General features: G+C 38.9%; 3 protein-coding genes across 7 annotated transcripts; 1 reads left to right on the forward strand and 2 right to left on the reverse strand.

Annotated features, from left to right (window-relative positions):
* Nucleotides 1-21,765: 21,765 nt before the first annotated feature.
* On the forward strand, nucleotides 21,766-26,407 carry trib3 (tribbles pseudokinase 3). The gene is made up of 4 exons (XM_046875080.1): nucleotides 21,766-22,596; nucleotides 23,422-23,709; nucleotides 23,955-24,247; nucleotides 24,549-26,407. The coding sequence occupies exons 2-4, from the start codon at nucleotides 23,422-23,424 to the stop codon at nucleotides 25,012-25,014; spliced, it is 1,047 nt and encodes a 348-aa protein (XP_046731036.1). The 5' UTR covers nucleotides 21,766-22,596; the 3' UTR covers nucleotides 25,015-26,407.
* Nucleotides 26,408-28,116: 1,709 nt separating this feature from the next.
* On the reverse strand, nucleotides 28,117-33,372 carry maf1a (MAF1 homolog, negative regulator of RNA polymerase III a). Of its 2 annotated transcripts, none has more exons than XM_046875082.1 (8): nucleotides 33,295-33,372; nucleotides 32,388-32,487; nucleotides 31,835-31,963; nucleotides 29,920-30,088; nucleotides 29,681-29,802; nucleotides 29,410-29,529; nucleotides 29,137-29,244; nucleotides 28,117-28,692 (listed from the first exon to the last, which is right to left on the reverse strand). In XM_046875082.1, the coding sequence occupies exons 2-8, from the start codon at nucleotides 32,468-32,470 to the stop codon at nucleotides 28,668-28,670; spliced, it is 756 nt and encodes a 251-aa protein (XP_046731038.1). In that variant the 5' UTR covers nucleotides 32,471-32,487; nucleotides 33,295-33,372; the 3' UTR covers nucleotides 28,117-28,667. The 2 variants fall into 2 exon arrangements, with proteins under 2 accessions (XP_046731038.1, XP_046731039.1); XM_046875083.1 differs by lacking the exon at nucleotides 33,295-33,372 and adding an exon at nucleotides 32,601-33,007.
* An 11,700-nt stretch (nucleotides 33,373-45,072) lies between these two features.
* Nucleotides 45,073-56,255, reverse strand: zc3h11a (zinc finger CCCH-type containing 11A). 4 transcript variants are annotated; one of them, XM_046875219.1, is made up of 17 exons: nucleotides 56,129-56,255; nucleotides 54,725-54,787; nucleotides 54,314-54,431; nucleotides 54,044-54,163; nucleotides 52,561-52,684; nucleotides 52,239-52,433; nucleotides 52,089-52,160; nucleotides 51,906-51,986; nucleotides 51,691-51,807; nucleotides 49,592-49,657; nucleotides 49,378-49,482; nucleotides 48,774-49,295; nucleotides 48,574-48,635; nucleotides 48,027-48,486; nucleotides 47,640-47,806; nucleotides 47,442-47,545; nucleotides 45,073-46,701 (listed from the first exon to the last, which is right to left on the reverse strand). In XM_046875219.1, exons 3-17 carry the CDS (start codon nucleotides 54,365-54,367, stop codon nucleotides 46,485-46,487), a joined length of 2,466 nt encoding a protein of 821 aa, XP_046731175.1. In that variant the 5' UTR covers nucleotides 54,368-54,431; nucleotides 54,725-54,787; nucleotides 56,129-56,255; the 3' UTR covers nucleotides 45,073-46,484. The 4 variants fall into 4 exon arrangements, with proteins under 4 accessions (XP_046731175.1, XP_046731173.1, XP_046731176.1 ...); XM_046875217.1 differs by having other exon boundaries at nucleotides 54,725-55,244; nucleotides 56,129-56,205; XM_046875220.1 differs by having other exon boundaries at nucleotides 52,089-52,157; nucleotides 54,725-56,229.
* Nucleotides 56,256-72,089: the final 15,834 nt, after the last annotated feature.

A 72,089-nucleotide genomic window follows, 5' to 3' on the forward strand; every position in this document is an offset into this window, starting at 1 on the left:
TAATAAAAGTTGTAGACATGCCTCAGGGCATTATCTAGTGTCACCAGGCATCACACAGACTGTTTTGTCTTAGCACTGGGCCAGATACAAGCTGATAAGGCCCTGGTCGATCTCTAATGTGCATGCTGACAGAAGAAATTGGACAAGGCTGGAGAGTTACCATGACGACTAGACACACAAGCACTTCAAAGAACCCCTACGCCACTTTCGTTGGGTAAAACCTTGCTTGCTATCTGTGTGTAGGTAGTGTGAGAACGATGCAATCAATTATTTAAAAGATCTTATGTGCATCTGAGTTTATTGCAAAGATGTTCCAATTTAATCAGTGTTATTTTATTTGTGACAACACCAAGAATATGTATATAATCTAGTCCTTAGCAGGTCCTAAAATTAGGTAAATATAACCTTTTTAAATAAAGGCTGAGGCTGTATTTACCTAATTCTAATCTGACCAGGTGATGATTATGTCCTGATACATAAAACCATAAAACTCAAAAAGGATGTTCTGTCTTTTTCAAAAGGTCAATACAACTTTTGATGAACAGCCAAATATAACATATTTCATGTGTCATACTTTTTTTTTACAAACATCAAGCTGACATGGAGAAACCATCTGTAAATGTACACATTCTGATTCAGTAGCTTGTAGCAATAACCTGTAATAATCATGTTTGGTATGAATTTAACAGTCGCTCACATCATCGTGAAGTAATTTTGGCTCACTCTTCTTCACAATGCTGCTTCAGTTTATTATGGTCAATGTAGCAAAGAACATTACAGTTTATCTTGTAGATAATAGTCCTTCTTTATTTCTTTTATTATTATTACTGAGATTTGTCTATTTTTCCACAGATTTGTGTCATCTGCATTACTGTTGTGTATGAGTGTGTGTGATTTGAATCAGAGCTTTTAGCTGATATGAAATTGAAAGAAGATCTATCTACAATCTGTCACTAAACCTGACTGATAGCTGCACTATTTATGCATTCTGTCAGTTTGCCTATTTGTCACTCAAGCTTAGTCTAAAAGAAAACTGGGCCAATTTATTCCACACAAACACACATGTTAACAACACAAATGCTCGAATGCATACACCAGGCAATACATACAAAACACATGCACACACTTACAAATACAAAAACTGTGTTTTTGAGTTTCCTAAGATCTGAGAAATATGCCCCACTTCTCTGTGTCTAAAACCATAAGTAACAATGTACAGCAAATCATGAGATTTGTAACTGATGCTACTATGACATGATATTAATATACACCTGACCTAAATCTGTTTTTTTGCATCCCAGTGTTCTTTCTTCTCTCCGATAGGGGTTATAATTGTGCTTGGTTCTTCTAAAGCAACTCCCCAAGAGGTTGGCTGCTTTTGTTATATTATATTATATTATATTATATTATATTATATTATATTATATTATATTATATTATATTATATTATATTATATTATATTATATTATATTATATTATATTATATTATATTACTCTAGCACATTTTTAAAGCTCAAATGGATTTTTTGCTTTAAGTTTTTATGAATGTGAGCTAGAGTGCCATTTTTCTCCTGCTTTAAGTGAAAAATATAATACATTATTAAAAAGTATTATTTCATGTCTGAATCACTAATGAAATTGAAGACAAGTCTGAAATCTAACATTTTTAGAGGACAAGGATGTGAAAAGGGACTGGGCCAGCAAAATGAGAGATTATACACAACACATAATATGCTATCAGAATCAATCCTGCCATGAACTCCACAAGATATTGAAAACATTCCTTTTAAGACTGTGGTCCATGTTTACACAATTGCTTCACACAATTCTTGCTGAATGTTAAGGTGCACTTCCATACAATGAGTTTCATTTTCTACTACACTCTAAAGGTGCTTTATTAGATACAGATTTAATTAAATTAAAAATATATATATTTTAACATTTTTGTATAGCACCTTTAAAAAAGTTAACATTGTCACAAACCAGTATTACAGAAATAAATTGATTAAAATTATGAATTTCCATAAATGAGTCCCTATATGTTTATCCCTAATGAAAAAGCCAGTGGTAACAAAGGCAAGGAAAATCCTCCTGAGATGGCAGAGGAGTAGTATGATGATATCTGTTGACTGCGAAGGCACGTAAAGAACATTTCTGCCCCCCCTGCTTCTTAATGGAGGACGTCATTTACCTCTGTCTTCATAAAGGATGCTGCTCACCCCTCTGGTTCTACCATAGACTTTACACCTCTCTTCCTTCATGGTGGATGTCACTCCACCTTCTGGCTTTGTGCCACCCCTTGACTTTTTTGAGGCGTGTGTGTCGGTGTAGATGTTTAACAATACAATCAACCCCTCTATATCACATGATCCCATTGACCATACACCTATGGTCGTGGTATTTAAGTCCTGTTTTTTGTAGGATTTTTTTATCTATCATTTGCCCTGTGAGCTACTGTCTGTGTGTTACTCACCCTCATAGTTTCATAGTTTACGTTTCATATCTATAGCTTATGTTTCTCTTTCGTGTTACTGTAAAGTTTTTGTTTGCTTGTGTTTAATTTGTAAATAAACCAATCTATGTAGATAGTCAGACAGACAGACTTTCTAATGGATTGTTTAATTGGTTGATTTATTATTTATATGTTTTGGAAATACAGTTTTCGTAGACATACAGTTAAGAAACAGTTAAACATACATATTCTGTGAGCCTTTGAAAAACGTCTGGAGAAGTAAATGCAATACAACATCTCCACCACAAGGTGGGAGGATAGACAATAAACTCTGAGAATCTGGCACAGACAGAAACACAGCCAAACAGATAGATTGGCTAAAATGTTTGTGGATACGTTAGCTATATGTGTTAAACAGTTACAGTTAATAGTGTGAGACACAATGACATGCTAATAAGGCAAACTCTGAAACACAGACCTCACCATTGTCTTTGGAACATTCATATCATTAACATCATGAATGTTAGGATCATGGCTATGCATAATGTAATGCCTTTTTTTTATACATGACTATTAAACTTGCTGCTCCAGCTGCACTACTCATATTATTGATTTATTAACCCATGTTGCCTTGTTTTCTGTCTAAACTCTTTAAAATGCTTACGTTTGCCTGATCAATATGGACCTCAAATAATTTTTTTCTCGGTCACTATTGTGAACATACAAGCTGACACTTTGACATAGCATACACACTACTGCGCTAATTCGGAGTTGTAATAGAATTGTTTCATTTTACACAACATATTGATTTTTCTATTTATTTAGAAGGCCAAATCCTTTTCTAAAATTTGGCTTATATTTGATTTAATAGTCTCTGGCTTTTATAGTATTTCCATTACTGGATGTCAAGTTAATATCTTAAATCACTGTCAGATCGCATTCAAACCCCCAGCAGTCATTGCAGCCTCCAAACATAGCCATTGCAGACCTCACAATCACTCACAAGCTTGTCATATGCTCAAGTACACACAACACTCAAGCATATTATTTAAGATATTTTTACAACGGAACTCTACATATATACAATATACAAACACTTCTTGACACCTGAATACTTCAAGCATTTTGAATGCCTGAATTGGCCTTTGGTGTTGACTTGTTTAGCTTTACATTTCTGCTTTTATTATGTATAGTGCACTCTGTCAGCTGATCACCTGCCTTGTGGCTGTTTCTCAATCTGTTTAACAATTAGAAACTTTATGCCTTGAAGCCTAATTGTGCAATTCATTCTGTCTGTGCCATCATTACATGGCAAAATACTTTGATTCCAACATGGACACAGAAGGAAAACCATGTTGGCATCATGCCCTCACTGGTCACAAATCATGGGAGAACAGTGACATCACCTTGCTGGCTGGCAGACTGCTCCCCCTGACTAATCCACAATGACCCTGGTCACACATATCCTTTAACTTTCTCACCACCTTAACAGAATCCTGAGCTAATGCAGTAATCAAAATTGCTATGCCTGGTTACACTCTCTAACCTCCCCACAGCATTCTCAGCTGCAGAATTACTGTTTACTCATTCCTTTAAATGTTTTGGCTTCTCCAAGGAGCTTGTCATTTACCTTTTTTTTGAACCCCTGGTTCACTTCCTCGATTACGGCAAGTTTCACAAAGAAATTAGGGTAATTGTAATACTTGCCCCTATTATCCCCAAGCCAATGGTCAGGAACAAAGAGCCAACTAGGGAATCTGCCAGTTTTTAGAACCTTTTGCTTGGCTAAACCCAATGACTGGGCCCAGTTCCTCCCCTGGGAAGAGTATTCCCAAAACTCTCTTTGCCATTCCACTACTCAGTTTACCGCTTTCTAATTTGTGCTAGGCGATCAACCCCCCTTGTTACTTTGGAAGAGTAATCCCACTGACTCACATGACTGACTCTCAGGTAACAATCGAGTATTGGAACACATGCATCAGATCTGTCAAATTATAATGCATCTAAGAATCCACCTGATTAAGTAAATACAAATTCTTACAACGTCTGTTGCCTATGGCCTCACCTGCTTGTCTGAGCTTCTAGAGCCCTACACACCATTTGCACTCTAAGGTCCACCAATACCAATACCAGATTGTTTATAGTGCCCAAGACTAGAATGACATCAATTAAAGGCAGATGTGCCATGACCCTAAAATTATGGAATGCCCCCCCACATGACCTTTTTAATTGTACTTTTTGTCGCATTTTCTAAGCTTTCTTAAAACATTCAACACCTTCTTTCTGATCAGGATTTTAAAACTTTTTCTAAAAATATTTCAAAAGAGTGTTACAAACACTATAATGAAAGTTATTATTATCATCATAATTAACAACTATGTTCATAACTCAGAACAGTCATTACATACAGCACAAATCATGTGAATAGAGTAGTACTGTGGTTTTTAAAAGTAACAATAACATCCTGTCCAGCAATGACTGATAAACATAAAGACGCAGAGTAAAAATCTAGACAAATAACCTTGGTTGTTTGTTGGTTGGATAACCCAGAATTAGACTTAGTTCAGTAGAAATAGTTGATATTACAACTGAGAATGTGCATGTTCTATAGGGCCATGGGTGTTTGTGTCATTTTATATGCAGGCAGCCCTGTCTCTAATGGTCAGAGGCATCAGAATACTGCTATATTTGGATGACTGCCTCCTGTGTGCCCAAGAAGGAGGTGCAGGCCATTCGGAACATGTTCACTTGTCTCTCAGTTACAGTGATATGTCTCAAAATAAACACAAAAAAACCTACCTGGCATATGAACTAGTCTACATTATTTATTGGGGTGAATCTAGATTCACTGAGAATTTAATTCACTATTTATATTCACCATTCAAATTTAGAAAAGGCCACAATGTCTGGTACCAGCTCCAGCTAAGAATGGACTCTCACCTAGAGTCACAAGCTGTGGATAGTTTTCAGAAGACTAAGATTGCAAGTACAGACAGCAAGAACATAGCCAGTTGAATTATTTTGGGCACCTCACTGTGATTCCTCTTGTTAACCCTGGTACAGCTGTACTGGAACCTTCTGACTGGCAGACCCAGGTCATGTGCCGGTGCATACAGGTGTCTGGACTGAACTTATCAGCCTGTTGCCATTGTGAAGTGTGTGTGTGTGTGTGTGTGTGTGTGTGTGTGTGTGTGTGTAGGAATGCCCTCATAATCAATAAATGTATTCCCATTATTAAATGGAACTGCTCCTCTCAGGACAAAGCATGCTAATAATCTGTAGACAGCTCACCATAATAAGAAATATACCCTGTGCAGAGCATTGTGTGGGTGCTTTTTAAAGTCCATTTATCTACAGTTGTCATCACTTTATGAAGTTTCACTATGAGGTTGTGAGATTGTTGTTTCATATTCATCTTTCCTTCAGCACATAATATGTGGGTTTTGTTGTGCTAAATATATGGAAAGTCCACATGAAAGTTTAGGTCTATTTTTAAAGTATATATTCATTAACATATTTTACATACTTAATACAAGGCTCAAATACAAATAAGGCTTGGTTATGTCTAGTAACTGGGCTTGCCTATTTTAGTATTGACATGTCTGATCAGAATGATTTCCTTGTCCCTGTTTCTAAACTGCCTACCTACATTTAAGTATAGTATAGAGAGCATGTTGTTATTTATTTGTTTATTTTGGTATTTATACAGCCTTATAACACAACATACAAAGGCCTATTATGTCATGTGTAGCAGCAAAAAGGGAATTGGAAAGAACGAGTGGAGGAGGGGGAGATGGCTGAGGAATAGAGGGAGGGTGTCTGCATACTGTGGGCTGAGGGTACACATCCTGTGTCACTCTGTTCTGCTCACATTTCACATGGCTGAGAGAATGTTGAGCAATCAGTCTGCCCTGCAGAGGTATATACACACACACACACACACACACACACACACACACACACACACACACACACATATAAAACTATAGTGTTAGCACTACATTAGGATTTGCTGTGCTGTCAGTATAATGCACTGCGTTTATAACATCTCAACTGTCCTCCCAATTAATGTGTTGTTGCAAATCATATCATCATTTAGAATCAAATTCTGAGATTTAAGAAGTAAATCTCAGAATTGCAAGCACGCACACGCACATACTCATAGAAAGGACCCCTGCACTGACCCACTGTACACACCCCATCCACTATCCACAGCCTACTCACCCTCTATGGGGCAAGTCTTCTTTCATCCTGAAACTGGTGATCATATCCTTGATCTAATCTTGCCCCAACAAACCAGCAGGTATTTGGAATTCCATTAAGGTGAAGCTATGAGGACATTTCACATTGAATAAGGCATTGTGTGTTACTGGAACACAGATTTCTAAAAGGTTTGCTGGCATGGACCTTCACTTACTTCACAGCTAGCAGAAACATAAAACAAACTACAGTATATTGTTTCTGGTGTTGTGAGAGTGTGACGGTTAAAATGTTGGATCATGGTCAAAAGGGCACAAGTTCAAATCCAAGCAAACTGATTGAGCAAGGCTCGTAACACTCAACTGCACAGCTGTATAAATTAAATAAATGCCTGTCTGGATAAGGACATCTACCAATTGTCATTAATAAAAAAGGTTGATGATGCATTGTCGTAGTCCTTATCAATCCATTCAGGTATTTTATTACAGACAGTGTTGCTCACAGTAAAGAAACATTGCAGATTATGCTGCACCAAAGCAAAGTGCCTAATCTCAACAGATATGGCCAAAACAGCAAAGAGAAGAATAATATGGAAGTGAGAACTTCTTCCATGTCAAATTGATGAGGTGGGAGCGATGAGGAAGGTACGTTTTTTTGTTGTTGTCATGGGATGGCCACACAATTTGATAATGCTTTATCAATAGCCTTTGTATAAAATGGCCTTGTCAGCCACTCAGCAGGATCTGCATGTTATTACAGAGGGTGCGTGACAAAGAGTGCATGATGTTCACTACACTGTAGCCCTCATATCTCTCCCTTTTACAACATGAGATGTAATGACTGGCTACCTGCCACCTCTTGCTTTTAATCTCTTTCTTTTTGAGGACAGAAAATTAAACCTTGTTTTTTCCTTCTGATCTAAAAGGATCCAAATGATTTTACTTCACAGGGAACAGTCTGTGACAGAGGAACTGATGGGCATAATTATGGATTATACAAGTGCTCGAGAGTAGGGTAAATAACAGCAAAATTAGGAAACACAGATCTCTGTCAGAGTTCATTTCAACACATCTATATAGATTCACTTTTAATTACACAGATAAATAAAAATAAGATATGATTGCTTTTATGTATGTGATTTTATGATTTATGCATGTTTTACATCTTTTAATATTTTAAGTTGTATGCTATTTTATTTAAAGACTTATTCAATGATTCGTTTTACAAATATAACAATATGGAACTATTTGCTACTTATAAAAGAAAATTTTTTTGCTTTTGTTTCAAACAGTAAGCTGCTTCAGGCAGATAACAGAAAAGGCATTACTGTATACATGAAAGTCATCATTAAAGTTTAGTGTGTCTACAATACAGTTTATCATAGTAATAGTAAACTCTTCATTTACGTTCATGGTCTTGTGGAAAGACAAAACTAACTGACATGTATGGGAATATGGCAAATGTTAGGTCACCAAATTTTCTTGTTGCAATCTTTTTTTAAATTTATTGAGAGACTGACATACCCTGACAACATCATAATATGATGAAATTGAGACAGTTTTTAAATAAGAAAACTTGAATAAGCATAGAGATCTTAGAATGTGCACGTATATCTCGGTACATTTATTTCCCAGAGGTTTACTGAGACAGAGTGCTGGGAAAATAGTGTATTAGGCAAGACTCTCTGTGACTTAGGAAGCCCAACACATCCACATCCGAGGGGTCATGGTTCAAATTACTCCATACTAAGCCACACCCCCAACCCTCCCTGACACTCCCACTAAGTCCAAAAAAACAACCTTTTTCATTCTCCATGTGAAACACATGGTGTTTTATTTATAGCATGGCCAGAAATACAGTAAATACTCCTCGCACAAAGACAGAGAAAAAATCCATGTTTTGTTGCTTTTATGAAAAAGTATTGTTTGAAACTGAAATCTTATAATAAGTCTTTTCTCTGTGCAGTGTTTCACTTAGCCAAGCAGAATTCATTAGTCATGAAAGAAGAAGCAGAGTGATTAAAAAAACTATTAAGAAACTAGATCTCCCAAAATGCACAGCCTGGGAAATCCATTGCAGTCGGTGAACTACCCAGTTACATCACTTCTCCTTTTATGGAGAATAAGTACTTAAAATGTACTCTTCCTTTTAAATCTATTTAAGCCAGTTGTTAGATCAAGGCTTGAATTAGGTGCTTTCAGACTGTGAAAATAAGTGTCAATAAGAGGATGTTGCAACACCTTCATCAAAAAAGTTTTCCTTGTAAACATGTTTATTTGCAAAAAGAAATTGAACAGAAACCGATAGTTAACCTAGCTTTGTGTAAAGAGAATGTTCTTATTTTAGGACGAAACCCAGTCCCATTCAGACTAATTAACCACAGAGATGTATAGCTAACGTTAAAAAGAAAGAAAAATAAATCTTTCAATATCCTCAAGGCACACTTTCTACAAAATGTGTTGCACTTGTAGGTTGCTTTGCTTTTCCTCTTCTGTCCAGTTTATCCCAAACCAGCTCAACAATGTTTAAGTCTAGAAACTGTCCCAGACAATCATGCATTCTTCTCGATGTTTGGCAGTTTGCATGAAGGAACAATCTTTTCACCCTACTTGATGTCATACAAAAGCCATGCTTCCATAAAGCCTTCTCCCAATCTTCAGTAATCCACTAGCAGTGCTTCATGGACAAAGCACACCACTTTCTTATCTTGTCATCTTAGCAATGGCTTTTGCATTGCCACTGGACTGTAGACGCAAGCTTTAGTCTCTCAGAAACTTGTCTTCTGATTCTGTTATGGCTTTGAGTCTGTAAGATCTCTTCCTGTCAGAGATTTCTTCAGATTCAAGTGTCATTTAATGGTGTAGGAAACTGTACTCACTGACACCTTGGCTTTGTAAAGGAAAGACCTACATTTCTAAACATTATAATAGTCTGTCTGCCTCCATTGAATAATTTGGCTTTGGGTTTGTAAATAATCAACAAAAGTTGGTATACCTGTAAAAATGTTTGCATCAAATTTCAATGCATAATTACTTCTATTTGAGCAGAACAGCTGTACGTTGTTAAGCTATTAATTGTTCCCTGAAAATGCCTTTGTATATTACATTTAGTATGAATAATAATATGTATTTTTTTTTCTGCCTCTGGCAGTGTACCACTTAAATTTGTTGCATTTTTGGTGTTTCACTGGACATCGGTTTTAATAAAAGCTGGAAAAATGGGTCTGTTCTGAAACCAGTCTTAAAAAGTGTTATACAAAGCTTCATGTCAAAGAAAAAATATGTTAATAAGAACTGGTGAATGTAATGTTGTCTAAGGCCAAATATTACCAAAAATCCCAAAAGAAACCTAAAGCTATAATTACCCCTGCCTGATTCTGACATTGCAATTCATGGTATGACTAATGTTTTCATATAAACTAGCCTTGCAACCCACATCACACTCCTATGCAATACCCTTTTTTTCCAGTGAGTGCAAGCACTAAAGTGTAATATGCCTGATTTAGCCATGTCATTTTCAAAAGGGGAATTCCAGTGACTTTCTATCTCTCAGTAATGATTTGTTAATAACACTACACAAGAAAAAGAGAAACTCCGACTTGCTTTTTAACACTTCCTTTTCCCTAAAACACAGCAAAGCTGAAAAGAGTAATTAGTGAGACAGAAATGCATCCTCTTTTGCTTCAAGTAAACTTGTTTTGTCTTGCCACTGCCAGCCCACATTAAAGAGTTGATTCAAGTAAACTACAGATTTGCCAAGAGCTTTACATATTCTTTGCTTTTTCTTTTTAGGTCATATAATAACCATGCACAAGCTTGATGTCAGTTTTGTAATCAAGTCATGAACACCGGATGTTGCTATGATAAGCTAAATTCTCTGGAGCACAATTAACAGACTGCTAAAAACTCGCTGGAGATTAAATTTCTACTTTCAGTCACAGGCAACACTGTCATGTGATTACATGCTGAGCTGACCTTAGACCAGCATTTTGTGGTCACACTATGTTAATACCTGAGTCACATCCTGCAATTCTCATGCAATCTCAGACTCAGAGCCCTCACAGCTGCTGTTGTACATGCATGCACAATCACGACCGACCTTCAGTTCCTTTATTCAGTACAGACAATAAGGGGTTTAAGCATGTAGGAATGTGCGTCAAGCTAAACACCTCACAATTGTTCATCACTGCACTCTGATTGCACGCCTTTACAGCATAGTAAACATTGGAGCTCTGCTCTATTGCACTGACAGACAGTGCTATTGCCTGGAGTTGCATATACTATCTCATATAGTACATCACTAGCTGGGTGTTGTGTCATGAGATGTGTTTTCTGTACATACTATCTTTTTCAAAAGCACAGACAACAAACAGTACAACTTCTCAAAATAACATTCTTCACTGCTGGTGGGTTGCAAATTTCTTAAAAAAAAACCAAAAAGACCAAAATCTTCTTTTATTTCTTTAAATGGTAGTTGTCCTTTTCTTTCACTACAGTCTCTCTGTTTGGCCCTTCTAAACTTTTAACCTGCTACAGATATACCACATCTACACCTCTTTCCTTTCTTGCAGGAATGGACCAGTGCAGAAGCTCTAGAAAAGAAAGGAATTAATGGAAAGGAGCTCCAGATAGGCAGTTGTGCAATGTCTACTGCCCTCCCCTGCTCACTTCTCCCCTCCCCTCTCCTGCTCTGTACCTCCCCAGTGGCTTGAGGCCATGTATGTACACAGCATTACCTCACCTCCACTAGATGAGAGACTAGCATTCCAGGAAAAGCTAGGCTTTCACATACGTTTGTCGATAGAGACAAAAAAAATCTTGAAAGAGGGAAGGAGAGACAGAATCTAAGAGCAAGAGAGAAAGCAAGAGCACACCTGTGAAAGCTACAAAGAAGGGCAGTGTTATGCAACAGCTTAGGGATTGCTTAAGAGCTCCTCACTCATAGCCAACAGGAACTATGTCGACACACTGACAGGGAAAAACAAAGGAACCATGACAACTATCTGTACACAAAGAAGTGATCACGTATTCAAATGATAGCACACACTCTCCACTCCTTCTGATGATCAATGGGAAAGGAAGCCAGCACGCAATTACACCTCTATCACGCAGAGTTTCGTGTCATTATGAGCCTATGCAATATTAAGGTAAATAGTGTAGTGTTTGGCAGGTCAGTGAATGCCTGGTAAATGCTCCATTGGTCATGAGCACAGACAGAGACAGATTGTAATTAAACCCTGTATAAGCATGTAAAACCTTGACATTCACCTCTGCATATGTGTACAGATGATTCACTGTGAAACTCTTTGCTCTGAATGAGGAAATTAAAACAAAGTAGGCATCCTGGAAATAGAATTCCACTCAAAAACACACTTGCTTAAGGTCACTGATTTCAACATACACACTTCTGCGAAATGGCTGAATTATTATCAACGGGCAAACCTTTTTGACAGCCAGCTATTATTAGGTTACAGACTCTGCTTCTTGGAGCACACAGAGCACATTGCAGTGCTATGTAGATATTAGGTTTATGTCTGCCGTTTTGCATTTACCTATTTTAACGAAGAAGCCAAAATTCATGGCTTGAAAAAAGCTTTGATCTAAGAGCATTAATTTAGTTGTCATAAGCATGCCGTGTAAATGAGCTCGGATGGAAAAAGCTAATTTATACAATGGGTGAGCAACAGAGAAACAAGTGTGGGTGAAACCAAAAAATCTGAAAGAATGACAAAAAGAGCGGAAGAAGAAGAAGGGAGAGAAGGCAATATGTCAGAAAGACAGGGGAAAAGAGACAACCATGCAATAATAAATACTGCCATCAAGCATTACATGGAGTTTCATCAGAAGTGCATGCATTGTAGCCAGCTGCCACTACTCTAAGCTAACAAAGCAGTCTTCCAGGCACTGTTGACCTACACTAACATTTGAAGAGCAGGTAATAAAGCTCTTAAGCAATATGATCAAAATATAAGAGAACAAAAACTATTTTGTATTTTGCAGTATTTTGTAGTTAAACTGCCATATTATTTAATTAATTGTTGTTTTATTTATATAGTGCTTTCAACAATGGTCATTGTAAAAAAAAATGCTTTGTAAAAAATGTTTTCATAAAACTTGTGTAAGTTTGTTTGCAGTCCTGATTAGATCTTAAATGTGAAGACGTTTACTGATTAAGTGCGAATATAGATACATTTTAATTAAATACCTCTAACTTTTGACATGATTCAAAGACAATTAAGCATTTTCCAAGCCAACCATGTATTACTCATTGGATGTTTTGCATGGGTATTAGATAAGCTGCAGGATATCAGAAACATCAGTTAGCTATCTGCCTCCCACCCAGCTCTGTGGACATGCTGTATCCTTCCCATACTTCCTCTGAGTCGACCCCTGGAATTATGCTGAAAAGTCATGAAAGCTTACAGGAAGGGATAGCAAAGATTAGAAAATAAACAACACAGCAGACAGAAGACAGACAGTAAGACATCCTGAGATTAGGAAAGACACACATTTAGATATGGAAACACCAGGGTGTTTTCTTAGTCATGAAAATTACTCTAGAGTAAAGAGACATTTAATCATAAAATAAAGCTAAGCTATGTCTTTTCTGGCTCAACTATTCTGTTAATAATACTTTTACTTTCGTTTCAGTGAATAGAATCAAGTTTACCTTGGTTTGCTCTAAAGCCATATACCAGTTGTGTGGTAGGAAGGAACTCGTGGTCGGAGTGGCTTCCCCTTTCCTGTTCCTTGCTGTTCGTGGAAGTGTTAGTTTAATAGGATATCCTTAAACTTGAAGATAGGCATTTGAGAAAAAAAATGTAAGTAGGGTTGCATCCTGACTAATAGAAATTCTCACAAACCTCTGTCCTTCAGAAACTTTCCTTAACACAATTAGTGTAATTAGTATAAAAAAAAAAAAAAAAAAAAATATATATATATATATATATATATATATATATATATATATATATATATATATATATATATATATATATATATATAAAATTATTATTTATAAATTTGTATTAATATATAATAAGATGGAAACTGGAGCTTTGGTTGTATATTCCTTCTTTTGATACCTTAGAAATCTCCTTGCTTGTTTAGTGCTTAGTGATGTCATTACAGGATGCCGAAAAACTAGTTAATGCTGTTATATCTAGATTAGACTACTGTTAAGCTTTACTGTCTGATTGGTTGAGTAAGTGCATAAATAAGCTTCATTTAGTACAGAATGCAGCAGCAAGAGTCCTTACCAGATCTAGAAAAAAGTACCACATCACCCCTGTTTTAATCAGTCTACACTGGCTCCACATTAAATCTTGCAGTGATTACAAAATACTACTACTGACATATAAAGCGCTTAATGGTCTCGTGCCGCAGTATCTGAGTGAACGTCTGTCCCCAATTGCTCAGTGTCGAACATTATTTACAACAATAAGGATACTTAATAACCCATATCCTTCTCTCCCTGTCACCCCTTTTCTTAATTTTTCTCTCTCTCTCAATCGAGTTGGCCATACTCCTGAGGTACCAGTGACCACTGTTCCTGCCCCTCTCCTCGGAACTGCCTACTTTGTCCCAGCCTGCCCCTGGTTGGTGTTCTCTTCAATTGGAGGCCATGCTGTGCAGCTGGGGATGTTTCACGTCTACGGTCTGGTGATTCATGATATTACGGAGTAACACATGAGCTTAGAGGATGGCTTTGGACTGCACTTGTCAACAGTCTGCTACACTGCCTAAGGACTATATTTTGCATTTGATCACCATCACTGCACACTTAAATATCGTTTAGCTGTAACAGATGGACATTTAGTGCCACCCAGGTGAGGATGGGTTCCTTTTTGAGTCTGGTTCCTCTAAAGGTTTCTTCTTTATACCATCTCAGGGAGTTTTCCTTGCTACAGCTGCCACCGGCTTGCTCATAAGGGACAAACTTACAACTATAAAGAACAATCTTATTCACTCTTTATTACCAAATTATCTGTGTAAAGCTGCTTATAGACTATGTCCATTGTTAAAAGTGCTAAACAAATAAAAATGAATAAAATTGAATTAAAATACACACCGAGATGGCAAAAGTACACACATCCTTCACTCAAGAAGAATAACTCTTGTTTTGAAAGAATCTGGTAAAAGTACTGACTACAGTATGTGCTCTGACATGTACTTGAGGAAAAAGTAGCCATTAGTACTATCTATTTTACTGGAAACTTGACCTCACATCATATTAATATATTAATACATAATAATTTACATTTTGTTACCTAATGAATGTATCCAGGCTGAACAATCACCGTGTAGAACACAAGCAGAGAAAAAATAATGGTGATCAGGTGATATGGAATGTCTCTCTTCTCAGTCATGTTTACATCACTGAATCCCTTTGTCTCATCCACATTATCCCCATACTTCTTGTTACCCTCAGCCCTGCTCGTTGTTAGCTTCGTAAACTAGTCAAAGTCTGCGTGATAGCCAGGAAATGATACACCAGTGGTAGATTAAAAAAGCTGCGCAATGAAAAGAAATAGATTGATGGGCTAAAAAAAAAAAAATATATATATATATATATATATATATATATATATATATATATATATATATATATATATTGATCGTGTCACCAAATAGAATAAAACTAAATTAAAGGGCAAAGTTTGAATATGTAGGAAGTAGAAAGTACAGATATTTGAGTAAAACAATGTATGAGTGAAAGTAAAAGGTTGTCCAAAATATAAATAGTGAAGTAAAGTACTGATACCAGAAAAATCTACTTAAGTACAGTTACAAAGTATTTGTACTTCATTACTTCCCATCTTTTAATACACTCAGGATAGGGAATTTTTTATTCTTTCAATAAAATTCCATAAATTGCCTGCAATAGGAACTGCCCAGATTTTATACATTCTCATTTTTTTCCAACAATGTGAGTCATTTCATATCTGTATTTGGAAAGACAACTGTGATCTATCTACATTTTGGGGAAACACCAAAATCTCCCCAATTCAAAAGGACTTAACCTCCTGCGCATTGTCAAACAATGTATTGATAAATACTAACTTTTACCTTTAATGCCTTTCTTCCTACTTTGCCTCAAGTGAAAGCTTTTAAACAACAGTCTTGTGTCATCACAAGCTGTAAATACAGAATGCGTACTTTTCTATGTCAAAACTAATGCAGTTTAACATGAATGTAATGCACCTTGTGGTTAATCTCATATCTTAGGATCTTGTAACAGGGCTTAAGGCAGAAAGATAATAAATATATAATCAGAAAGATAATAAACTCCTTAAAATCTTATGAAACTAATTGTTTATTTTATATAGTATATTCCTTTATTTAAAAAATATTATTCTTGTAATGGTTTTACTTTAAAAGATTATGTAAAAAAGAATATCTTCACCTAAAAGAAACAGCAGCAAAAAAGAAGAAGAAAGTATTTAAGAAGTAGAACTGGAGGAAACAAACAGTTAGGAGAATGTAAGCATTGACCAAGGGTGTCCAGTTCTGTCTGTGCCAAAAGGGTTAAACCAGATTGCACTTATTATTGAAATGTTTAGCGAAAGATCTATGTGATATTATGAGAGTAAGACTACATATTACTCATATGTATAAAATAAGGTCCTTGTTCTGTCACTTGTAGTAGACACATTTAATGTGAATTATCACTCTGATTCTTTATAACTTTCCCTACTTTCTCTCTGCTAGCTTTCACTTCGTCACACAACCTCTCACCCATGGTTGACTCACTTGGCCTCATTTTTCATCAGACTTGTTATGCGAGGCGTGTGATTCAGAAAAGGCAGCTGACTAAAAGAAAAGTCACTTATATGTCTAGGAGTGGACTGGAAATGGAATTTTTATATTGTCTCACTTAATATAGAGACATGTCATAGAACTTTATAAAAACACAGCTAGCACTTGAGTAGTGCTAATGTGTTCAAATGGCGTACTTAATTATTGGACTAAAGCAACAGGCAGTGCTTTACACTACAAATCCTAAAGTGAATTTCAACATTTTCAACAAAAATTATCATTTCATTTTAGACATTGAATATCAAGATTTAAATTGGGCTCTAAATAAGTACCAATTACTATCTGCCTGCAACATGATTAAGGGCCATGCCTTGCTCTGCACAGGAAACTTTTCAGTAATGTTTGCATTTGATCTTGTGAAATGAGAGGGTGGGGTTATTATTCACTTCTGAAATGGTCACTCCTGACTCCAGCATGTGATAAGCAATTCTACCACAATTTAATTAACTGTATTAGCTGAATGTTCGAAGTCATAAGGCCTCATAATGGATTATAAATAAAACACAGAAAAAGATTTTATAGTGTCAGAAAGAAGCAGGTATGTTTCAAGCAAACATTTAAAGTAGGCCAATACAATAAACTATATTAGCATAGACACAGATACTGCTTAATACCTTTGATCAAAAAACTTAATGTTCTTTTACCCTTTTGATGCCATGCACAAGTTTTTTCCAAGCCTACTTGCGGTGTGTGCTCAACATGTAACACAGTAAATAGGTCAAATATATTAATACCAATATTAATATTACTCAGCAGTTAGCAGTCAGGTTATGACTTTACTGTGCATCTTTGTTTTTTCTGTCTTCTTTAGTTCCACATGTTCACAACTGAATAAAAAGCCAGATAATGGAGGAGTGAAGTTTTAGTAGTCTCACTTCACAGTCACCTTCCAATGGGCCTTGTTTTGAGAAGTGTTAAAAACTGCTGATTTGGAGGCTGTGTCGTCTGACAGAGGATTAAGTAACACTCCAGGCAAAATTTCCACTGAAACTGAGACTTTCAGTGCAAAATGAATAAGGAAGTTAATCAATTTGGTAATTTCGAGTCAGGTTTATTGCATGTGAGAGCGCATGACTGAAATACATCTACCATAGGTTCTATTAGCCAACTTTTTTTACAGTATTAACTAATATCTAATTTCCATTACACATCTGAAAATACACATGTGGATCTTCTTGTGTATTGTGTTCACACTATTCATTTTTACAGAACCTACAAACACTCTCTTGCATACTTTCTTTAATATTAGAAGTATTGGTTATCTATAGTAGCCAACTGATCAGAAAACACTCTTAGCTTCAAGCATGATCAGCAGGTCCAATCAAAATAGTTGCCTAAGCATGACAATGACTAATGATACTGGACAATACACTCTATCTAGGACCACTGCCTTCAAAATATCACACTTGTTTTCACAGTCCAACTTGAGGTGATTTTAATGGTCTAAAACACCCCAGATATATTCAGTGAGTAAAGACATTTTAGATTACTAAAACTTTATTTACTGAGTGGTCTATAGTATTAGCAAATCTTAATAAGGTTGAATAGTATTTTCTTATTAAAAAGAAAGTCTTTAGCTAGCCTAGAAAGAATAAACTGGACTTATCATAATTAGACAACCCTGAAACAGCAACACAACAGCTGCCAATTTTTTATGCTAAAAATCTATTGATATTGCCTTTTACTGTAGAAAACATAAACATTACAGCTCAATGATTGACTAACTGAATCACTAACATTGGTTTACCTGATCAGATTCAGAACTATCTGTGGTCTGACCACTTTATGTAAATAAATGTGCCTTTAAAAGTTATATTATAGCAGATAAATAGAATAATGGAGTGAAAGAGAGCTGAGAAACGGGATACCCTGTACAAACAGAAGTGTTCAATTAATTTGGATCCTGATGATTAAAAGGGCCAAATGCTCCAAAGTAAAACATGTGATAACCAGACAGCTCAATGAATACAACAGACAACAGTACAGATACACAGTCAATATTTTAAAGCCTATTAGCAACTAAAAACACAAAATAACAAGCATCTAGTACTGTTTTTAAAGAAACTCAAACTTCAAACAAGGCGGCCCCCTATCAAACATAAAGGTGATAATGTGCCATTGGGAGTGAGAGGGGCAAGTCGTTAGACACTAGTTGTATTGTTCAGAAACCAAAACCAAAGCTTTTGGTTAAATGTCTGTGCTGATTTAACCTAGTGTGAAAGATGCGACACTTCACGTCAAAGCTTTTTTGTCTATACATTAATACAATTCAGTAAGGAATACACAAGTCTTTGTAAAGAAACTGTTGCTGTAGTTTTTGTCAAGCCTATTCACACACAAACTACAATACCTTCCACTCAAGGATTGTCATCTAAAAAAGATTAGAGTTGTGTCTTTGAGGGGTTGTGGTACATTTAGACCAAGACCAATCACTGAATGTTGAATTAATTTGATAATTATATCAAAATTTAACAAAACAGTGTGATGGGTATTTTTAAAAGCTTAAAGATCTTACACAATTTCATCATTCTTTAATGATATCAAACAAATGTAAAGACAGCACGTACAGTAATTTGAATACTAACATCAAGATCCATTTTCTGCCCCTTAATGTTTGTTTGAAATTATCTGTGAAAAGCCATGCAAAGTCAATTAAGAGTCGTTTTTAAAGGTCAGGAACAGTCGAATTCAAAAAGTGCAGCCAAAAGCTATTTGTTTATGCATGAAGGTGGTCAGTGGTGTGGAATATAGTGATTCAAAATCTTAAAAAAAATATACAGTACACACTCCAGATGAAGTCTACTACTACCAAGATCTGTCTCAAGCATTAGAAGACTTTATCATCTTTATCAAAGTTTTAGCAAAAATAGGAGGTAATCTATATCAAATTAATTCACATAAGACCATTTATTTCCTCTTTTTAATATAGATACAACAGGTGTTGCATTATAATAAATTTTATTAAACTCCTCTCAACCTACAATCTAGTTCCATCACAACAAAAAACATTGCTAATCACAGTGAAATTGTCTGTGAGTTTCAGTTTACACCTGCAAATTGATGCAATATTTAATTTCAGGCAAGCAACAGTTTACAGGCCCTGATGAGTCACTACCAATTTGCACATGTTTGAAATTCAGTTAAAAAGAGTATACAAACTTTGAAAAAAGTAAATAGTAGAAACAACCTTCCCCTGATAGGTGTGGGTGGTACATTTTTATTGTTCCATTATATTTTTGGTGATATAACTGTGCAACAGATTTACTTTAACCTGTCATTTTGAAAATTAGCAGAGATCTTAAAGCCGACTCAAATTCTTGACTATTTAGGTAATTAAATTAAATTAGGCACATCCTCGGTTGTAAACTAATCTAATTAACTTGTGTGTAACAGCTCTGAACAAGGAAACATTATAGTTGCCACTGGATTATACACAGATACATTGGTGTATATACCAAGGAAAAATTATAGTTGCCATTGGTTCATACACCAATTACTATGTTTTAAGTAAAAATATATGTAATGCTATTATTTTAATCTTAAAATGTTATAGGACACTATGGGAGTCTTGAAAAAAATGCATGGCGTGGATGAGATGTTTCCATTTTGAGTAGCAGGTGGCTAATCACCCACTCAGAATCCTGCTGATTGTGGAACATCCCAGGAAGCCTCTGTTGCCCACACACACAAACACACACATAATCTGACTCAGCCTGAAACTCAGAGGGTTGAGCAGCATCCTGCCTCACACATGTCTTCCGGGGTGCGTGTCTGTGTGTGGGGGGGGGTGTATATTCTCAGTACATACACAGAGAGCTGACATCAGGTTTTTTTTCTATTATTAATAACTGAACAGGCACAGTGGGTAGATTCTCACCTCTCCACTCAAAGGTCCTTATTCATGATTATAATGAAGGAACAACTGTAAGCGCTAAACATGCTAAATTCATTTTATACATGTGACATTTCTTTGTATTTCTTTTTGTTAAAAGTTAAAAGTGAATGTACAAATATACAATATACAAACTGAATGTACAATATACAAACTTAAAAGGAATATACAAACGATTGCACATTGTATTTCTGAACTGTATACACTTTTGTATAACGATTCACCGGGCTGTGTTTTAAATGGCTCTGTTTTAAATGGCTCTGCTCTAAAGAACGGCTATAGCCAGCAAACATGTTACATGCACAAATACACAAATACCCTAATGTAATGAACTAGCATTATTAAAATAATGGTTTTGAAATGCACAATTTGCCCATGCAGGGGTTTTTTTTTTGTTTGTTTTTTACAACAGCAGTTTTACTCTTGCTTCAAAATAGCATATTTTCCACTTTGCCTTCTTTGTAGAATAAACCTAACTTTAATGAGGATCAGTTACTGCAGACTCTATGTCATGCAGGCTCCCTGAATGTCCCTGTGGTAAACACTGCAAACATGGTGCAACACCTGCATTAGTATTGACTCAGAAAAAAGGAGGGGGGTGTGCTTTAATAGTGTAGCACTAGTACTATTATATAATGTACTCTACATGCTGCCAATTTTTGTTTTATTTGTATAGCACTTTTATCAATGGACATTTTCCCAAAGTAGCTTTACAGATATAAGAAGGTTAGGAAGTGGGAAAGTATAGGTGTATTGCCTGTAAGTTTAACCCTTATAAGTTTATCCTTAATGTCCCCAATGGGTAAGCCAGTGGTGACAGTGGCATGGAAAATCTCCCTGACATGGTATTAGGAAGAAACCTTGAGAGGAACCAGACTCAAAAAAGAACCCATCATCATCTGGATGGCACCGAATGTCCATTCAACATAGTTTTATCATTGTTGAGTTGTGCTGTTCATGTATATTGCATTCCTAAACCATTGTAGTACTGTTTATAATAACTATAATCCAAATCCATTCTCATAGTTCTTGAGTTGCTCAGTAACTTAATGGAGCTTCAAGTAGTTCATATGGAACCATTCTCAACTGCACAGAGTGGTCTCCATACAGAGGTAGGACAGTGCTTAACTACAGACAGAAAGAGAGAGAGAGAGAGAGAGAGAGAGAGAGAGAGAGATGGGGGGAGGGGGTCGACTTCCGCTCTTTAAAGCGTATTATTATTCGGGTAATATTTGCTTTTATGGCGTAGTGAAATGTTTACTCCTCATACCCTGCTGCTTCTTGCTTCCCCCCTCCCTCCACCAGTGCATGAGCTCTCTGTGCTGCCCGCTATTGCGGCGATGTGCTCCAGATGTCGTCAGACGCAGGAGGTGGAGCTCGAGATGTTGCAATCGCGCTCAGTACAGCATCATCGAGGCGAAGCTGGTGTCACGCACAAAAAAAAGAAAGCATAATAGGAGTCACCGAGCAAACTGGGAGCCCACAATTCGGACGCTCAGGTGGAGGGGTCACGTCTGAATGTATGAGCCTCATTCATTAAACTCTCTCAAGTCCTGTTTGAGCCGTAACCATATGGTTAAGCCCAGGACACTCCACTGCTGGGACACGTTTCTCTTAACTTTCTGGACTTAACTTTTTTTTTCCCTCCATCTGAACCGTTCGTTAGAACCATATCTTTTTTTTTATTATTCGATGTTTATTTTTCAATCAGCTTTGCTCTTTTTATTTCAAGACCAAGAAGCTGCGTTACTCAAGAAGATCGACTTTGTTCTTGTGATTATCAGCCTTCATTCAGCCGGAGTCAGGAACAAAGGCATTAGTGTCAACGCTAAATGTTTTTCCCACTTTAAGACTTCAGCATTATTCCCCGAACAACTTAACAAAAGGAAACTACAAACCTCCAAGTCTGAACAAATTGAAACCCTCATTTTGTTTGATTTTCCTCTACATTTGCGTCTTGGATACTTTTTGGACTCAGCAGCCAAGTACAGTTGAGGAACAATCACCTCGTCCAGCCTGGCTCTCGGCGTTAATTCTCCTGGAAGAGTTCCTGTGTACACTTCTATACCAGTTGCATATTCACTTTCACTAGTTTTTATTTTATTAGTTTTGTAAAAAAAAAATGTATTGAGGCAAAAAAGATCATATCTGAGTTGGACTCCAACAACTGGCGCTGGAGTTGAATTACTATTGTTCTGCTGTTGAAGGAGCGAGTCCTTTGTTCAGCAGCGAGGTGAGTGGCACCCGTTTGATTTTCTTCCTTTTTTTGCTAATTATCTCACTAACAAAGACAAGATTGTCGCCAGGTACTTGCTGTCTCAATGAGCTGCACTTTGTTTTAAAAAAAAAAAAGATTGTGAAATAGTCTGGGTTAAACTTTAGATGGAAAAAGTGATGGTGCAACTCTTTCGCAAAACCTGCCCTCAAACGCGACACGCTATTCCGGGTTTCTCAAATGCGTCCGATTTCCACGCTTCGTTATGTGTATACAGGGTTTTTTAATACAATAATTTGGGGGAAATTTCGGCACAAACTGATTATTTGCTTAAGCCTGGGTTATGTGTAAACTATCGGAAGGTGGCAGTGGAAAAATGAGACTGCGCTACGTCACTGTGTGACGCGCTTGAATGTGTAATAGGTCGGTGTGTGACTCACTGGCAGCGCCTATGCTTTCGACAGTAACTCGAGTACGAGACTGGTTGCATCAAGCAACTGTGCTCATCACACAGACATTCACCCATTTTTAGTCTGTCTGATGGAACAGCGGATGTGATTCAGCCTTGCCTTCTCCCGGATGGCTTTATCCCCATAGCTCACTTGTTATTTCAACTCGAGCCTGCTCAGAGGTCCCTATTTGTGCAACTGCATGAGTCTAAAGTAACCTTCATTTACCTGGTAAATATGTGCAAGCAAACATTGGCCAACGAATACCAGAAAACACAGCATATGGTGCACTTGAGGCTATGCAGATCCTATTCCAACCAGTCCTTTGAGCTAATTTTGATCTTTTGTTTTCAAATGATTTATACAATGGCTCTTTTCATTAATTTTTCTACAGATGAGCGTAAACCTCTCTGCACCTGCGCTCCCGCTGCGTCTAAAGCGAGTGGACTGTGAAGACTCCCAAAACACCCATGCACCAAAATGCAAGCGTCGTAAGCTGAGCCAGCCCCCTTCCCCTGGTCTAGCGCCATGCCTCCGGCCTCAAACACACAGCACGGAGCACACAGGTCCAGAAAAGCTCTGTGTCTCTTCCATTGGGAGCTATATTCTACTAGAGGCCACAGAGGGCACCCAGACATATCGAGCTGTCCATCGCATCACTGAGCAGGAGTTTACCTGTAAGGTAAGGTTATTCTCTGTCAATATGGATTTTGTTTCCATAACAAAGCACTTGCCCTTAGTTAAAAGTAAAAGCAACTAGAGGTAACTGGGGGACTGATTATCTAATGCTGCCTTTCTTGAATGCACTCGTTTTTTCATATTATGTTGAGGTCATTCCATTTCTTTTCTTTGTGTGGCTTGTGTTAACAAAAAAAAAATTCTAGTTCTTTGTGGTGGTCTATAATTAATTTTGCCTATGTTTGATAGGTATTTTCGATGAGGAAGTACCATGAGCTCATCGCTCCGTACACCCGTCTGCTTCCTCATGACAACATTTGTAAGATATCAGAGATCATTATGGGCGAGCAGAATGTGTACATCTTCTTCGAACGCAACTACGGTGACATGCACTCATATGTGCGCACCTGTAAGAGGCTCCAGGAGGACGAAGCCGTGCGTCTCTTCAAGCAAATGGCATCGGCGGTCAACCACTGTCATGAAAATGGCGTCGTATTGAGAGACCTCAAGTTGCGCAAATTCGTCTTTACTGATGCACAAAGGTCAGTCATTATTTTAGCCACTGGCTTGCTCATCAGGGACAAACTTACTCATAAAGAACCATTTTATTCATTTTTTATCAGCACATTATCTGTTTAAAGCCTTTTTAAAACAATATTCATGGTTAAATAAAATCAACTACATAGTAATTGAATTGAATTTGATCTATTACCTATCAGAAAAACACGACCAAACTAGTAACTATAGAAGTATCTGATGTAAATAAATAGTTTTGAGTTTGGATTTCTGTGTAATATCATATCGTAGAAAGGGACCTAAATGAATGTTGCTCTTTGCCCACAGAACAAAGCTGGTTTTGCAGAACCTAGAGGACTCCTGTCTCCTCAACGGAGATGATGACTCTCTCACAGACAAGCACGGGTGTCCAGCCTATGTGGGACCAGAAATCCTGAACTCACGACATTCATACTCTGGAAAGGCAGCAGACATTTGGAGCCTGGGAGTTGTACTCTACACAATGCTGGTGGGTCGCTACCCCTTTCAAGATGTGGAGCCTGCTGCCTTGTTCAGCAAAATACGCAGGGGTGCCTTTACAATCCCCGAGACTCTGTCCCCAAGAGCCAAGTCTCTAGTGTGCTGCATGCTCAGAAAGTCACCACTGGAGAGGCTGGAGGCCCAAGACATTTTGCTGCACCCGTGGCTCCACTGTAGCAACAATACCTTTGTCAGCCAGCACCCTAACTCCAGGCACTCAAATGACCAAGTGGTGCCAGACTTTGAGAAAGGAAAAGAAGGAGACTGTTACTGAAACATGGTGAAGAACCAGAACGAGCTTTCACCTGCTTGCATCTGCCTGCACTGTCTGTGATCTCTGACTGTTTGAGGTGGCTGCAAAATGAGAAACACTTAGCAGATTCAAGACAAAGTGAACTGGATTTCTGTTTGGAATCAGGTTCCTTCTCTTTGTGGTCTATACAAATAGACCTAAGGTTGGTGTGAATACCTATGGTGATACATGCTGTTTAAGATCAAAATGAAAGGGCTATAAAATGGTGTTTTGGGGCTTTAAAATGACTTCAGGAGTAGATTTGCTATTGAAGGCACAAATGGACCTTTACCCCTCCACTCCTGCAAACATTTAGTTCAACAGTGTTGTGATTTTCATGTATATACTTCATACAATGTACATTTAAATTTGTGAAAGACTTTGATTTGTTTTGCCCGATACCTCCGACTTGAATCCTGGAATACTTGATGCACAGTATGTGCCTTTTTAGTATGTACTGTTTACATATTTTTCAGTGGGAAACACAGTAATTTAAAGTGCCTTTTCACTATGAAAATAAGTTTATAATTAAGTAGGTTTTTTTTTTTGTTTTGTTTTTTTGAGTAACCTACCAAAGATTTAAGTTCACCAAACCTCATTAAATGTGTGACTTTCTGATAGGTTAGCCGAAGTGCTCACATTGGCTTTCTTGTATATGAAGGGTTTAAAAGAATAGTGTTTCACAACACTTAGAGGCATATCTGTTGTCTTGTGACTCACCCTGTTTTTGATTTACTGAGATAACATGATAGAAAAGAAAAAATGTCGTGCCATGTTCGTGTAAATTAGAAGCTATAATCCACACACATTCTCTCTTTCTCTCTCTCTATGTATGTGTGTGTGTGTGTGTGTGTATATATATATATATATATATATATATATATATATATATATATATATATATATAAACCATTCAGGATTAAGATTCTTTAAAGCCAGGTTTGTAAAAGTGTTCTGAGGAACCTCTGATGTTATTGTTGGCATGGTGTCTTTGTTCATAGATAAAACATGACCTAGGGCTTGAGTACTGTCTGATATGTGTATGTGCTGTGGGTGGACATAGATCCCCAAGAATACAGAGTGTTCGTTCTTGCACACCACAGCACATTACCACGTAATGGTAGTGTGGTGTGTGTGACACACTGGAAAAAAAGAGAAGCATTACAGTTGTCGGCAGTAATGCCTGCGAACAGTGTGTTGACAGTCATCAGTTTGTCAAACTATTATGTGAATTTGTAAATATCTTTTTTTTTTTTTCTTTTTTCTAACTATGGCAACAAAAGGACACTACATTTTGTTCTCAGTTGAAGGGGTCATTGTAATTGTTTTGTAAGTATTTGTTGCCAGTACAAATAAACAAAGTACACACAAAAAAGTGTTGTTTTCTGCATGACTATAAAATATTGATTTTCTACTTACTGTGCTTCAAGGGTTAAAACTAGAAATCCCACCTAACGTAGGATATTATTAATATATCTATCTATCGATCTATCGATCTATCTATCTATCTATCTATCTATCTATCTATCTATCTGTTAACCATTAATGAAGTAAAACAATTAACTTAAACTGATAACTTTAGAGATTTATTAAACATAATTAAACATAATAGAGCCCAGAGCACACAAGGCAAAAGCTGTTTATCTTCTGAAATGCACCAGACAAAGAAAGATTTGCACCCTAACAAATGTATATACAGAAATATGCACATTAAAGTACACATTTATGATTCCCAATGCTTTTCTCTATGGGTTTTAATTTCTAAATCCCCTGCAATAATAAATGTTCTGAGTAACAATAATGCATTTTATAACATTTAAAGTTTCAAGAATTTCGGTAGCTTCGGTATAATTAAGCTACCACAAACTAGTGTTATGCACTATAGAGTCGCGCACAATATAAAACAAATGCCAAAGACACTCAAACACTGTTTAAGTAGCTGCCACCACAGAGAATATACTGAGCTGGTTACTAGTTTATATATATATATATATATATATATAAAAGATTTTACATGACAAAAGTTTAGCATATCATTGGAACAGAATCCCACCCTGGATCACACTACTGTAATGTTACAACATCTTGCTAAAATGTAATAAATGGTACAGATAACATTCAACTTATTTAAACTGATACTGGTATAAAACTTAAATGATAAACAATAATGTTATTGTAGAACAGTCATTTTAAAACAGTAGCATATTAAAAAAGTATTCTACTCAAGCATAGCAAAAGGCCAACACCCAAGATAATTTTAACATTACCCATACTGCAGTAGAAAAAAAAAAAAAAGATTAAATCATATTGGCCGGCCATACAACAGGTTACTTCAGTGTGATCGTGCCTTTAAATGCAACAAAAGCATAACACTCGTTTCCAAAATCCACCAAGTCTGACATTCTGAAAAGAAAACAATTTGCTCATTGGCAACCCCAGCATACTCCAAGAAAATAACACACAAATACAATATAAAACACGTTTGGTCCCTTAATATGACAGCAATCAAGTTTTTATAACTAGATAAATGAAACAACAATGATAATTCTTAGAACTAAGAGGGAGGAAAGCAGAACACACCACCTGGTGGCAAAAAACAGCATTTTTAAAACCGGTACAAAAAAAGACAATATATTACAGAATTTATTCAAATCCAATAAAATGTTAATGTTAATAAAATGTTAATGCTAAATTGCATTTGCAGTTGGATTTCCTGTCCCCCCCTTTCTATTAGACATTTAAGTGACATTAAGTTAGTTCTGTTCTGACATACAATACACTGACCACAATCCTTAGTTTTGCAAAAGGACTCTCATCCTCGTGCCTCAACTTAGGCAAAAAATAAAACAGTTTTAAAACTGTTGTAATAAAACAAGTGGTACAAGGATTAAATGATTTTAAAATTAACTCCAAATGTTCCGATCCATAGTATCTAGACAGATAGATGATCAAGTTCAAAGTGAAAATGCAAACACGCACACAAAAAAAAAAGAGCTGCAGTGTTAGGATGAGGAAGTTCAAATGCAAATGTAAAGGTTTGTTTTTGTCCAATATGACAGAATTAAACAAGTTTAGAAACTGAAATAGACTTTTCAATGGCGTTTTAATTCTGGACTGAAAATACATTTATCAATATATTCATTTTGCAAATTCAATTGTGAAGACACGGGATGGAATTGGAAACAGATGTATGCATTCATAAAAGTAAACTGTAAAGAATAAAGCGCTTCATCCAACACACTGTTATATATAAAATACAAGTATTAACTTTATAATCATATAAAAAGCACTCAACTGAAATTTTGAAAAAATGTAAAAAAATAAAAATAAAAAAATAAAATAAAAAAAAAGCATGTAATACTTTGCAAGTATGCAGAGATCCTCAGAATTTGGTGACAAAAAAAGAACTCCAATAACAAATACTGAAAAATACAAACACGATAAAATTTTTTAAAAATTAAACCAAGGTGTGAATCTCTTCCGGGTAATATTTTTTATTTCATTTTTCCTATTTTATAAAGAGAAAGGAACAATTACTTGAAATGAAATGGAAAAGACATTAGATCTCAAAAGTTTATTTATGAAAAATGTTTTTCAGAGGCATTCAGGAGCAAGGCAGAGGATTTATGACATCTTCACTGGGCACATAATGGCCGATACCTGCAATGAAAAGAACACAATCAGCTTGTGCTGGTACAAGTTACTGTCAAAAATGTTATTTAAATGTCAATGCTTGTCTCCTAACAAAACTTTTTTCCTAAAATATTTCGCATGTCTGTTGTTTAGTGTTTTTTGTGTGTGTGTGTGTGTGTGTGTTTGTTTGTTTTATTGTATTGTTAAATGCTGTGTAATTTAAATTATTGAATGCATGTGTTAAAATGTAGAAATGTAAAATGTAGAAAACAATTTCATGTCACTATACAATGTATACAGCTGAGGAAACGGCCTGCAAATTAACCTTTCATACATCATATACTTTATGTTTTACATATTTTGCAAGCATGTACTATTTTTTAAACTATTAAAATGTAAACCTTTGAACATAAGGGGAACTCTGTGAGAATTATTATAAGGATATTTTATTATTTTATGGTGTACTCTCACCACTCCTCATCCATGTTGTTCTCCGCCTCCTCAAAGTTGCCTTGGTCCAGGTCCAGGTTCAGGTCCTGGTCTGTTTCAACTCCCGAGTCTCGTGGAGTCATAAAAAGACTAGAATCCAATGTAAGCAGGTATTAAACACTACATACTAAAATTTACTTCTACATGAAATATTAACAAACTTAAATGCTCATGTAATTATTTAGTTTATCATTATAAAGTTTATATTACTTTTAAATCAGGAGTGATACAACAGGAGTAAATAGCATACACTACCTAACAGAGCGGCATGTAAAAAACACAATCCTTTTCAGCCTCTTGTTGTGGAAAAAATAATTGAGGGACCACAGGTTGCCTTCTTCACCATACGGGTCAGAATCAAGGTCTGGATTATAGCTAGAATTATAACAGAATATTGTCATTAAGTAGTACATAATTATCGTGTACATCACATTTATTATAAAATGTGGAAAATAAATCAAGTGATCTATATTAATTATAATACCAGAACATGTATATTGTCTAAGTTTTGTATAAGAATTTGTACCTGTAAATGTCACACTCGTTCAAACTGATCTCAGTGTCAATGTCCTCCCAGAGCTTAGATTGCAAGTGACTGTATGCCTCCCCAGCAGCAGTAGACAAGCTACTGTTCACAGCATTAATCACCTAAAAGAGTGTATTTTTAGCTTTACATTCACTTAGTGGTATCATTAAACATAATCTAAACAGCTCTTTAGCTTGGTGCAGTTTTAACAATGCTTCTAAGTGTGAAAATTTGCCTACCCAGTTGACACTAGGCTCTCTACTAAATTCATGCCCTCGGGTGCGGCTGAAGTCATAGTCTGGCCTGAAGGACTCGTTAAGGGTAGCAATCAAGTAGAACAGAGTCTTCCTGCTGCACTTGTCAGAAAGTGGACCCTCTGCTTCATCACCACTTTGACTTTGACTCAGTCTAAAAGTACATAAACATGTGTTACAAATATAGAATCCACTGTCCACTTATAAATAACTTGTCCTCGGAACATTCATGCAGTTAATTAATCAAAAACATGGCAGCAGTGCAATGCAAAAATAAAAAATTTTAAAAAGTGCCAATACCAGGCAAGAGAAGTCTTTTTCACATCAAACATGAAAATGAACATTAAAATCTCTGTGACTCTCATTGTATCATGAAGATTTGGGCTGGTTTGAGTATTTCAGAAACTGCTATTCCCTTGGGATTTTCCACACACAATTTCTAGATGAATAGTTTCTGTGAGTTTCCCCACATGGTAGCCTCAGATTTCTGTTCTTGGCTGACACTTAAACTTGATGTGGTAGATGGGATACAAGAGCAAGAGACCACACAATTGAACGTCGTAAAGCCACAGTAAATCACGTTTGTAAACAGATAAGTTACTGTTGTAGAAGACAAATGCTATAAAAAGAAAATAAAACAAAGAAACGCAGCAAGCTAACAGACTTGATTTGTCTTTTTAAGGAAAAAATATGCATTGGTGTTTTCACTGAAAACCACAAGAGTGACTAAAAATGTAATAATTTATTGCTGCTGTTATTTGCTGCTTTTAGATTTAGCTTTTGTTTGCACCGTTTATTGAATCCATCACTGTCATGAGGGAGGTGATTGCGCAATCTGATGCTCGCAAGTCATGACAGAACAGATCATGTTATCAGAAGTTATCAAACACAATAGCACTTCACAAAACTATACCATTTTCACATGATGAGGATTATACAGTATTTGTTTACCATGCTGATGTTTCACCTTCATCTATTACACCAGTGTGTTTTCTTTTCATGTGCTCATGCTTCACTGTGGAACTTCCATGCAACACAAGCTCCACTTTGCATAATTTCCAGGTACGGTTTTCTTTGTTGCGTTTAATATAAAATGCTCCCATGCCTTGGATGACTTGGGACACACAATGTTTCCTGCTGGCAAGTGGCTGTGTTATCTTACCCTCATGCTACACAGTAATTTGAGCAGCCCAAGCATTTGTTGACAACAAATTTCTCTATCGATTATTATTGATTTTCTGGATTAGTTGTTGCAGCCCTACATGGCACAATTAAAGAAAGTGGTCTTGTCATATGAATCATGCGTTCTTTTACACATTATTTTACATTGGGTAAAGATAGCACCAAGCTCCACTAAGCAAAGAAGGCAATTAATAATAATTAGTCCTGGCATTTATTCACATGGCTGTTACTTTCACACAGACCACCTACCTAAACATTATTGCGGACCAAGAACGCCCCTTCATGGCAAAACTATTGCAGTTGCCTTTTTCAGCAGGAAAATGCTATAGTGTGAGAAAGATTGCAAAACTCTCCCAAGTGCTGATTTGGCCTCAATTTTCTCATGTCTCGATTATACCACTTATGTGAACCAGCTGGACAAACAAGCCAGCACTATAGAGGATCCATTTCCTTCTTACAGGGCTTGAAAAATGTGCCGCTGACATGGTGCCAAATACCACACCACACCTTCAGAAGCTTTGTGTGTCCATGACAAGTGTTTTTTATTGTTATGGTTGATCAGGGTGTATATATGTTTTATATATATATATATATATATATATATATATATATATATATATGTGTGTGTGTGTGTGTGTGTGTGTGTGTGTGTGTGTGTGTGTGTGTGTGGCCTTACATGCACAGGTTTCAAATAAGGGACAGCATTTCATGTACATACTTGTTAGGGCTGACTCCAGAAGACTGAGGAGGGGACAATGCTTCTAGCACATGAGGCAGTCCCTCCTGACAAAACTGCTTAAACATCTGCTTGTCTTCTCCTGCCATTTTACAGGAGTAGCTTTCAATTCTAGGAAAAGAAACAGCATCACAAACATAGCAGTCTGTTTGTTGTTTGTTCTTTTTAATGGCATGCCAGCATGAGCAGCTATTTTCAGCAGTATTATTGCAGTAGATGTTTACCAAGTTTCGACTGTGGCAAAATTTTGTATTTATAGTTATTCCTTTTAGTACTCCGTAAGTATTACAGTATTTTCCTAACTTATTTTTTTGCACAAAAAAAGTCAGTAGATATTAACAATAATAACAATATTTAAGAAGCGATTCCATGCTAGAGATGAGGCATGAATCAACATTAGATGCCCAGTCGTCATACTTGTCACATTCACATATGCCAATGTTCTACAATACAGGTCTCATTACTCTTGATCAACTGATAAACATAGATCCTGTTCAGTCTACTGACATGACAAAACAAACAAAAAACAACTTACCGCCCAATTATCTTGCAGTCTCCAGTCTCTATTGTTAGCTGAGAATTGATTGCTTCAAAACTTGAATTTTCTAAAAGCTTCATTGTAGGTTAGCTGTATTCTGACAAGAAAAAAACAAAAAACAAAACAAAACAAAACAGGACTTCAGCCTTACTAATTAACCTACAAAACTTTTCTATATTAGCAAACTGCAGCTATATGTACACCATATACCATATGATTCCAACATGTAATTGTCTGCTAAACTTTATTGCAACGTTTATCTGTCGCCTAAAACATGCGCCAAAGCACTCGAGTCTTTAATATAGATTAATATTACTGCACAAGTACACGTAAAGGTCTTTGTCGAGAGCTTATTGCACTTCGATGTCGGATGAATATATCTTCCTTCTCACTGTGAAATTTCCAGCACCTGCCATTAAAAGTGAAATAACGAGAAAAATTAGGCATCCCAGCTACTGACTCCGAGCTTAAGCAGAGGCGCAAGGCTTTTGCAAGCCTTTTCTTATGCGTCTCGTTTTTTTTTAGACGCAGACTTTCTTAATATTTTCGTCTATAATATTAACTTCCCAGCTAGCGACACTTTCCCAGGTCGGAAAGATGTTTATTTACATCCGGTAGAGCCGGAAGAAGGGAAATATGACTACTAGACTGACACCAACTGGACTGGAGCTTCAGTCTGCACATGGATTTAAAGAACCTTTGCAGAAGTCCAGGGTATCTGTTTGTGTCTATTTACCAAAGCCTGACTAGTTATATAATCTCCCCCTTGGTGTAAATGAGTCTGTGTGTGTAATGAGCTGGTGTCCCACTCTGGGTGAAATTTACTGCTTTACACATAGCGGTCCTACAACCCTGAGTGTAAGCTGTTAGTACAGTTTAATTAAATGGTGTTAGGGAGGTTTACTATCTAGCTCGAAGAACCAACACCATTCTTGCTGTCATCTGCTAACTCCTGTTCGATAGGTGGCGCGATGTTGAATGACGGCGCTGCTGCTCAGTGTTGTGGCCTTTTAAGCACTCCGGCAAAGGGGGCCAACTGTCACAGAGGTAACTTATGGTAAACTGTGAATCTCCCTCTAGTGGTGAAGCGTGGAAATCCAACTGAAGGAGAACGCTTTTCTACAAATGGTGTTTGTTGAGTACCACATGCAGGGGCGTAGATTACACGGGGGATGCGGGGGATATGTCCCCCTTACTTTTTTAGTGGAGAGTTGTGTTCACGACATTTTTAATTGAGGTTTTTTAATTGAGCAATGTATATAAATGCAGAGTGATTTAAAATTCAAAGAGACAAGATAGTCTTATACATGACGTTCACGTATCCATGGCAATCAGTCACTCACTTGTCACGTCATCATCACACGCCCTAGTAGTGTAGCTCGCGTCGCATCCGCGGTCCCGCGCTGTATCCACATTCGGTTGTGATGAGCTCAAAGCGATAAAAAACGCTTCACTCTTTTTTACAAAAAAGTCAAGCAGTGTAAGTTGGCATATGGTATCCGAATTGTGTTGCACAGTGTTTAGTAACTCTGCCTGTTGCTCTTGTTGAATAATTACCAAGTTTTGAAGAAATTTTAAGGAAAAATAGCTGCTTGGACAAACTTTCACTTTTTTCTGTGTATTTTCCTTAACTCTTTTATAGATGGGAAGGAACGTCGCAGAAACACTTTTGGCAGTTTTAAGTAGCTTTATATATTGAGATATATGTTAGCTTTAACACTGTAAAAAGCTACTACTTTTAAACAAACCAGCCAGGAAGCTTAAAAGAAGTGACACTAAATGTTTATTTCATCTCATTGTATAATTGATATAATTGACATGTTTCTCAGTTGAGTTCAATACATATTTTCTTTCAATAATTTGTTTCAAATGACTTGTTTTATTCTTGATACATGGACTGTAGAATAGAACAAAATGAAGATTATTTAAATGTCCAAGTGTCCATTACTGTGTGCCATGTACTGTGCATACACAAAATGCAATTTAAAATATGTAAACAATATACTCTTAATACCATTATAAGGACATCTTTGTACTTTATACTCAAAAAGGTACACATTACTACCGTAGAGTACTAATGTGTTCCTTAATTTACAACTATACATTTTTGGGGTAAATAAGGTACAAAGATGTCCTTTTAAGGGTACTGTCTCAATGGCAAGCTGTTGTATTTCTTTCTTTCTTTCTTTCTTTCTTTCTTTCTTTCTTTCTTTCTTTCTGTTTTATAATCATAAAGCATATAAAGCAAAAAAATTATGATTAAAAATAAAACCTGTCAATTACACAATGTTTAACTGAATTAACAGGTTAACATTCACAGTGAGACACACGAATTTCAACCAGTTCACACACCACGCCTTGTGTTTCTCACTATGAGATTAAATGGAGGACTTGCAGTGCTATATTGACTTAATCGACATACAAATGGAAGTTCAATGCTGAGTTCATAGCTGTCTCAAGTTATAAAGAGTTTGATGAAACCTAACAGCCAATCAGACATGAGGATTTTTTTCCCCCGGGTATTTTAAGTGATCGCACTGCCAGTACTTTTCTTACTAGGCAACATGGATGAGCAGAGTGGAAGTTGGAGGAGCAAGATAAGATCCATCCAGTAGAGAATCCCTTCATTTTTATTTTTAGCATATTGATTTTTACTAAAGCCAGTAGCACTACAGAGACGAGAATTAACAACCACTACATGGACATTACAAGGAAAAGTGTAGGAGAGTGGAGGTTAGGGTTGGTAATTAACATGTTGGTACTATGACTGGTAAAGGGAGAGAGGTAGCTGTTATGATGGAGCAGAGATAGGAAGATAGGTTGTGTGTTTAGGAGAACAAGTGGAACGGGAGAAAGGCCAGTAACTTGGAGGTGGGTCTAAACTGTTCTACCATGGTATGGATGGAAAGAGAAATGGTGTAGGGGTGATCCTGAGGGAAGTCTACAAGGTGAAGAGAGATTCCAAAATGTTGATGAACTTGAAGCTGGAAGTTGAAGGGGTGATACTAAATGTTATCAGTACATATGCTCCACATGTGGTTTGTGGGATGAGGAGAAGGAAAAGTTCTGGAGTGAGTTAGATAAAGTGGTGGAGAGTGTAGGCAAGAAAGCTTGGCGATTGGAGCAGACTTCAAGCAGACTTCATGTAGGTAAAGGGAACAGATGATGAGGTGATGGGTAGGTATGGCCTTAAGGAGAGGAATGTGAAAGGGCAGAATTAGGTGGTAGATTTTGCTAAAATGATAGAAATAGCAGTGGTAAATACATATTATAAAAAGAATCAGGAGCATAGGGTGACACATAAGAGTGGAGGAAGATGCACACAGGTGGACTATATTCTATGCAGAAGATGTAACCTGAAAGAGATTGGAGACTACAGTCTCCAATCTCTTTCAGGTTACATCTTCCACCTAATTCCACCTAATTCTGCCCTTAAGAAGGGATAAGAAGTGGTGAAGGTGGATGAATTTAAGTACCTGGGGACAAACAATGCAAAGTAATAAAGAGTGCATTAAAGAAGTGAAGATCAAGCTTAAAAAGAAAAGATCAGCTTAAAAAATGTTGAGGAGTGTGTAAACGACATTAGACTTTTGTTCAACTCAGATAAGACGTAAGTACTTTTATTAGGACCACATGCAGCTGGAAGTAAACTTTCCGATTACGTAGCATCTCAGGATGGTGTTTCTGTCTCAGTGTGTAAAGCAGTCAAAGACATTGGTGTGATTATTGACCCTAGTCTTTCCTTTGAGGCTCTTGTGAATAATATTGCCAAGATCGCCTTCTTTCACCTTAGAAATATTGCTAAAGCTAGAAATATGATGTTATAGGATGCAGAAAAACTAGTTCATGCTTTTGTTAGATTAGAGTGCTGCAATGCTTTACTGTCTGGGGGTTCAAATAAGTGCATAAATAAGCTTCAGTTAGTTCAGAATGCAGCAGCAAGAGTCCTTACTAGGTCTAGGAAATATGACCACATCACCCCTATTTGTTGGTACTCAAATAATGAAGACTACAGCGGGACTCTAGCAGATCTTTTTCTTATAAAGCCCCACAATTATGGAACAGCCTTCCAATTAGTGTTCAGGAATAAGACACAGTCTCAGTGTTCAAGTCAAGGATAAAAAACATTTATTTAGTCAAGCTTTTTATCAGTAGATTTTTTTTAGGTAAAGGAGCAGATCTGGAGGTAACATGAATATAGAGTGTTCGGTAAACTGAGATATTTGTATGCTGTCGTCCACTCACTCTCACACATTTACTCAGGTTTGTTGATGGTGGTGTGGTGGGTCGTCTTTTATACTAGAGATCCCTCATGTCTTATTACGTTCTGTTTCTCCCTTTCAGTAATGCTGCTATAGCGAGTTTTGCCGGAGTCCCCAACTGCACAGTGACATTAACTTTCATACAACAATTAAGGATACTTAATAATCCATATCCTTCTGTTCCTGTCACCCCTCTTCTCTCTCTCTCTGTCTCTCTCTCTCTCTCTCTCTCTCTCTCTCTCTCGCTCGCTCTCTCTTTCGCTCTCTCTCTCTCAGTCGAATTAAACATGCTCCTGAGGTTCCAATGACCAATGTTCCTGATCCTCTCCTTATATCTGCCCACTTCGTCCAGGCCTGCCTCTGGATGGTGTTCTTTTCGATTGGAGGCCACTCTATGCAACTGGGGATGTTTCTCAACAACGCCCTGGGGATCCATGAAATTACGGAGTAAGAACCGGAACTCTGAAGATTTGGATTTGTACAGTAGTTAATGTCAGCAGTCTGCTACATGACTCTGGACTACAGTTTGCATCTATCACCATCACTGCACACCTCAACATTGTTTATCTGTAATAAATTGACATTCGGTGCGACCCAGATGAGGATGGGTTCCCTCTTGAGTCTGGTTCCTCTCAAGGTTTCTTCCTTGGGCTATCTCAGGGAGTTTTAAATAAAAAAAGATTTTTAATAAAACATTATAAAAGATAAAGGTGTTTTATAACAAGCACTGTAGCAGTGGGGTGGGAGAACCTAAGAAGGTTGAAAACAAGTCATGTTGTACATGGCTACCCCAAGGTCACATGTAGTCAACGGAGGTGTGATCAGAGAGTTGTCCATAGAGATCACGAGATCTTTATGTGGAGATAAATTACCTGGAATGAACAACATTTCAGTTTTCCTGGGATTCAGTGTTAGCTGATAAACTGCCATTCACAATAAGATATCTGCCAGACAAGTTGAGATTTCAGCAGAAACATGAGAGTCCATGAATAGGAAGAAGATAATTATTTGTTCCTCTGTCCAACGGTTATGACTACTGACCACCAGCAGTATGTGGACCACTGACAATTATATCCATATGTGGACCTTCCCCAAATTGTTGCCACAGAGCTGGAGGCAGTATTATAGTTTGTAAAGACCAACAGCAACCTCTAAAATCACATCAGTGTGTGTTCTTGCTGAGGTTGCTAAAAGGATTTGGCATAAATATTATTTAAGACCCTGCTGATTGTTCTGATTGCACTAAAGAGAGTGTTCTGCCTGGCTGTACCAGACTGTAGTTTGGTAAATTGGCTTGGGATCTCAGACTCAGAAAAAGAAAACTGTCCCAAAGATTTTCAGTTAGTGATTCTGATTTCCTCCCCCTCTATCCATGCAAGAGATTCTCAGGACTCTCGACATTAACTGAATTGCCTTTTTTTCTAATTTACACATTCGCTTTCACTTTACTCAAAGTACAAAAGCAGAAATATAAAAGATGAGTATGTTTGTGCTTTTTGCGACAAGGGTACACTAGGTAGTACCTAATAGTGACAATGATGTAGTATTTGCTATAAACAGCTTTATGTAAGTCACTTATTTTTCTAATTATTTCCGTTATGTACTTTTTTCTAAATGTTCACCTGGGTGTATAATGTTTTGACACTGTTTTTTTATGACAAATATAACTACCAGGGCACATTTTGTTCCCAAAAGATGCCTTAGCTATCAAAATAACTCACTCACTCATATGTCACTCATATCTATATTTTGAATCAAAATATGTATCAAGATTTCCTGTCAGTTGCCCACCTTCTTCAGCTGGTACCAGCCTAATATAGAGGTCATCCAAAAAAAAAAAAAAAAACCAGAAACTCATTAGCTAGTTTGTGCTGTATGGCCCCTGTGAGTGGTTGTTTAATAGAAATGACTGCACACATACAGTATGGCTAAATTTAAAAAGTATATTTTAAAGAATTTTTGTTGTAATTTGCACATAAAGTGAGTATGAATATGCTCAATGAGATTAACAAATGCTTCATAAAAGAATTGTATGTATTGCTTGTATATTAATTCCAATCATTTGTAAGTAGGACACTAGTACATGCTCAATCACAATTAGCATAATGTCACCCATGAATTACAGCTAACATTGATATACAGGTAGACGTGGATGAAGTACACAAACAATGTACTTGAGTTAAAGTAGAGACAGTAGGTAAAATATTACTTAAAACAATTATAAAATTGCTACAAAAGATTTAGCCTTAAAATGTACTTAAGTATACAAAGTATTATGGTTTATTATGGCATTAATTTCGTATTATACTTTTTGTCACAAGACTCTTGCTTAATTAACTCAGTTTATATGAAAAGACTCAAATGTTACTCTTAGCACACTAATCTATTAATAGATATTAATGAGTCAAACACTAATTGATATCTATTAAAATTATCATGAGCCCAAAACCCTCTTTTCAACTACTATACAAATAAAACCAAGGGCGTTGTGGTGAGTTAAAATCATGAGATTCTTCCATCATTTATTACTTTCAAAATGTTCTGTTTGCTGTTGAACTGATGCTGAATTGTATGTTCATGCTAAGTAGAGCACCGACCACACAGTCGCAATCAAAACATGTTCAAAACAGAGTGCATGCTTTAACCTGAATAGTGTCTTGCTGCATGTTTGACCAGTTAATTTTTTTATCCACTAATAAATAATAAGGAACAACTGATTTTGCAAAATGTAGTTATGTAAAAAGTAAGCTATTTGACTTTTGAAATGTAGCAAATGTCTCCTATAATGAAAAAACTACAGTAAAGTACAGATACCTGTACTTTCATAGAAAATAACAAGCATAATCCTAGATTTTTATTCAGCATGGTAGCAAAATTAACAGGAAATAAAAGCACCGCGCTAACATGCACACCATCAATAGGTAGTAATGATTTCATGAACTTTTTTAATAATACCTCAGGCAAGAAATCCAAACATTTAATATAAATTCAAATTATTTCACAAGTAACCCTGTAGACAGCAGCGTAATTATAACAGACAATCAACTACAAAGCTTCACTCCTATTCATGAGAATGACTTAATTTCATTAATTTCCTCATCAAAATCATCAACCTGCATTCTCGATCCCTTGCCTAGAAGTTTCTTTTAACAGATAACTCCAGAGGTAATTTAACCTGTTTTAAAAATAATAAACTCTTCCATTAGCACTGGTTATGTACCTAAATCCTTCAAACTGGCAGTTATCCACCCCCTTATTAAGAAACCTGACCTTGACCCATGTCAGTTGTCCAACTACAGACCAATATCAAATCTCCCCTTTATATCCAAAATTTTAGAAAAGGTTGTAGCACAGCAGTTATGCTCACACCTACTTATGAATAAAAATTTTTAAATGTATCAGTCAGGATTTCAGCCTCATCATAGCACAGAGACGGCGCTAGTTAAGGTGGTAAATGACCTGGTTTTGGCCTCTGATCGGGGTTTTGTCTCCTTACTTGTTTTGCTCGACCTTAGTGCAGCTTTTGACACCAATGATCACACTATACTACTTGCTAGACTTGAGAACGTTGTTGGAATAAAGGGAACAGCTCTCTCTTGGCTCAGGTCTTATTTGACTGATCGCTATCAGTTTGTTGATGTAAATGGTGAGTTCTCCACACTCTATGAGGTAAAGTTTGGTGTTCCTCAAGGATCTGTCTTAGGCCCACTGCTTTTCTCTTTATATATGCTGCCTCTTGGTGAAATTATTCATAAACATGGGATTCGCTTCCATTGCTATGCTGATGACACACAGCTGTATATTTCAGCAAAGCCAGATGAGAGATCAGCTTAACAATGTTGAGAAGTGTGTAAAGGACATTAGACAGTGGATGCTTAATAACTTTCTTCTGCTCAACTCAGATAAGACGGAAGTACTTTTACTAGGACCACATGCAGCTAGAAGTAAACTTTCCGATTACATAGCATCTCTGGATGGTGTTTCTGTTTCAGCATGTACGGCTGTCAAAGACCTTGGTGTGATTATTGACCCGAGTCTTTCCTTTGAGTCTCACGTGAATAATATCACCAGGATCTCCTTCTTTCACCTTAGAAATATTGCTAAAATTAGAAATATGATGTCGTTACAGGATGCAGAAAAACTAGTTCATGCTTTTGTTACTTCTAGATTAGACTACTGTAACGCTTTACTGTCTGGGTGTGCGAGTAAGTGCATAAATAAGCTTCAGTTAGTCCAGAATGCAGCAGCAAGAGTCCTCACTAGATCTAGGAAATATGACCACATCACCCCTGTTTTAATCAGTCTACACTGGCTCCCAATCAAATCTCGCATTGATTATAAAATATTACTACTGACGATAAAGCACTTAACGGTCTCGCACCACAGTATCTGAGTGAACTTCTGTACCAGTATGATCCTCCACGCCTATTTAGATCAAAAGGTGCTGGCTATCTGTTGGTTCCTCAAATAATGAAGACTACAGCAGGGGGCAGATCTTTCTCTTATAAAGCCCCACAGTTATGGAACAGCCTTCCAACCAGTGTTTGGGACTCAGACACAGTCTCAGTGTTCAAGTCGAGGTTGAAAACTTATTTATTTAGTCAAGCCTTTTATCAGTAGATTTCTTTTAGGTAAAGGCTCAGATCTGGAGGGAGCATGGATATAGAGTGTTTGGTGAACTGGTATATTTGTATGCTGTCGTCCATTCACACGTTCACTCGGGTTTGTTGACGGTGGTGTGGTGGGTCGTCTCTTATCCCAGAGATCCCTCATATCTGTGTTACCTTCTGGTTCTCCCTTTTAGTTATGCTGCCATAGCGAGTCTTGCCGGAGTCCAAACTGCACAGTGACATTAACTTTCATACACCAATAGGGACACTTAATAATCCATATCCTTCTCTTCCTGTCACCCTCTCTCTCTCTCTCTCTCTCTCTCTCTCTCTCTCTCTCTCTCTCTCTCGGTCGAGTTAAACATGCTCCTGAGGCTCCAGTGACCACTGTTCCTGCCCCTCTCCCCTCCGTGGATCTTTACACTTCTGTGCAGCTTGGGATGGTCTCTCATCAACACCTTGGGTGGTTCCATGTAATTCCGGAGTAGAACGGGTGCTTTGAGGATGGATTGGACTGTAGTTAATGTCAACAGTCAGCTACACTGACTCAGGAATACAGTTCGCCTCCTGATCATCATCACTGTACCCCGCAACATTGTATATCTGCTTCAAATGGACATTTGGTGCAACCCAGATGAGGATGGGTTCCCTCTTGAGTCTGGTTCCTCTCAAGGTTTCTTCCTTATGACATCTCGGGGAGTTTTTCCTTCCACAGTTGCTCATCAGGGACAAACATACTTACAAAGAACATATTTGCGTTTAATCACCACATTATCTGTGTAAAGCTGCTTTGAGACAATGTTCATTGTTAAAAGCGCTATACAAATAAAAATGAATTGAATTGAATTGAATAGATACGTGAAAAAGCTACTTTAATACAGTAATGAATTACATTTACTTTGTTACTGCCCTCCACTGTATCATTACAATTTAGGGGAATGAGGATTTTAAGATGTCAGCACAACAGAGATTATATTTTAAAAAGTACATGCAAAAATAAAGTACTAAAATACAGTAAAAAAGATTTTTAACTATTTATTTGTATGAGGCATCCAGCGTAAAACATGTGCCAAATCAAACGTGCGGAGGATCCGCTGTGGCGACCCCTAACGGGCGAAGCCGAAAGAAAGTTTATTTGTATGATACAGCTGCAAATAAGTATTTGAACACCTGAGAAAGTCAATGTAATTATTTGGTTCAGTAGCCTTTGTTTGCCATTACAGAGGTCAAATGTTTCCTGTAGTTTTTCACCAGGTTTGCACAGACTGCAGGAGGGATTTTGCCCCACTCCTCCACACAGATCTTCTCTAGATCAGTCAGGTTTCTGGCCTGTCGCTGAGAAACACTGAGTTTGAGCTCCCTCCAAAGATTCTCTATTGGGTTTAGGTCTGGAGACTGGCTAGGCCATGCCAGAACCTTGATATGCTTCTTACAAAGCCACTCCTTGGTTATCCTGGCTGTGTGCTTCGGGTCATTGTCATGTTGGAAGACCCAGCCTCGACCCATCTTCAATGCTCCAACTGAGGGAAGGAGGTTGTCCGTGTGCAGAAAAACACCCCCAAAGCATGATGCTACCACCCCCATGCTTCACAGTAGGGATGGTGTTCTTGGGATGGTACTCATCATTCTTCTTCCTCCAAACACGTTTAGTGGAATTATGACCCAAAAGTTCTGTTTTGGTCTCATCTGACCACATGACTTTCTCCCATGACTCCTCTGGATCATCCAAATGGTCATTGGCAAACTTAAAACGTGCCTGGACATGTGCAGGTTTAAGCAGGGGAACCTTCCATGCCATGCATGATTTCAAACCATGACATCTTAGTGTATTACCAACAGTAACCTTGGAAACGGTGGTCCCAGCTCTTTTCAGGTCATTGACCAGCTCCTCCTGTGTAGTTCTGGGCTGATTTCTCACCTTCCTTAGGATCATTGAGACCCCACGAGGTGAGATCTTGCATGGAGCCCCAGTCCGAGGGAGATTGACAGTCATATTTAGCTTCTTCCATTTTCTAATGATTGCTCCAACAGTGGACCTTTTTTCACCAAGCTGCTTGGCAATTTCCCTGTAGCCCTTTCCAGCCTTGTGGAGGTGTAAAATTTTGTCTCTAGTGTCTTTGGACAGCTCTTTGGTCTTGGCCATGTTAGTAGTTGGATTCTTACTGATTGTATGGGGTGGACAGGTGTCTTTATGCAGCTAACAACCTCAAACAGGTGCATCTAATTTGGGATAATAAATGTAGTGGAGGTGGACATTTTAGGCAGACTAACAGGTCTTTGAGGGTCAGAATTCTAGCTGATAGACAGGTGTTCAAATACTTATTTGCATCTTTATCATACAAATAAATAGTTTAAAAATCATATATTGTGATTTCTGGATTTTTTTTTTTGATTATGTCTCTCACAGTGGACATGCACCTACGATGACAATTTCAGACCCCTCCATGATTTCTAAGTGGGAGAACTTGCAAAATAGCAGAGTGTTCAAATACTTATTTTCCTCACTGTATCAGCACACCTAGGTGGTAAATGCTTAAATATTTCTCCCTGATTAAACAAAAAATCCAGTGTATGGCTTTTATCCAGTGTATGGCAGTGTATGGCTAATCTGTCTTACATTATGTGCCTGTGCATTTTTGATGCTTTACTGCAACTGGTGTGGGAGAAATTGCTGGCATTACCGCTGTCATTTGAAAACCTTGTTTTTGTACAATGGGTCAGAGTCTATAGCCCTAATGCTAAGCAAGACAAGAATGTGTAGTAGTTGATCGAATCTGTGCTTCAGCTACAGGCTTAGAGAACCACTATCTTTAAAAAAACAGGAATAGGACATGATGGCCCACTTCTATCTTCTATCTAACTGGTGAGCAATGTGTCTATATAGGTTTATTGTTTTATTATGCAAAATTATTTATCTGTATCTTTCCTGCCACTTGCATATCTGCTTTATTTTTATTTTTTTGCATGTATGAAATACCCACCTGGACAGAATCCCACAGTCTGCCTATGCTTCATAGCCAAAATCACTACCAACTGGGCTGTGACTACAAAAGATCTGTGGATCCTGATGACCATGTTTCATGGTTAATCTCAAGTCCTATCTCTTAGAGCTCTATGATGGAGACACAATTCAAAATGTTTGACTTGTTCTCCGGGCCGACTATTTGAATCATGTATAAACCACAGAATTTCCTGGACCATGTGCAATGCTGTCAGAAGCAAGCCACCAGTGCCAGGAGGAAAGTAATTAAATATCAGTGTATGTCAGATCATAACCCTTTAGCAGTTCACATTTGGCAGATTGGAATTGAATGGGGCTGCTTTAACTATATGTGTTGTATATGTAATGGCAAGCCATCTGTATGCCTGAGGAATTTCAGGGTGTTTGTTGTCAGCTGGCACTGGGCCTGTACATTTGTGGCTGATGGGTAGATTATACATCAGATAAAATAAGCATATAGCTGGTCCATATCCTCAGTTTGCAGAGGAAGTTAGCTTAAACCACTCTGGCCTTTCCTAGCTGACTTCCCCATCAGCAAGTTATTTCAGTCCACAGAACTGCAGCACACTCAGTGTTTTTGTCTTCATAGCACCACTCTGACTTAACTCAAGACTGTTCACAATAGAAACAAATACTGACATCTGTATGATTTCATCTGATAATCTAATTAGATAATTGCATAAATAAGCAGGTGTAAAGGTGTTTTCTGATAAAGTGGCCAGTAAGTGTTTATATGTTTCATTATGGTAATGTATCAAACCTAAATCTATTATGCATTGTACAGAAACAGTGATAAAACTGACTCCAAATTATATTAGTCAACATATCCCATATATTTATTTTGCAATTAATTCACTGTAAAATACTGACAATCTCACAATGACAGTAAAGTTATGTTAAAGATCCACCCATTTTTCTAACTGTAGTAATCACTGAATCCTGATCGGAACTGTGGTGGACACCGTGGCTATCCCTGAAACTCTGAATGAGAGGCAGAAATACAGAGTGGTTGAGATTCCAGTGTACCATACAAACAAACAAACAAACATTCCCTATTAGGACAAAAAGTTGCTAATCCACCTGAAACCCACTGACCGAGAGAAAGTGTAATTTTAAGAAGATTGAATTCAGGAGCTGTGACATGGCAACAGTCCTGAAAGGCAACAATTACACTAAAATGACCAAAAAAATAAAAGTTGCATCAATGAACAGCTTTATAATGTCACAGAAAAAGTAATTATAGAAAATATTTTAATAAAGCCATCACAAAGCTGCAATTAATCTGAAAATGTATATGCCAAAACTGATCATCCAATTTGCAAACCTAGGTTATAAGTGTCATCTTGAGGTCAAGTTTTAACTAACAATAGTACAGAGACAAGGTATTCTGTTTGAAAAAAGGTACTTAAATCCACAAATGAGTAGAAAAAATATTTTGAAAGCTAAAACAGTCCCTGAGAACCTTTACAAACATTAAGAAAATTAAGGACTGAAAAGGGGAACACAATTTATAATTTTGAAAGGGAATGATTCAAACTGAAGCCAAATATATAGCAAAATATATGCAACAAGATATAGTGGGTTTGAAATGTCCAAAACTTCAAAACAAATCTATAGCATCCGTTTCTAGATTCAAGACACTGGTTTAAACTCACAAGTGTGTCGTTAAAAGAATATAATACACCATCAATAAACATTTAGGAAATCCAATTTCAAACAGGAAATTAATTCACATAAATGAGAGCACTGATTAAGATACCGCTTGCATTCCATCAGCTTTCCCTTGTCCAAGGCATACACAGTATACAAATAAACACTTTCTGCATTAATGTTACATTATTTGCTGCAAGTTCCATGTACTAAAAAAAAGAATTCACATACCATACACAAGATATAAATGTACAGTGTGATCAAATTTTTTTTTGTATATAACTACATAAATAATTTCTTTGAGATCTTTATAACAGACTTTAATATTGAAGTAAATTTTATGCAGAACATATGCAGAAATTTAAAATGTTTAGTCAAAATAACAAAACTAAAAAGGGTAAACAACATAAAAAAAAAATCTAAAACATACTTTGAACAATGTTTAAAATATATATTTTTTTGTTGTAAAAGGCAAAGAAAAGCCTTAGCCCAATAAGTCATGATTTTTTTTTTTACATGATCATTTACTGACAGTTCAGTGAATGAGAAGCAGTCTTCCACAAGGTCACGATTAGCTGTCAATCATCTCAGAAAGCTCCAACAATAGGTCATCCTCGCCTTTGCCTGGGTCCAGTTCAATCTCATCCTCCAGCCTGTCATCAGTAAATTCATCCAGAAGGTCCTCAAAATCATCCACTGTGGAGGAGTTTTCTGCAGGAGCACTGCCACGTGCAGAAGCTAAGCTCGCTCGACGTGGCCGAGTTTGGGTTGGAGTCTTAATGACAGGGCTACAAAATAAATAAATCCAGGTTAATTTACAAAATATTTTTCTGCAATTATAAAAAGTAAACACACACACGTGACAGATGGCATCACAAAAGCCATTTATAGAAAGCATCAGAGGGTTGCCATCCTTACAGGCTTGATTACCCTTTTCCACATTCTGGTGTTTGATGTGAGCATTAAGTAAAACTCAAACTGTATCTCCATGAATGTATGCGTTGTGCTGCTGCCACATGATTAGTAAACTGCATGATATGGTGAACAGGTATTTTTCATAAATTGTATTGCTCAAGAACACCAAAAAGCTTTATATGCTAAAGTATTTGTCATTTTTCTATTGTTTTCCCAAAAGATAAATTCTGACATAATGCTTCATCTTCAAGGGGACATTTTACCTAATTATAAAACCTATGAATGATTAAAAATTAGCTTGATGCAAGAGCTTGTTTCCTCTTTGTTTTGCGATTTTTTTGTCTATGTTAAAAACTACTGGCTAGAAATTAACTTTGTTTTTTGTGTCTTTTAAATGTAAAACTCAAGAGATGTGCGTGCACATGTGTTCCTACGAAAGTGGTCAATGGGTGTATTTTATTACTGTTTATTATCAAAAATAAATATATTACAATTAACTAAAATAAAATGCCAGATTAATGGCTTCATTCCCTATAGAACCTTGAATAAAAACATTTAGAGGCCTAAAAATCCCATACAGAAAAAGAAAGGGGAAAAAACAAACAACAAATACCTTTTTGGAACTGAAGGGGGATCAGGTGGGCCCTGCTCAGCAGGAGATGATGCCTGATGTACCCTGGCTTCCACTTCTAGTGGTGTGCAGGATGGTGCAGACAACTATGGGACACACAAACAAATATTAAAGAACACTTTAGTTAATTTAACTCTGAATTAAATGTAAACATTACTGTATTACTGTCCAATGCTTCACCTGAGTCTGCTTGAATTTCTTCTCAGCAGCAGGATCAGGGACAGCATTGAGAGGTTTCACTGCAGCAACAGCAGAACCATGGATGCCTGCAGTTTTCCTTTTCTGGCCAGGTTTCACCGGAGGAGTTGGCCTCATCACTGATGGTTTAACATTCAGTTTGGGTCTCACTTATAAAAAAAAAATAAAATAAAATAAATAAAAAATAAACCAGAAAAGAGTCAGTTTCACATACCTGCAAAAGGTACATCTTTTATTTTATATATATATATATATATATATATATATATATATATATATATATATATATATATATATATATATATATATATATATATAAAATATATAAAATATTATATATCCCCCAGTTAAAACAATATTTAATTGTACCTTTTAAGTCAGCTGATTTGCTGTGGGGCACCTTGGTAATTCCTTGAGTGTTCTCCCAGTGTGGCTCCTGTGATTGTGAAGAATCTGCCATCTCTGACACTTGCACAGGAGGTGCCATTGAAGCAGATGATTTCGTAGGGCTTATATTCAGAGCGTTCTCCATGTTCTGCAACTCTGGAGACTTCCTCTGAAGTGCTACAGAAGGAGCAGGAGAGGTCTGCTGACTGATTGCTTCCTGTAGGGATGAATTTGCCTGGATGCTTATTCCTTGTCTGATGACTGCAGGAGTCTTCTTTTCACAAAGTTCTGGGATTGGTTTCTGGGCAGCTTGAGCTGGCTCGGCAGAAGATGCAGCCTGCTCCTGCTGCTTCCGAAGTTTTTTCTCTCGCATAATCTCTTCAAAGCTCTTTACCGTTACATCCTGAATGGAGGTTTCGCTCTTTCCATTTGTTACAGAGGACTGCATTTAAAAGAGGACACATTTTAGAATTGGATTTAATGCAAAATAATGATGTTTGAAAATGATAACTAGACAACTAGGCCTTGCCTCGTTGGGGCAGTCCACCACCTTTTCCTTCTCCGAATCCTGTAATTGTTGAGATCTAGCAGCTGTTTAAAATAAAATTGTATAAATATCAAATAAATGATCAATTCTCAATTTCCATAGGCCATTCAACAAATTACAAAACAAGGGGGAAAAGAGAGTGTAAAAAAAAAAAAAAAACCATTTTATAAACAAATACTTACACCCAGTCTTGCCAATGCAAAGAATTCGTCTTTTTGGGACTGAATCACTTGAGCTTGGTGCATCATTTGTGGTGTCCTGGGTCTTTGCTTGCATTCTGGCAGCTTTTTCTTTACGAATCTCTTCAAGTGTCTTTACTCTTATCTCTGCTGCTTGCTGTTTGTTCACTCCAGTAATTGAAGAACCCTCAGTTTTCTCAGTACTAGCAGTACCTTGCTGAGGCACCACCTTGGTCTCCTGGAGTTTCTTCTTTTCATGCAGGATTTCTGAGAAAGTCTTTACATTGTGCCCACTGACAGGCTTATTTACCTTTTTGGTGGAAGGTAATGTATTTGTGAGGGCCTCTGCGACAACGTCCACACCTTTGTTCTGCATCTGAGATTTAGAAGCTTTCTCTAGACGAATCTCCTCAAGAGTTTTGATCCGAATCTCACTGGAACCCTTTGGCTCACTGTTTGGTGTCTTAGGTGCACTACCATCAGATGTAATTCCAAGTCGTTCACGAACTGATCTTACAACTAAAACTGTGGATATAAAGAGGTTTTTAACATCAGAATACAATTGCACTGGCAATATACAACATGGACTCTAAGAGGAAACATTTACCTTTCTCAGGAGGCATACTGATTTTATCCTCAGTGGAATCAACAAATTCACCAAGGCGTTTAGCAAGGGAGCCTTTCAGCTGTAGACCACCTTCAACAACCATTTCTAAACAAAACAAAACATTTATAAACTTGTAAAATTCCTCTAAAAATGTTATGTTCTTTTATTTTACATGTGGTGTGCATAGCATTGTGAAATACAGCTCTCAACATACCTTCATCAGATTTTTTTCCAAGCCTGTCAGTAATTTTTCTTTTTCTGGATTTCCCCAAAGCAGGATCTGAAACAGACAACGGTAGAAATTAATTGTTGAGTAAACTGTGGATTTTAAGGTTATTCTATGATAAACAGAATGTATATTTTATAATTTCTACACACCATTATGCTGCCTTAACATCCACGTCTACTCATATTACCTGACCCAGCAATAGACGAGATGAATCACTCAGAAATGCAACCAAAACTGCAATTTTTTTCTTACTCTAAAAAGGAACTTGCACCAATTGACTAACTTTTTAAACATGTTTTACTGTCTTTTTATTTTGTTTCCTCTGTAAGAACATCAACAGATGTTAGAAGAAACCATGCTTGCCTCCCTCAGAACACAACTTGAATAGTAAAGCACAGTAAAGTGGTAAAAAAAATAAATAATCCACAGCAGCTAGAAAACAGTCAGATTTCAGGATAGTACAGAAGAAATCCTACTCCTGGATAATGGCATAATGGCACACTGGAGTATAAATGTATAAAAAAGCAGCTCATTGTGTTAGTCCTCACAGTTCAACGTCAACATGTTTACGAAAGCGGTTGCGGGATTTATCGGGGAAACTAGCAGATGATACGGTGCAGAAAACCATAAGAACGTTTTTCAACCAGAAGCCGTGGGTGGATAAAACCATCCGCGATGCTCCGAGATCCACCCTCAGCCTCAGCACTGGAGCGCCCCAGGGTTGTGTCCTGAGCCCCCTGTTCTACTTACTGTACACATGACTGTGTGGCCACTTCCAACTCCACCACCAAGTTTGCTGACTACACTGTTGTGGTGGGCATGATCTCCAACAATGACGAGACGACCAACCTACATGAGGTTTAAATCCTGTAGAGATGGTGCCAGGAGAACAACCTGCTTCTGAACATCAGCAAGACTAAGGAGTTGATAGTGGACTTCAGCACAAAGCCGGAGCGGTCACACCAACCTCTAAACATCAACGGGACCCCAGTGGAGAGAGTGGACAGTCTCCGGTACCTAGGTGTTCAAACCACACAGAACCTGTCTTGGTCCTGCCACACCAACAACCCGGTGAAGAAGGCCCGGCAGTGTCTGTACCATCTTAAGGGTAAACTTCCCTCTCGAGTGCTAAAGACTTTACACCACTTCCTGGTTCGAGAACAGCACCATGCAGGACAGGCGAGTCCTCCAGAGGGCGGTGCGTTCAGCTGAACGTACCATCCACACTGAGCTCCCTAACCTGCATGACATCTACAGCACACGGTGCCCGACCAGAGCCAGGAAGATTGTGAAAGACCTCAGCCATCCCAACAATGGACCCTTTTCGTTGTAACTTTCAGGAAAACGCTTCCGCTCCCTGAAAGCAGACACAGAGGGAATGAGGAGGAGCTTCTTCCCACAGGCCATTCTGAGTTTGAACCAGGAAACACCCAGGATCTAAAAACTGGCCCACTATCTGCATCGTCACACTTTTTCTGCATATTTTTTTTCTTTTCGCACTACGACACTTTAACTCTGAACATGCACAGCACAGTGCACTTTATACCACGCCATACTGCACAAGGTCACTTTAAGAACAATCACATCAACCACCTTAAATTTTTTACTGTTTACTGTCATAAGCATCCTTATATATATATATATATATATATATATATATATATATATATATATATATATATATATATATATATTCTTTTTTTCCTTGGTTTATTTTTCTCCCCATCCTATTTCCCACATGCCAGACCGTCGTAAAAAGCATTTCACTGCATGTCGTACTCTGTATGCATGTGACAAATAATGTCAATAATTTGATGTGGACTTATATTTTCTCTAGTCTCACTGTAGATTCTCAGTATCAAATGTACAAAACCACAAGATATTTCCCAGAAAAGCTACAGGTGCAACACATGGTAGTTCCATAAAGTTACCCCAGTATACAAACAAAAAAAAATCTTTTTTTTTCTTTAACTAGTCTTTGTGTCTCAAACTAAATATAGTGTACACGTTTGAATATTAGGAAATCACAATGGTAAAATGTCCTATTAAATACATGTAGATGTACAAAAGTTCCCATAGCATACCAATTGTATTGACTACTCCCATCTGTGAAACAGATTGAATTATTTCCTTCTCTGTGCCAGATCCATTGCTACCCCGTTTTGAGGCAAAACAATCCGACCCTTGCACAAAAGGATGACCTGAAGATAAAAAGAGAAATACATAAAAACACAATGTATTTGCACCATTATATGCAACAGAGAATACAAATGTATATATATTTGACATAGAATTGTACCTGCTCTATTTAGACTGGCCTTTAGAGCTTTCCCCAGCCTAATCTCCTCAAGTGTTTTGATACCAAAATTCAGTGAGTCATCTGTACAAAAATTACAGAAAAATGTAAATACCTTTTAAAATTTAAATAAAAGAACATCGTCTGAACAACAATAAGAAGGAAGATATGTCTAAGATATATTACCTCTTTCAAAGCTGAGCAGTTTCTTTGGAGAGACACCAGAAGCTTCCTCTCCCTCTTCGGAAAACTGATCTACTAATGGGAACACAGAACATTTAGGATTCTAAAACAAAATCTGCCCAGCACTGAGGTGAATAAGAATCACCATCTTACCATCTTCATCATCCTCATCATCCACGGGATTAATGACTACTGGTGGGTGTGTGGGACTGGGGACACTCTCTTGAGTCTCCACCTTAATGACCCCTCTGAGCTGTGGGTTAGTTGTGCTAGAAACGTTAGCAGGAGGAGATGAAGCATGGTCGACCTGTGGCATTTCTTCTTCTCTTTCCTTTCGGATTACAGGCCCTGTGCGGTAAATGATCATGAAGGAATTAACTTTTTTGCACTTTAAAAAAAAAAAAAAAAAAAAAAAAGAACACTTAATTGATGTCTAGTATTATTTTTTATTTATTTATTACTATTTTTTTTTTACCTTTGTCTGGGGCAACAAAAAGGCCATCAATAAAACGTGGCTTCTCATGGTGAAAAGCACAATGAGACTTTTGGCATCCACCAGGCTGATTTTCCCAGTAACAAGGTATTTCTTTGCGATTTTTCTGAGAAAGACAGTATAGTATATAGTTAGCTAGTAATCACAAGACTGTCTTTTAGACAACAAAGTACATAAAAAAATTCTATTTCCTTTAGGTTACAGATTTATAGAAATTACAGCCTTTTTTAATTTTAAATGAAGCTGCAGATTCATTGGACTATACATATTATTGGGCTGAATACTAGGGCTGCAACAACTAATTGAGAAAATCGATAATGAAAATTGTCGTCACTGAATGCCGTTAACAATTGTGGTTTTCGGCGAAAGAATATGAAACTGTACACCAATGCATACACCCCCCACCCCCCCATTTTAAAATCAAACCCGTTTCTCTGCTTCATTCTCTTTTTATATAGCATTTGTATCTGTTTATAAACATGATTTACTGCAGCTTTACAATACATTCAAATGGTTGTTTGCAATGTTTGTATCTTTAATTTATGCATATATAATTTCAATATTCTACAAAATGAAATTTATTATATATTCTAGATGCTTATCTTTGCAACTGTACAAAATGTCAATTTTAAAACAAAAATTGGCAAAATAGTGTTGCATCACATTTTATATTGATTTGTTTAAAGCATGGTTGTCATCTGCAAAATACAATACAAATGTTGATTTACACCAATTGCTTCACCTTTTATACTCAAATGTGTTTGTTTATTTTTTTTAAAGAAAAACAACCCAGCATGAATGATTTTGTTCAAAGGAGAAATGCCCCCTGCACGCCTCAACAAGCAGCCACTAAGCTTTAAAATGTCAAAATTAAAGATAGTTCGACTTACTATGTGGCCTTCGCATTTTTCAATATACACTTATACATATACCCTGAATTAGGGTTTTATACAGTTATAATAAGAAAAACATCCCTCCAATTTATCGATTATCAAAATTATCATTAGTTGTAGCCCTACGGAAATACAGTAATCCCCCGCTAATAATCCATCGCGGAATTGCATTTGCCACAAGTAATTTGTTTATCTGATTTTCCCGGTCTCTTGCAGACAGCACGATGAACCAAAAAAACGTATAGGGAATTTTTTTTCATGGAGTTTTATGCTGAAATAATGAAATTATAGGTAATTAAAAATGAAGTATAATGTTAATACAGTGCAGTATAATGAAGTATAATGTTAATATACATAAAATAGCATTTTGGGGTAGGGTCCGTTTATCGTGGTTTTTTTTTTATCATGGGCGGTTTAGGAACGTAACCACCATGATAAACTAGGGATTACTGTTCCCTAACGATATACAATGGTATCTCGTACCTGTAGAATAAACTCATAGCTGCTGGTGCTAGAAAATTTATTTTAGTCTGCATGTTTACCTAGAGAGGTTCAAGCAATGTCCACCTCACCTTTATTTCCATGTGACGGTATTTACAAATGTTGCGAAAGCACCGGTTCTCCTGCCAGAGACCACAGACGGTCTCATTACCCATGGCAGCCTCGCAGTGTCGAAAAGGGCAAGCATCTCCCTTCAAAGAAAGCAAGAACACAATAGGAAAATCAGGACAAATTGATTAAAAATGTAAAAGAAAGTCCATGTCCCAAACAGGGCAGAGGCTTATGCAAAGAAGCAATTGTTTATGATGATCTTTCTTTGTTTTTCAAACAATCTATATTACCTTACTGCAAGTTGAATAATAGTAGAAATAGCAATCATCTCCCTTATTGCTCATGCTGGCTGGGGTCCAGGAATATTCTTGCTGGTCAGGAACTCTTCAAGTGCCGCTACAAAACTCACTAGTCAAGGTGCAAAAAGAATTTTACGTTTAATTTCAAATGTATAGCGAGTTCAATGATACTCAGTGTCCCAAAGCAAAAGTTGTTTAAGGGGAGATTAAAAGGGAGGTGGTAACTTGGTTAAGGCACCGGACTTTGGAGCCGAAGGTCATGAGTTTAATGCCCACCACAAATGGGCCTTGAACAGGACCCTTAATGCTCAACTGCTCAGTTGCAAGTCACTTTGGATAAGAGCATCTTCCAAACATCATATGTAAATTTTACTACCTAGGAAATAATTCTGGTCAACTTACCTGCTGTGGGTAAGACGTCTACCAGGTGTACGTCTTTTGGGTCGTCTCCAAGCTGTAATTGTCCTGAAGGAACACTTGACCGATGAGTTAAGAGTGAATGGGATGAGAGAGGCTTTCGTCACTGAGAAACTTGCTCATCTTAGATTGCTTTGTAACAAATAAATGGTGATGCAAAGTCCATTTCTATTCTTTGAAAAAGAAGAAAAAAAAAAAAAAAAAAAAAAATAAAATGCTGTGTGAGGGGACAAAAATCTTCCAGCTAAATGTTGGAGGCGACAGCCAGGGAAGCAGGAATGAAAATCTTGTGCATGTGTGTGTAGGGGGAACAAAAAGATGAGGATCTTCTATTTCTTCACGCCCATTGTGGCAATTTCAAGATTGGTAAGGAGATTTAAAAAATTAGTTAAAAAAATAAATAAAAAAAAATTGTGTGTGGGGATTTAAAAAACAACAAAAAAGCCAATCTTCATAGAAGATTTCTCCATTTGTGGCCTTTATCCAAATCCAGTTATCGCCAGGGCTGTAGAAGAAATTCCTGTATAACCTTTAAAAAGAAACAAAAAAACACTCCCACGTACTTCATAAAGTGGGTATATGGGTGAGAAGTTACTCAGTTATTTGACGATACATTCAAGCACTATGATCACAAAGCAATTGCACATTCAGAGTAAACTTTTCAGAACCTGAAACAAACATTGCACACCAACATGTATCAGCATGAGAGTCAGTCTAGAGTCCAATTAATGTGATATTGAACAGGGATCATGTTTTAAAATTAGTTTTTTTCATATGAGCCGTTTCCCAACTTGAGTTCCTCTCTTGTTCTATTGCAAAATGATTTGCTTTTAAAACCATAATCCCTCTGTCATCTGGTTGAAATATTATCATACCATGAAATGCGGATGAAACCAAACGACGTGGTCGATTTCTCATGATTGAAGTATCGTGAATTTCTCTCAGAGATTAACAATGTGATTATGGATTTAATAGCTAGTTAACTAAGGATACACTGGGTTTAATTTATTATGGAAATGAGTAATTCAATATGGAAAATGCTATAGCATTACACTTGCGATATATAGTATGAAAAGCAACATACAATGCTAAACTGCTAAAAAGCTAAAGAGCAAACAAAGCACAACATGGCCGAGTTTGCTTCGCTGAAAACCAACTACTAAATATCAGTTTGTATTTACTAACAATTTAAAATCCATATAACTAACAGAAGGGTAATATGTGACTTGATTTGTAGGAATGTTATCACGATTTGGGTGAGATTTACATAACGTGAGCTAACGATCCTTCACTCGATATAAGACATTATACACCGACACTACCGCCAACTTCATTGTCTATGTCCATAAATACACAACTTAACACAAATAAAAATGTAGAAATTACCACCTTCTATGGATCTGACTTGTTACAACCTGTTATCGTTACCGCATCTTTTGGTCCAAGACTGTCCGGCCTGGGTTATACACACAAAATGGCACCGCACAAGGGAGGGAGGAAATAGCAGCCACAACAAGACCCGCCCACTTGTGCTGCGTTCGATGCGAATTTACAGCTCGGAAATTCTTTCCCTCTGACCTTCAAAACGACGGAACACGCGCGTGCTCAACATGGAATTTCAACACGGGTGGGGAGGAAGCCCCGCCTTTTGTAGCAAGTGACGTAACAGAAAAGCACACCGTTTGCGTCGTAAAGACTTTGTACATGTCACGTGAACATTACATATGTATAGAGTAAAATTCGTTCTTCTTTGATGTTTTCATTCTTATGTTCATATATCAAATAGTTCATATAGACCCTTGCGAGGCCTGTTCCGAAGGGAACCCGTCTTGTATTACCCTGGTCACTGTACTGTAAATCAGTTTCAATTTTCAGTGTTAGCAATCTTCTATAGCCTAGGCCAGGGATAGGCAAACTTTTTGACTCACGTGCCACAATGGGTTCTAAAATTTGACAGAGGGGCCGGGTCATATACACACACACACACACACACACACACACACACACACACACACATATATATATATATATATATATATATATATATATATATATATATATATATATATATATATATACAGTACAGACCAAAAGTTTTCTTTATTTTCATGACTATGAAAATTGTAGAGTCACACTGAAGGCATCAAAACTATGAATTAACACATGTAGAATTATTATATATATATATATATATATATATATATATATATATATATATATATATATATATATATATATATAAAATTACATGAATAACTATGAATAACAGCCAATAATATAAATACAGTAAACAAAAAGTAATGAATAGTGCAATAAGTAGAATACTTAATAATGATAGCGTGATGATAGTATAGAGCAGAGGTGGCCAACCCGCGGCTCGTGAGCCGAATGCGACTCTTTGGCTGGTTTCATGCGGCTCTTACGTTCATATCGAAGTTTGTGTTTGTGTTTTTTTGAATGTGCGTGTTCGCTTCACTTGAGTTCAATACGGTATTTTTAAGACTTAAACGATCTTGCCCCTACTGGGAAACTTTGCGGTATATTCATCTCACGCGCATGCGCATTTGACGAAAATACCGTATTGAACTCAAGCGAAGTGAACACGCACATAAAAAACCACACAAACAAAGTCTGTGTTTTCTACCCTGAAACACGTGAAATCAAAGCATCGATCTGTTCTGACTGACACCCATGTGAAAGAATTGCTTCGAGTGGCAACATTGGAATACGAGGCAGATTTGAAGGGGATTGTTCAAGGCAAGGAATGCCAAAAGTCCCACTAAGTAACATGTATAGTAAAAGAAAAACGCTATTGTAAATTATTATATTTTTGTTTGTGGACTTGGTTAAACTAAGAGTCTGTGTGTGTGAGACAGTGCACACAATATTCATTGTTGAAAATGACTGGCCTGTGGTCTTAAAACTGTAGGAGTCAATGTCTGTCAATATGTTGGTGTGTGACATTTACAATATATCTGGCTGAGCAGAGCTGATATGGAACATCATTTTCAGAATACAGACAATATCTATAAAATAAATAGTGTGTAGTGAATAGTACAATAATATAACATCATAACAATAGCAAATTGTATAATAATAACATTAATAATAATAATAATAATAATAATAATAATAATAATAACTTAATGGACTACAGAAAAGAGAACTATGTAAAAATGCTGTTTGCGGACTACAGCTCAGCGATTAACACCATAATTCCCTCCACACTTACCATGTTGGAGGTTTTGGGACCCTGGACTTTTACAAGCCTGTTCAAGGAAGCGCTTCAGTATGGTTTCATGCCGAGGAAGTGTACTACAGAGTGCTCTTCCTCGGCATGAATCCATACTGCTGCTCACAGATGGTCACCTCTTCTCTCAGCCTGGCTTCCACTACTCTTTCCCATGGTGTGACTGATCACCTTTATTACAAACCTGAGTGAATGTGTGAGGGTGAAGGGAAGAAAGCATACAAATTTTCATAGTCACAGAACACTCTATATTAATGATCGCTTCATATCTACAGCTATACCTATGAAAAATCTAGTAATAAAAGTCTTGACTAAATAAATGTTTTTAGCCTCGACTTGAACACTGTTCGAGTCCCGAACACTAATTGGAAGGCTGTTCCATAAGTGTGAGCCTTTATAAGAGAAATATCTGCCCCCTGCTGTAGTCTTCATTATTTTAGGTGCCAACAAATAGCCTGCACCTTTTGATCTAAGAAGGTGTGGGGGATCATAATGTTACAGAAGTTTACTCATACTGCGGTGCAAGACTGTTAAGTACGTTATACAAGAGTAGTAGTATTTTATATGGAAAACAGTGTAGACTGATGCAAAGTGGGGTGATGTGGTCATATTTTCTAGCTCTAGTAAGGACTCTTGCTGCTGCATTCGAGACTAAATGGAGCTTATTTATGCACTTGCTCGAACACCCCGACAGTAAAGCATTACAGTAGTCTAATCTCGATGTAACAAAAGAGAATCCAGAAATACTACATAATCAAAGTTTTAAAAGAAGTTTACTTCTAGCTGCATTTGGTCCTTGTAAAGGTACTTCCATCTTATCCGAGTTGAGCAGAAGGAAGTTATCAAGCATCTACTGTCTAATGTCCTTTACACACTCCTCAACATTTTTAAGCTAATCTCTCTCATTTGGCTTTGCTGAAATATACAATTGTGTATCATCAGCATAGCAATGTAAGGGAATACCATGTCCCCTTTCAGGAACTCGAGCTGCATTGAAATGCTTTGGGAATGCGCCCGAGTGTTCACGCTCTGAAATAATGTGTGTAATTAGTCAAAAATTGGATGCTGGCCGACACATATAAAACATACATGGAGTGAGCTTCTGTTTATCACAAAGTGCTCTGTGTGTTGTGTTGTCTGTCAAATCATCAAAAAAGAAAAGAAAACAAAACAAAAGCAAGCAAGAAAGTCACACACTTTCCAACTGTGCGCTCCTCTTTGCCCCCGCTATATTACAGGGGGGATATGCACAGCTTGTTTGTCGCCTGCTTGGGAGCGGAGCACGCTAAGTCGGTTCTCGAGGGAGCCGACTGCATTCATTGTGCTCGCATGTCTTTGCACTCACTCTGCTCCTGCTGGGCACTCTTTGAGAAAGGTGCCCTAACTCCTCATGGTTCTGGCCCCGCTTTTGCTGAGGCAGGGGGTCGTGCCAGCTCTTGGGGTTTGCAGATGGACCATGTAGAGCATTCCGAGACGGCCTTTTCCTATCTCCAACCTCACCTGCTCGGTCCAGCACTTGCTCACAGGCCTCGAAAGCATGATTTTCGGCGGATTCTTCCCCTTGCGATGAGCGCATGCAACTCTCTTTCCCAACCAAGGTGTCCAGGTCATGGGTTAAGCCATTTTCAGCCCGCCCCTTTACCCCCAGTTTGACTGTGTATTCTCACATCATTGGGCGGAAAGAACATGGGTACGAAGCGATGCCACGGGTTGAAGACAAGCTTGCCAGCTATCTCTCTCCAGGGATTGCCTCCTCTCTAGAGACCCCGACACTACCCATGAAGCCCCTACGTAATACGTCGGCACTCTTGGGTAAAGCTTATGCTTCAGCAGGTCAAGCTGCTGCGTCTTTGCACACCATGGCGGTGCAACAGGCATATCAGGCTGACCTGCTGCATGAGTTGGATGTAGAAGGTGCCCCAGGCAGCCATTTTGATGAGCTCTGCCGCACGGTGGATCTGGCTCTCAGAGCCACTAAAGAGACCACTAGGGCTATTGGCTGGTCTCTGGTTTCCACAGAAAGGCACCTGTGGCTCACTCAGACAGAGACAGAACCATACTGTTGGACACCCCACTTTTACATTCCCTTGAGGATGGATCTTTTTCCCAGCTCGGGGGTGCAATATTTCAACTCTGTCTGGAGTTATGGAGGCTGTGGCCCCTGAGGATTAGGGTCCATCGAGGTGGTAGAGACCATTCTCCACTCCAGAGCTCCCTTTAAGAGGAGGTTGTATGCCTCCAGGTGGCGTCTGTTCTGCTCATGGTGTGACCACCACCAGCTGGATCCAGTCCACTGCCCGGTTGGCTCAGTGCTGGGTTTCCTTCAGTTCGCCAAGGGGTTGGCTCCGTCCACCCTGAAAGTCTACGCTTCTGGTATTTTGGCTTATCACGGCCCCTTAGCCGGGCAATCTCTGGACAGAGACCCTCTGGTAATGCGATTTCTTCATGGCACCCGGAGGTTGAGGCCCCTGGTATGACCTAGAGTGCTTGGGTGGGACCTCGCTGTCATTTTGGGGGCTCTCTCTGAGCCCCCCATTTAAGCCTCTAGCCGAGGCATCTTGAAGGAACCTTACCTTCAAGACTGCATTCTTGTTGGCCATCTGCTCTATCAAAAGCGTAGGGGACTTGCAGGCCCTTTCTGTGGCCCCCTCCTTCCTGGAGTTTACCCCACCTATGGCTAGTGCCTTCCTGTATGGGTTACATTTACATTTATTTGTGTTTTCACTCAGAGGCAGCATATATAAAGAGAAAAGCAGTGGGCCTAAGACAGACCCTTGTGGAACACCAAACATTACCTCAGAGATTGTGGGTCTATTTTGATATTGGCCTATAGTTGGACAGCTGACAAGGGTCAAGGTCAGGTTTCTTAATTAGGGGGTTGATAACTGCCAGTGTGAATGATTTTGGTACATAAACCTGTGCTGATGAAAGAGTTTATTCATTTTAGAACAGGTTAAATTACTTCCAGAATAATCTGTTTCAAGAAACTTGTAGGACAGGGATCTTGAACACAAGTTGATGATTTTGATGAGGAACTAAATTAAATAAATTAATTCTCTTGAATAGGAGTAAATCTTTGTAATTGTCTGTTATAATTACAGTGCTATTGACAGGGTTATTTATAAAATTGTTTGGATTTATGTTAATCATCTGGATTTTTTTATTTATTTATTTTAAATATAATATTTTATTTATTTATTTATTTAAAAAGTTTATAAAATCATTCATGAACCTATTGATGGTTTGCATGTTAGTGCAGTGCTTTTATTTCCTGTCAATTTTGCTACCGTAATAAATAAAAATCTAGGATTATGTTTGTTGTTTTCTATGAGGGTAGAGAAATATGCTGATCTAGCAGTGCTAAGAGCTTTTCTACAACTCAGGAGGCTCTCCTTCCATACTTTTTGAAATACTGTCAAATTGGTTTGATGCCATTTATGTTCCAATTTCTGAGTGGTCTGTTATAAGGTGCGCGTATGATCATTAAACCACGGTGCAATTTTTTTTTCCCTGATCATTTTTGGTTTTAAGGGGAGCTACATCATCCAAAGCAGGGGTCACCAACCTTTGAGAGCTACTTCTTGGGTACTGATTAATATGTAGGGCTACCAGTTTGATACACAAAGTCAAAATAACACACAAGTTCTGAAAAAAAAATTTGCTCAATTTACCTTTAATTATATGTTATTATTAATAATTAATTATATTTATCTATATCTAGTCATCTATATTTTAATATTGTCATTTTCAAATTCACACCAATGTAAGTGTGATTTAAAAACGAGTAGCAACAAAAATAATTGGATGCAGCTTACTGGTAAGTGGCGCTATGGTGAGCTATTTTTAGAAAAGGGCGACTCATGTGGTCCTTGCAGGCAACCTGGTGCCTGTGGGCAACCTGGTGCCTGTGGGCACCATGTTTGTGACCCCTGATCTAGAGTGTAATGAAACATTGATTCTAGACATTCAGTGGCCCAGTCGAGCTCGAGGGTCAGACAGAGATCTGATTAATGTTGGCAAGTCCAGAAAATTATTAATAAAACTCGCTGCCGTAGTTGATGTAAATGTATGCTTAACACAGTAACGTGGCAAAGTACTTATGCTATGACTGAGGCAGATGTTAAAAGAGATAAGGTAATTATCACTAAAATCTGTGATCTGAAATAGCTTCAAACTGTGAAATTATGAATATATTTTTTTATATGGAATCCAAATGTCAATATTAAATCAAGAGTGTGTCCACCACTATGAGTGAGTCCTATAACATTCTGATTAATTCCTACTGAATCTAGAATGGACACAACTGCTGTTTTTAAGGAGTCTTCCTGATTATCAAAATGAATATTAAAGTCACCAACAATAATGCTTTGTCTAAAGAAGTAGCTAGATTTGTAATGAAACCTGCAGATTCTATGAGAAAATCAGAGTAGGGCTTACGATTGATGCTTTGTCTAAAGAAGTAGCTAGATTTGTAATGAAATCTGCAAATTCTATGAGAAAATCAGAGTAGGACTTACAGTTATCTCAGTTATATAGCTGAGCAATTGAGGGTTAAGTGACCTGAAGCACAATGAAAGCTAAATGGTAAAGTTAAACCAGAAAAGCATTTTCAATAGGTGACAAGACTTTTTTTTATTGTAAATGAAATTATTTTACATTAGTGGTGTCTCCACAATTTTTAAAACCAATAATTTAAAAAAGCTAAAAATATATATGACAAGTAAATATACATTTTAAGTAAATGGAGATTTTTGTACTCCATGTAGATCACAATCCACAAATATCAGCTGATAAATACAAACATTTAAATTTGATCTATTAAGACTGCAGCTCTCTCGTTTAGGTGCATTTTTAACAGGAAACCTGGACTAATCAAAACGGGTTTTATTTACATAAAAGCACCGGAGGAACATAATTCACAACGCGAAAGCATAGAAAGCAGTACCAGGAGGAGTAGGGTAATCCGGGATGCGATTCGGAAGGGAAGCGCAGCCATGAAGAGATTGAGGAGTCCGAAACGAACAGGTATGTAGCGGGATTGCGCATACGCAATGATAATATCACCATGAGCCGATACATGCGTACATGAACCTACAATAACAGACGGGGAGTGTGGGTGAATGAGGGGTTTAGACTGGAGCTGGTGATGAGCGGATGAATGAGCCTCAGGTGTGCTCAATGAAGCTGAGAGCTTGGGAGCACATGGAGGCAATGACAGCTGCCGAAGGGGGCGTGGCAGGTGGATTCCTGACACCACCCCCCAAAAGGGGCAGCACTGGACGCTCCGAACCCACCGCTCGCCCGTTGGGCCAGAGAACTCAGAGAAGGGCCCCTCCATCCATCCAGGGCCGAAGGGGACCCGGTAGGTGCCGCCACGGAACCGGGGAAAACAGGGCAGGACCCGAGGCGGAGAAACCACCCCTGCGGAAAGCCATAATGGAGCAAAGCCCTCGGCAAAGACTGGAGGTGGAGAGACGCCCACCACGGAGGCCTGGAGCGGAACGAAGCTCTCAGCGGAGACAGGAGGCGAAGAGACGTCCACCACGGAGCCCCAGAGCGGAGCGACACCCTCGGTGGAGACCGGGGCACGAGCAACCACCACCACGGAGACCCGGAACCGAGCAAAGGACGAGACGTCACCGTCGGATGAGTTCAAAAGCGAAACATCGCCAGGAGAGGAGCTCTGAGATGTGGCGTCGCCCGGAGAGGCGCTCTGAGACTTGGCTTTGCCCGGAGAGGAGCTCTGAGATGTGGCGTCTCCCGGAGAGGAGTTCTAAGATGTGGCGTGGCCCGGAGAAGAGCTCTGTGACGCAGCTTCGCCTTCAGGGGAACTCTGTGATGTGGCTTCGCCTTCTGGGGAACTCTGTGATGCGGCTTCGCCTTCAGGGGAACTCTGTGACATGGCTTCACCTTCAGGGAGACTGTGGGGCGAGCCGTCGCCTTCTCTTTCGCAGCCAGGCGGCAGTTTGACGTCCCTTTCGCGGCCAGGCGGCGGTTCGACGTCCCTTTCGCAGCCCTGGGGCTGAGTGCTCTGTGGAGCTCTGGAGCGAAGCGGAGCTCTCCTGGCGGTCCTGGAGCGGAGCTGAGCTCTCCTGGAGGTCCTGGAGTGGAGCTGTGCTCTCAGGGACACACTGGAGCGGAGCTGTGCTCTCGGGGACACACTGGAGCGGAGAGGTGCTCTCGGGGACACACTGGCGCGAAGAGGTGCTCTTGGGGACACACTGGAGTGGAGAGGTGCTCTAAGGGACACACTGGAGCGGAGCTCCGCGCTCTCGGAGGTGGGAGAGAGATAGTGGAGATCCACTGTGACCATCCCAAGTGCCCTTGTGAGGAGCCGGACAAAATGGGCGCAAGAGCCGAACTCACCTCCAGTCGCGCTCCAGAACTCACTAGCCAGAGTGAGAGATCCCCCAGACAGTAGAGAAATGTGGAGCGCAATCTTTGCTCTTTCCATTTGGTAGAAGGACGAATTTGACTCCACGTATCCACCAACGCTCCGTAAAAATCCGCCCCACTCTGCCGTTTTGCCGGAGAAGTGAGCAGGGAATTCTGTGACGTCATCAAGGGGGCGTGGCGCTGCCGAGCATGATCCGCGTAAAACGGCCTTCATAGACGTGGAGCAAATCCTCCCTCTGAGGTTCAAATCGCGCCGGGACCACAGCGGTAATCCGATCATGTCCTTTTTTTCTCTCTTTTCTTTTTGTCCTTCCTTCTTTTCTGTCCTTATATTCCTTTTCAGGGGTCCATTATTCTGTTATGCAGCAAACGGAGGCGGAAGCCAAAGTGCAAACAAAACCGGTTTTATTTACAAAAAAGGCAGAGCCAACACAAATACCTGCTTTAACAGGAATAATCTGGTGGTGCGCTCTGAGAGTGCGGCCCACAGAGTCCTTGACTGGCGATAGGCAGTCAGTGGAAATAATCCACTAGTGCGCTTGGAAAAGCGCAGCGCTGGGCTGGAACGGAGGAACGTAATCCACAACGCAAAAGCATAGAAAGCAGTAGGTACAGGTACGTAGCAGGAACGCACATACGCGATAATAATATCGCCATGAGGCGATACATGTGTGAACATGAACCTAAAATAACGGACGGGGAGTGTGGGTGAATGAGGTGTTTAGACTGGAGCTGGTGATTAGTGGATGAATGAGCCTCAGGTGTGCCCAATGAAGCTGAGAGCTTGGGAGCACACAGAGGCAATGACAGCCACCGAAAGGGGCGTGGCAGGTGGATTCCTGACACCCCCCTCCCCAAAGGGGCGGCATTGGACGCCCCAAACCCACAGCACACCCGGTGGGCCAGGGCACTCAAAGGAGGGCCCCTCCATCCGTCCAGGGCTGAAGGGGACCTGGTAGGCGCCGCCACAGAACCGGGGAAAGCAGGGCAGGACCCGAGGCAGAGAGACCACCCCTGCGGCGAGCCACAACGGAGCAAAGCCCTCGGGAGGCGGAGAGATGCCCACCACGGACACCTGGAGCGGAGCAACGCCCTCAGCTGAGACTGGAGGCAGAGGGACGTCCAGCTTGAAGACGAACAGGTACGTAGCAGAAATGCACATACGCAATGATAATATTGCCATGACGCGATACATGCGTGAACATGAACCTTCAATAACGGACGGGGAGTGTGGGTGAATGAGGGGTTTAGACTGGAGCTGGTGATTAGCGGATGAATGAGCCTCAGGTGTGCCCAATGAAGCTGAGAGCTTGGGAGCACACAGAGGCAATGACAGCCACCGAAGGGGGCGTGGCAGGTGGATTCCTGACACCCCCCTCCCCAAAGGGGCGGCATTGGACGCCCCAAACCCACAGCACGCCCGGTGGGCCAGGGCACTCAGAGTAGGGCCCCTCCATCCGTCCAGGGCTGAAGGGGACCTGGTAGGCGCCGCCACGGAACCGGGAAAGCAGGGCAGGACCTGAGGCAGAGAGACCACCCCTGCGGAGAGCCAGAACGGAGCAAAGCCCTCGGGAGGCGTAGAGAGATGCCCACCACGGACACCTGGAGCGGAGGGACGCCCTCAGCAGAGACTGGAGGCAGAGGGATGTCCACCTCGAAGACCCAGAACTGAACAAAGCCCACCGCGGAGGACCGGAACAGAGAGGTGTTCCCGAGGAGATTGGAAACGGATTAACGCCCTCAGCGGAGACTGTAGGCGATGTCCGCGGCGGAGGTCTGGAGCTGAGAGACAGCCACCACGGAGACCTGGAATGGAGCGACGTCCTTGGCGATGACCGGAGGTTGGAAGGAGCCAACAACAAAGGCCGGAGGCGGGGAAACGCTTCCGGCGAAGGACAGGAACCTAGCATCACCCGCAGCGGAGTCCAGAGGCCGAGTGACATCCACGGCGGAAAGCAGAGGCCGAGCGACGCCCTTGGTGGTGTTCAGGGGTAGAGTAATGCCCACCATGGAGGGCTGGAGTGGAGTGACGCCCACCAGGGAGGGCTGGAGCAGAGCAAAGTCACTCACAGAGACCTGAAACGGGGTGACGCCCTCAGCGGCTGAGCAACTTCCTCGGCAGTGGACTGAAGCTGAGTGGCGTCCACCACGGGGAACTGGAACAGAGCCTCTTCCTCCATGGAGACCTGGACTGGAAGACCTCCTGGATGGAGACCGGAGACAGAGCGATGCCCCTGATGGAGTCCCGAGGATGAGCCACGCCTTCAGCCGAGTCCTGAGGCCAGACGACGCCCTCAATGGAGTTCAGAGGCTGAGCGATGACCTCGGCGGGGTTCATTGGCATGAGATCGCCTTCCGGGGAGCTCAGGGGCAAGACATCGCCTTGGGAGGAGCTCGGGAGCAAGACGTCGCCTTGGGAGGAGCTCAGGAGCGAGACGTCGAATTGGGAGGAGCTCGCAGGCCTTATGTCACTTTCAGGAAAGCTCATATGCCGGACGTTGTCTGCAGAGGAGCTTGGGTCTGTGGGGTTGCCTTCACCCACTGCTTCCTCCTCAGAGAGGTCCAGCCGTGCGGTGGTACCTCCACCAAGACCCGGGCTGGTGTCCTTGCTCTCTGAGGGCCTTGGGACCGCCAGGTCGCCCTTACATGCTCCTGGAGGCTTGATGTCACCTCCAGCGTGACTTACGGATGAGTCGTTGCCCTCAGATGAGCTCAGGGCGAGACGTCACCGTCGGATGAGTTCAAGAGCGAAACGTCGCCCGGAGAGGAGCCCTGAAACGCGGCGTCGCCCGGAGAGGAGGTCTGAGATTTGGCTTCGCCCGGAGAGGAGCTTTGACATGTGGCTTTGCCCGGGGAGGAGTCCTGAGACGTTGCATCGCCCGGAGAAGAGCTCTGTGACACGGCTTCGCTTTCAGGTGAACTCTGTGATGTGGCTTTGCCTTCAGGGGAACTCTGTGATGCGGCAGAGCAGACTCTTTCTGCTGAGGAGACTAAGGTCTTTTGGAGTGCAGGGAGCGCAACTGAATTCCTATTTTGACTCTGTGGTGGCATAATATTCTATGGTGTGGTCTGCTGGGGCAGCAGCATCTCTACTGCAGACAGGACAGGAAGTGGGAGAAAAGAGGATGGTAGCAAAACTATCATCATTGCTGAAGAACGTCTCTCACCCCCTGTATGAAACCGTTTCATCGTTGAGCAGCTCCTTTAGTGACAGACTGTTACATCCTAAGTGTCTGAAGGAGCGTTACAGAAGGTCTTTTCTCCCTGCTGCTATTAGACTTTACAATCAGAGCTGCTCCCAGTAAACCATTCACCAAAATACACACTTTTATTACAGTTTAACTGTGTAATAATACTACCTGGTGCAATATTACCTGCAATACGTGCGATATTACCTGCAATACTTGCAATACCACCTGTGTGCAATATTCCCTTCAATACCTGCAATACGTACTTTTTTCTTATTTGTATTCATACATTGTGTTGTGTATATACTGTGTACTATAGTATGTGTCTATTCTTTTATATATTTGCATTTATTTTTGTCTTTGCTGCTTTAACAAAGAAATTTCCCCACTGTGGGATGAATAAAGGTATATCTTATCTTATCTTATCTTATCTTATCTTATCTTATCTTAACTTATCTTAACTTATCTTATCTTATCTTATCTTATCTTATATTCCCACAAGATCTGAATGAAGCCATTGAACAAAATATTGAAGCTGCAAGAACTGCAGTAGAGAAGTGTAGAAATAAGTTTGAAATCAAGCTGTAGCATGATTTAGACAAGACTGGTGCATAATGATGTGGTGCATGATGATATATATATATATATATATATATATATATATATATATATATATATATATATATATATATATATACAGTGAGGAAAATAAGTATTTGAACACCCTGCTATTTTGCAAGTTCTCCCACTTAGAAATCATGGAGGGGTCTGAAATTGTCATAGTAGGTGCATGTCCACTGTGAGAGACATAATCTAAAAAAAAATCCAGAAATCACAATATATGATTTTTAAACTATTTATTTGTATGATACAGCTGCAAATAAGTATTTGAACACCTGTCTATCAGGTAGAATTTTGACCCTCAAAGACCTGTTAGTCTGCCTTTAAAATGACCACCTACACTACATTTATTATCCTAAATTAGATGCACTTGTTTGAGGTCGTTAGCTGCATAAAGACACCTGTCCACCCCATACAATCAGTAAGAATCCAACTACTAACATGGCCAATACCAAAGAGCTGTCCAAAGACACTAGAGACAAAATTGTACACCTCCACAAGGCTGGAAAGGGCTACAGGGAAATTGCCAAGCAGCTTGGTGAAAAAAGGTCCACTGTTGGAGCAATCATTAGAAAATGGAAGAAGCTAAACATGATTGTCAATCTCCCTCGGACTGGGGCTCCATGCAAGATCTCACCTCGTGGGGTCTCAATGATCCTAAGGAAGGTGAAAAATCAGCCCAGAACTACACAGGAGGAGCTGGTCAATGACCTGAAAAGAGCTGGGACCACCGCTTCAAGGTTACTGTTGGTAATACACTAAGACGTCATGGTTTGAAATCATGCATGGCACGGAAGGTTCCCCTGCTTAAACCAGCTTGTCTTAAGTTTGCCAATGACCATTTGGATGATCCAGAGGAGTCATGGGAGAAAGTCATGTGGTCAGATGAGACCAAAATAGAACTTTTGGGTCATAATTCCACTAAACGTGTTTGGAGAAGAAGAATGATGAGTACCATCCCAAGAACACCATCCCTACTGTGAAGCATGGGGTTGGTAGCATCATGCTTTGGGGGTGTTTTTCTGCACATGGGACAGGGCGACTGCACTGTATTAAGGAGAGGATGACCGGGGCCATGTATTGCGAGATTTTGGGAAACAACCTCCTTCCCTCAGTTAGAGCATTGAAGATGGGTCGAGGCTGGGTCTTCCAACATGACAATGACCAAGCACACAGCCAGGATAACCAAGGAGTGGGTCTGTAAGAAGCATATCAAGGTTCTGGTGTGGCCTAGTCAGTCTCCAGACCTAAACCCAATAGAGAATCTTTGAGGGAGCTCAAACTCCGTGTTTCTCAGCGACAGGCCAGAAACCTGACTGATCTAGAGAAGATCTGTGTGGAGGAGTGGGCCAAAATCCCTCCTGCAGTGTGTGCAAACCTGGTGAAAAACTACAGGAAATGTTTAACCTCTGTAATTACAAACAAAGGCTACTGTACCAAATATTAATATTGACTTTCTCAGGTGTTCAAATACTTATTTGCAGCTGTATCATACAAATAAATAGTTAAAAATCATACATTGTGATTTCTGGATATTTTATTTTAGATTATGTCTCTCACAGTGGACATGCACCTACGATGACAATTTCAGACCCTCCATGATTTCTAAGTGGGAGAACTTGCAAAATAGCAGGGTGTTCAAATACTTATTTTCCTCACTGTATATATATATATATATATATATATATATATATATATATATATATATATATATATATATATATACAGTGCCCTCCACAATTATTGGCACCCTGTTTAAGATGTGGTCGTGGACTTCTAAAAATTCTCCTTTTTTAAAACAACATAGAACCCAAATGCAAAAAAGAAAAATCCAACCTTTCATTTAAGTACATAACTTTGGTGGTAAAAAATCATACATTTAGAAAAAAAAACTTGAAATCATGTGTCCCACAATTATTGGCACCCCTAACAATTCCTCTGAAAATTTTAATTGTTTTTATATATATATTTTCTGTAGTTGCTAAGGTTGGTCAGGGTATCTAGGGACTTTTAATTAGTAATTCATGATTTCCTGTTTCCTGGGGTATAAATATGACGTGACACAGAGGCCTAATTCTCTTACCCATTTGTCAACATGGCAAAGACAAGAGAACACACCATTCAAGTAAGGCAGATGTGTGTCGACCTTCATAAGTCAGGCAATGGCTACAAGAAAATAGCCACCGCCTTAACTTGCCGGTATCTACAGTCAGAGGAATCATTAAGAAGTTTAAAACAACTGGAACAGTGACAAACAAGGCTGGAAGAGGTCCCAAGTTTATCTTGCCACAACGCACAGTGAGGAGGATGGTAAGAGAAGTAAAAAAATTTCCCAAGCTCACCGTCACAGAATTGCATCAAAGAGTGGCATCTTGGGGTCACAGAGTCTCCAAAACAACCATCAGACGCCTCTACATGCCAACAAGCTGTTTGGGAGGCATGCAAGGAAAAAGCCTTTTCTCACTAACACTCACAAACGTAAACGTCTGGAGTTTGCTAATCGGTACTGGGACTTCAACTGTGGTGATGCTGTGGGCCTGTTTCTCTTCCAAAGGCCCTGGGAACCTTGTTAGGGTGCATGGCATTATGAACGCTTTGAAGTACCAGGATATTTTAAATAAAACCTGATGGCCTCTGCCAGAAAGCTGAAGATGGGTCGTCATTGGGTCTTTCAGCAGGATAATGATCCAAAACATGTGGCAAAATCTACACAAAAGTGTTTCAGCAGTCACAAACTCAAGGTCCTCCCATGGCCATCTCAGTCCCCAGACCTCAACCCAATCGAAAACCTGTGGGGCGAGCTAAAGAGAAGAGTGCATAAGAGAGGACCCAGGACACTGGATGATCTAGAAAGATTGTGCAAAGAAGAATGGTCAAAAATCCCTCTCTCTGTGTTCTCCAATCTTGTGAAATGTTATAGGAGGAGATTAAGTGCTGTCTTGTTGGCAAAAGGAGGTTGTACAAAGTATTAACATCAGGGTGCCAATAATTGTGGCACACATGATTTCAAGTTTTTTTTTCTAAATGTGTGATTTTTACCACCAAAGTAATGTACTTAAATAAAAGGTTGAATTTTTCTCTTTTTTTGCATTTGGGTTCTATGTTGTTTTAACATACATTGGGGTGCCAATAATTGTGGAGGGCACTGTATATACATACACACTGTATATATAAATATGCGTATAGAATACATGTTAATATATGGTAAAGGATGTTCACACACACACACACACACACACACACACACACACACACACACACACATTATGCTTGTGTAATACATAAAATGTACTCTTTTCCAATAACCTTTATTACTTACTTTATATAACTACCTTACATTTCCTTAATTCTATTAAATAAATGGTCAAAAACATGTTTAATTTTTAAACAGTCATTGTTCCCTTCAGGGAAATCAAGCTGCGTCAACAACGCTGTAGAATGTGTCTGCATTGTTCACGCTCTGAATCACGTGTGTAATCCCTCCAATGGAAAGCGCGGTGTCACCAGTGGGGTGACATCATGACCAGGAAGGTTCTTTTCGGAACTGCACATGAGGTGTCCAGGTCCGGGGCATCTCAGGCAGCCAGGAGGTCCAGGAGCTCTGCCAAACGGTAGATTTAGCTCTTAGGGTTACAAAGGAGACCGCTATGGCCGTTGCCAAGTCTATGGCTGCCTTAGCCTCTACCAAGAGGCACCTATGGCCTCCTTTGAGGTTCCTAGAGCTGCACTAGGGCATAGCCCCAGCTCTAGGCGTACCAGAGATTAGTTTTCAAGATACCCTTAAGAGACAATCTGGCAGCCTGGGAATCTCTGCTAGACGTGCCTCGGTGGGTCCTGCGTACTGTACACAGAGGCTATACGATTCAGTTTTGGTCTTGTCCGCCCCAGTTTGACG

The sequence above is a fragment of the Silurus meridionalis genome, chromosome 19, assembly GCF_014805685.1.
Source record: "Silurus meridionalis isolate SWU-2019-XX chromosome 19, ASM1480568v1, whole genome shotgun sequence".
NCBI classification, from domain to species: domain Eukaryota; kingdom Metazoa; phylum Chordata; class Actinopteri; order Siluriformes; family Siluridae; genus Silurus; species Silurus meridionalis.

Bases quoted from the DNA above. Each gene is read 5' to 3' on its own strand.
- trib3 (XM_046875080.1), top strand. From the start codon at position 23,422: ATGAGCGTAAACCTCTCTGCACCTGCGCTCCCGCTGCGTCTAAAGCGA. The intron at 23,710-23,954 runs GTAAGGTTATTC...TATGTTTGATAG, and splicing joins AGCAGGAGTTTACCTGTAAG to GTATTTTCGATGAGGAAGTA. The intron at 24,248-24,548 runs GTCAGTCATTAT...CTTTGCCCACAG, and splicing joins GTCTTTACTGATGCACAAAG to AACAAAGCTGGTTTTGCAGA.
- maf1a (XM_046875082.1), bottom strand. From the start codon at position 32,470: ATGAAGCTTTTAGAAAATTCAAGTTTTGAAGCAATCAATTCTCAGCTA. The intron at 31,964-32,387 runs GTAAGTTGTTTT...TTCTTTTCCTAG, and splicing joins GACTGCAAGATAATTGGGCG to AATTGAAAGCTACTCCTGTA. The intron at 28,693-29,136 runs GTGAGAGTACAC...TTTTCATTGCAG, and splicing joins AACAACATGGATGAGGAGTG to GTATCGGCCATTATGTGCCC.
- zc3h11a (XM_046875219.1), bottom strand. From the start codon at position 54,367: ATGAGCAATAAGGGAGATGATTGCTATTTCTACTATTATTCAACTTGC. The intron at 48,636-48,773 runs GTAAGTATTTGT...TATTTTAAACAG, and splicing joins TTGCATTGGCAAGACTGGGT to CTGCTAGATCTCAACAATTA. The intron at 47,546-47,639 runs GTGAAGCATTGG...TGTGTCCCATAG, and splicing joins AGAAATTCAAGCAGACTCAG to TTGTCTGCACCATCCTGCAC.